This window comes from Triticum dicoccoides, chromosome 3B (genome assembly GCF_002162155.2).
Source record: "Triticum dicoccoides isolate Atlit2015 ecotype Zavitan chromosome 3B, WEW_v2.0, whole genome shotgun sequence".
Classification (NCBI taxonomy): Eukaryota; Viridiplantae; Streptophyta; class Magnoliopsida; order Poales; family Poaceae; genus Triticum; species Triticum dicoccoides.
In genome coordinates, this window is record NC_041385.1 from 829,006,609 (window position 1) to 829,059,774 (window position 53,166).

The 53,166-nt window shown below is 44.8% G+C and overlaps 2 protein-coding genes and 2 pseudogenes across 2 annotated transcripts; 3 read left to right on the top strand and 1 right to left on the bottom strand.

The window, feature by feature from the left end:
- Window positions 1–3,132: 3,132 nt before the first annotated feature.
- Window positions 3,133–4,086, top strand: LOC119280187 (annotated as a pseudogene).
- A 6,659-nt stretch (window positions 4,087–10,745) lies between these two features.
- Window positions 10,746–12,648, top strand: LOC119278732 (annotated as a pseudogene).
- A 6,301-nt stretch (window positions 12,649–18,949) lies between these two features.
- LOC119278733 (phospholipase A1-Igamma1, chloroplastic-like) lies at window positions 18,950–20,955 on the top strand. The gene has a single exon (XM_037560067.1). It carries the CDS (start codon window positions 19,079–19,081, stop codon window positions 20,699–20,701), a length of 1,623 nt encoding a protein of 540 aa, XP_037415964.1. The 5' UTR covers window positions 18,950–19,078; the 3' UTR covers window positions 20,702–20,955.
- Window positions 20,956–26,854: 5,899 nt separating this feature from the next.
- LOC119280189 (alkane hydroxylase MAH1-like) lies at window positions 26,855–37,018 on the bottom strand. Its single transcript, XM_037561132.1, has 2 exons — window positions 36,237–37,018; window positions 26,855–27,614 (listed from the first exon to the last, which is right to left on the bottom strand). The coding sequence occupies exons 1-2, from the start codon at window positions 37,016–37,018 to the stop codon at window positions 26,855–26,857; spliced, it is 1,542 nt and encodes a 513-aa protein (XP_037417029.1).
- Between the last annotated feature and the right edge of the window lie 16,148 nt (window positions 37,019–53,166).

Genomic DNA, 53,166 nt, shown 5'->3' on the forward strand with positions numbered 1-53,166 from the left:
TAGTCCTACTCCTCTTCTTCCTCCTCCACCCGCTCAGCTCTCCTTCCATCCCTGCCTCGCCTTCGCCTCGCTGTCACTTGCAGCGCTGCCTGTCTCTGACGAGGTAGGTATATAATCTAAGCGGTAAGCCGAACCCGCACCTAAAAACCAGCATCCTTGCTGCTGCTTTCAGGTTGTCCCTGCCCCCGCGAGGCCTCAGGGATGCTATGGTCAGGCGCAAAGTCCATGTCTCGCCGATAGAGCCCCGCGCACCTACGTCCTTTTCTTCTTCTCTCTTAAATGAAATCGACTTACACCTATTTTTTTAGGCAACCTATAATTAGCTGATGCGTCAAACTTATTTCCATCTCTTTAACTATGTTTTTGCAGTTTAATTTGAGCTAGAAAATGTATCTATTATATAATTAAGATAGAAGGCAAATAAGAGATTACATTAGCCCAGATATATTAAATTATCTCACACCGTAAATTATAGATACTAATGGCCCATCTTAAAAAGAGTCCAATTCAAAAAAATAAGGACCCCGATATCTCCCGGCCGTTCGGTTTGGGACAGCCCCAGATCGAACGAGTTGTTCGTTACAGGTGAGCCGATTGATCGAACATGTCTGTTCGGGACGAGAACCGACAGCCCAAACACCATCACTCTAGGCCTTTTTTTTGCATTGAATAAAAAGGAAAATAAAGCACAGTTTACCCAAAAACTATTTTGACTAAGAAAAGCCCACTTTTCTCTGTGACGAATAGAGGTCAGATTTGCCATACTCTAAAAATATTGAAATGGTCCAAAAATAATTTATGCTCTTTTTACTATATAATTTATGCTCTTGGTCCAAAAATAATTTATGCTCTTTTTACTAGAAAATATAGAACAAGATACTACTAAAAAATTACTATGAGTTGAAGCCAAAAAAATTGCCATGATCTTTATAAGCAAAAATTGCCATGGTAAAAAAAAGACCTTTTTCTGTAAATAGCAAAAAAGAAAACAGTTCATGGCAATGTTGCATCTCTACCATGATGGCAAGAAATGTGTATTAAAAAAATTTATGCTCTTTTTACTATATGATTGAAGAGACAAAAAATGTGGATGAAAATTTGCCATCATGTGGAGCAGAAACAAAAGTGCACAATCTTTTGTTTAGTAATAATTGCCATGTTTTGTAAAGTAAATGACCATAGTCAATAGAAGCAAAAATTACCATGAATGGTGGAAAAAGGCAAAATTTGTACTGGATGTAAAGTATTTTTGACATGATCCATATAAGTAAGTGTGTCATGAGTGAAAAAAGGTAAATTTGTCATGTATGTCACATAAAAATTGTGATGGCAATAAAAAGCTAATTTTGCCATGTTAATAAAGGTAAATTAGCCATGGAAAAATAAGAAAGTAAAATTTTCCACGGCAATAAAAGTTAAATATTGCCATGGGGATTTAGGTAAAATTGTCGTGTTAATAAGGGTCAATTTACTATCGATAGATAGGCAAGCAAAAATTGCCATGGCAATAAAAGTTAAATATTGCCATGGAGATTTAGATAAAATTGCCGTGTTAATAAAGGTAAGCTTGCCATCGGCAAATAAAAAACTAAAACTTGCCATGGCAATAAAATTCAAATATTGCCATGGGATTTAGGTAAATTTGCCATGTTAACAAAGGTCTATTAGCCATGGCAAATAGTAAAACTTGCCATGGCAATAAAAGTTCAATACTGCCATGAGGATTTAGGTAAATTGTTCATGTTAATAAAAAGTCAAATAAATAGTAAAACTTGTCATGGCAAATAAAATTAAATATTTCCATGGGGACTTAGGTAAATTTGCAATGGCAAATAACTAGTGAAACTTGCCATGGTAATAAAATGTTAAAAAATACCATGCGGGAAGTAGGTAAATTTGCCATGTTAATGAAGGTGAAGTAATTAGTAGAACTTGCCATGGCAATATTTCCCATGTGGTCTTGTTTTGGACAATTTAAAGAATTAGCGCGACAATTTAAAAATTCAAAAGTTGCCATGGCAAGTAAGCATGAATTTGCCATGATTCAATAACTATATTCGCCATCATCCAGGAAGCAAATTTGCTATGATGCGTAAACAATATTTTAAATAGCACGCTATTTCGCCTTTATAACTCGGTTATAGCATATTTGGAAGGGAGACGTTACGTTTTGGCAAAATTGGACGCTACGGCGCTAATCGTGTAATTAGCACGCTACACACGCTATAACGTTGTAACGTTGTAACGTTACAACATGCAAACCATGCAAAACTGAAATAAGCACAGCCCAGCAGGCCCAGCAAGCCAAAACCAACCCACGACCACTAGCTTTCTCACTCCTTTTATCAGATGCATATATTGCTTGCTCCTATGAAAAATTAAATTGCTTAAATACTTTATTTCAAGATATATTTAATTTTTTTGCAAACGCTATTTTGAAATATAGCACGCTATTAGCGCGCTATAACTTGTGTAGCATTTAGAGAAGGGTCTCGCTATATTTTGTAGCGCGCTATTTAAAATATTGTGCGTAAACTAAATTTGTCATCATCAATTTAACAAAAGTTTTGATGTTTACATGGCAAGAAGTATAAGATTAGTTACCATGGTAGAAACAGGATATCTTCTAAAGTGTTTTTTTGTGGTTCTTGTTTTTTTTTTTTTGGTCTTGCTATTCTAGTCAAGATTTGATGATGTGCTTCCATGTATGAAAAATCAATGATAAAAATAAAATATATGTGTTTGCAAAAATAATACAAATGTAGTCGGGAAGCGGCCGAAATGCGCCAGTATGTTGGGCGCACGGCCGGCACATCCACAAATCCGGACGGACACGACCCTATTGCCACCACAAACGAACGAAAAGCGGATGAAACGGACGTTCGCTTGGGGTCACGCGTTAGAGTTCGCCTTACAACTTGCACAATGCAAATGGTTCACAAAGCTAGCTAGGTGCACGCACCTCTCAAAAAGAAAAAAGAAAAAAAAAAGAAAAGCTTGCTGCATGCATGTGCATCGGCGCATGGGGATACTCCTGAAAGATTAGCTGTCAGCCTGGCCAGTGTACCACACCGACAGCTGTGGTGTATATATACACCAGACCCAAGTGTTAAACCTCACGATTCAGAGCGCACAAGTACGTACGTGCATAGTACATCTCACGAGCACAGTAACAATAATGGCCATGTCCTCCAACCTCGCCCGCTCCCTCCCGGACAGCCCTGCCGGGGACTTGCGTCCCGCGTCGCTGCTCTCGAAGATGGCGAGCCGTGGCCGACGCCCGTCTCAGCTAGTCACCTCCGCGGTGTCGACCGACGAAGCGCCAGCCAACATGTCGCCCGGCTCCGTAGTCGGAGACATGGAGCGCGGCACTCTCGCCGAGAAGACCGGCCGCTCCGACGGCCAGCTGACGTCGCGATGGCGGGAGCTCCACGGCAGCAACGATTGGCAGGGGCTGCTGGACCCCATCGACACGGTGCTCCGTGGAGAGCTCATCCGGTACGGGAGTTCGCGCAGGCTTGCTACGACTCCTTCGACTACGACCGCTTCTCCCGCTACTCCGGTAGCTGCAAGTACCCGACGCGCACCTTCTTCCAGGACGTCGGTCTTGCCGGCGTCGGCTACGAGGTCACCCGGTACCTCTACGCCACATCTCACCCAAGCTACCCAAACTTCAGCATCTGGAAGCACAACCCGGGCGACGACAAGCTGTGGAGCGAGTCCGCCACTTTCATCGGCTTCGTCGCCGTGTCCACGGATGAGGAGACGGCGCGCATTGGACGTCGGGACATCGCCGTCGCCTGGCGCGGCACCGTGACCCGGCTGGAGTGGGTGGCCGACCTGACGGCGATGCTGAAGCCGCTCTCTGCCTGTGGTGTGCCGTGCCCCGACCCGAGCGTGAAGGTGGATAGGGGGTTCGTCGACCTATACATCGGCAAGGACCCGACGTGCCGGTTTAGCAGCTACTCGGTGCGCGAGCAGGTGCTCGCCGAGGTGCGGAAGCTGGTGGAGCGATACGCTGGGAGGGGCGAGGAGGTTGGCGTGACGGTCACCGGCCACAGCCTCGGCAGCGCGCTGGCCATGTGAATACCTTAACATGTGAATACCTTGTTACTTGATCATGAAAAGTTTTATGAGATGAGCTACTGTTATGACATATAATGATGCTAGAAAAGGTGACTGAAATTATCATTGATCAAACGTGTGCACCTACTAGCATTCACACTTCATAAATTCTTTCTTTTATCATTTACCTACTCGAGGACAAGCATGAATTAAGCTTGGGGATGCTGATACGTCTCCAACGTATCTATAATTTATGAATTATTCCTGCTATTATATTATCTGTTTTGGATGTTTAATGGGCTTTATTATACACTTTTATATTATTTTTGGGGACTAACCTATTAACCGGAGGCCCAACCCATATTGTTGTTTTTGCCTATTTCAGTGTTTCGCAGAAAAGGAATATCAAACGGAATCCAAACGGAATGAAACCTTCAGGAGAGTTATTTTTGGAACGGAAGCAATCCAGAAGACTTGGAGTAGACGTCAGGGAAGCTTCGAGGTGTCCACGAGGGTTATGGGCGCGCCCCCCACCCTCGTGGGGCCCTCGTGGCTCCCCTGACTGACTTCTTTCGCATATATATGTCCATATACCCCGAAAACATCCAGGAACACAATAGATCGGGAGTTCCGCCGCCGCAAGCCTTTGTAGCCACCAAAAACCAATCGGGACCCTGTTCCAGCACCCTGTTGGAGGCGGGATCTCTCACCGGTGGCCATCTTCATCATCCCGGCGATCTCCATGATGAGGAGGGAGTAGTTCACCCTCGGGGCTGAGGGTATGTACTAGTATCTATGCGTTTGATCTCTCTCTCCCTCTCTCTCTCTCTCGTGTTCTTGAGGTGATACGGTCTTGATGTATCGCGAGCTTTGCTATTATAGTTGGATCTCTTGTAATGCATTGAGTTTTCCCTTTGAAGTTATCTTATCGGATTGATTCTTTAAGGATTTGAGAACACTTGATGTATGTCTTGCCGTGCTTACCTATGGTGACAATGGGATATTCACGTGATCTTCTTGATGTACGTTTTGGTGATCAACTTGCGGGTTCAGTGACCTTGTGAACTTATGCATAGGGGCTGGCACATGTTTTCGTCTTGAATCTTCGGTAGAAACTTTGGGGCACTCTTTGAAATACTTTGTGTTGGTTGAATAGATGAATCTGAGATTGTGTGATGCATATCGTATAATCATGCCCACTGATACTTGAGGTGACATTGGAGTATCTAGGTGACATTAAGGTTTTTGTTGATTTGTGTCTTAAGGTGTTATTCTAGTACGAACTCTATGATAGATTGAACGGAAAGAATAGCTTCATGTTATTTTACTACGGACTCTTGAATAGATCGAGCAGACAGTATAACTTTGAGGTGGTTTCGTACCCTACAATAATCTCTTCGTTTGTTCTCCTCTATTAGTGACTTTGGAGTGATTCTTTGTTGCATGTTGAGGGATAGTTATATGATCCAGTTATGTTATTATTGTTGAGAGAACTTGCACTAGTGAAAGTATGAACCTTCGGCCTTGTTTTCTAGCATTGCAATACCGTTTGAGCTCACTTTTATCATTAGTTACCTTGCTGTTTTTATAATTTCAGATTACAAAAACATGTATCTACCATCCATATTGCACTTGTATCAGCATCTCTTCGCCGAACTAGTGCACCTATACAATTTGCCATTGTATTGGGTGTGTTGGGGACACAAGAGACTCTTTGTTAGTTGGTTGCAGGGTTGTTTGAGAGAGACCATCTTCATCCTACGCCTCCCACGGATTGGTAAACCTTAGGTCATCCACTTGAGGGAAATTTGCTACTGTCCTACAAACCTTTGCACTTGAAGGCCCAACAACATCTACAAGGAGAAGGTTGCGTAGTAGACATCAAGGACCGACAAGAAGAACATGAATAACAACCTCAATAGCTTATATGTTATGTTGATGTAAAATGGGTTGTACTGGTTCCTAACCTTGTATGATATATTGTCCATTTATGTTGTAATTTATCACTTCATAGAGGTATTTTGTAAACTGCTATGTTGTATTTACATATGGATGGCTGCGAACGGGATCAAATGTGTAATGTTCTGACAGTTTGCAAATACTTCCTCTTGGGCCGAAATTGGCATTTGGAATTGTGAGACACATTATGCTAAAAAATGTTCTTGATCAAAATTAGGCAGAAATAAATGGGTTAATGAGGCAGTAATAAATGGGCTAATGGGCTCCGCCAAATTTAAATTGTGCTCAAATCGATGACGATTTTTGTGACGGAAAATAGTATCCACGTAGGCAGACATGTCGTTCGAATTAGCCAATCGGAAATCCTACATGGCGTCAGTCCATGACGGATTGTTCCTGTCACAGAGGTTTGGGCTTGGGCGGGCCTAGTGCAGATCCATGACGGACAAGAACCGTCAAGGAAGGGATGATGTGAAATTATGACGTGATATACATGACGGATTTCAAATCTGTCATGCATGGGGACCCATGACAGTTTTTCACTAATCCATGATGGACTCTATCCGTCATGTATTAACAGATTTCTTGTAGTGGTGTCCTATTGATTCACTTGATGTATGTTCTGGCACTCAACTCGCGGATTCCCGAGGTGACATTGGGGGTAATCTATGCATAGGGATTGATGCACGTTTTCGTCCTTATTTCTCCGTAGAAATCTTGGGGAACTCTCTGAGGTTCTTTATGTTGGATTGAATATTATAAATCTGAAGTTGTTTGATGCATATCGTATAATTGACCCACGGATACTTGTGGTGACACTGGAGTATCTAGGTGACATTATGGTTGATTGATGTGTGTCATATGGTGTTATTTTACTACGAACTCTAGCGCTGTTTGTGACACTTGTAGGAATAACTCAATTGATTGTCAGAAATAATAACTTTGAGGTGGTTTCGTACCCTACAAGCAATTTCATCTTATGTTCTCCGCGATAGGAACTTTGGAGTGACTTTTGTTGCATGTTGAGGGATTGCCATATGATTTAATTATGTTATCATTGTTGAGAGAATTTGCACTAGTGAAAGTATGAACCCTAGGCCTTATTTCGAAGCATTGCTATACCGTTTTCGCTCACTTTTGTTACTAGTTACCTTGCTGTTTTTTATATTTTCAGATTACAAAATCCTATATCTACCATCCATATAATGCTTGTAACACCATCTCTTCACCGAACTAGTGCACATATACAATTTACCATTATATTGGATGTGTTGGGGGCACAAGAGACTCTTTGTTATTTGGTTGCAGGGTTGTTTGAGAGAGACCATCTTCATCCTACACCTCCCATGGGTTGATAAACCTTAGGTCATCCGCTTGAGGGAAATTTGCTACTGTCCTATAAAACTCTGCGCTTGGAGGCCCAATACGAGTCTACAAGAAGAAGGATGTGTAGTAGACATCATATGGTACTAAACTTCCCACACTTCCCTCCACTTGTCGTATAAAATAATGGGCCTTAGAGATTAACCAGGATTTATTGTCTTATATGGGCCTAAGCCCATCTATAATGCATCATATTGTTATATGCTAGTCCTACTCCTCTTCTTCCTCCTCCACCTGCTCAGCTCTCCTTCCATCCCTGCCTCGCCTTCGCCTCGCTGTCACTTGCAGCGCTGCCTGTCTCTGACGAGGTAGGTATATAATCTAAGCGGTAAGCCGAACCCACACCTAAAAACCAGCATCCTTGCTGCTGCTTTCAGGTTGTCCCTGCCCCCGCGAGGCCTCAGGGATGCTATGGTCAGGCGCAAAGTCCATGTCTCGCCGATAGAGCCCCGCGCACCTACGTCCTTTTCTTCTTCTCTCTTAAATGAAATCGACTTACACCTATTTTTTTAGGCAACCTATAATTAGCTGATGCGTCAAACTTATTTCCATCTCTTTAACTATGTTTTTGCAGTTTAATTTGAGCTAGAAAATGTATCTATTATATAATTAAGACAGAAGGCAAATAAGAGATTACATTAGCCCAGATATATTAAATTATCTCACACCGTAAATTATAGATACTAATGGCCCATCTTAAAAAGAGTCCAATTCAAAAAAATAAGGACCCCGATATCTCCCGGCCGTTCGGTTTGGGAGAGCCCCAGATCGAACGAGTTGTTCGTTACAGGTGAGCCGATTGACCGAACGTGTCTGTTCGGGACGAGAACCGACAGCCCAAACACCATCACTCTAGGCCTTTTTTGCATTGAATAAAAAGGAAAATAAAGCACAGTTTACCCAAAAACTATTTTGACTAAGAAAAGCCCACTTTTCTCTGTGACGAATAGAGGTCAGATTTGCCATACTCTAAAAATATTGAAATGGTCCAAAAATAATTTATGCTCTTTTTACTATATAACTTATGCTCTTGGTCCAAAAATAATTTATGCTCTTTTTACTAGAAAATATAGAACAAGATACTACTAAAAAATTACTATGAGTTGAAGCCAAAAAAATTGCCATGATCTTTATAAACAAAAATTGCCATGGTAAAAAAAAAGATCTTTTTTCTGTAAATAGCAAAAAAGAAAACAGTTCATGGCAATGTTGCATCTCTACCATGATGGCAAGAAATGTGTATTAAAAAAATTTATGCTCTTTTTACTATATGATTGAAGAGACAAAAAATGTGGATGAAAATTTGCCATCATGTGGAGCAGAAACAAAAGTGCACAATCTTTTGTTTAGTAATAATTGCCATGTTTTGTAAAGTAAATGACCATAGTCAATAGAAGCAAAAATTACCATGAATGGTGGAAAAAGGCAAAATTTGTACTGGATGTAAAGTATTTTTGACATGATCCATATAAGTAAGTGTGTCATGAGTGAAAAAAGGTAAATTTGTCATGTATGTCACATAAAAATTGTGATGGCAATAAAAAGCTAATTTTGCCATGTTAATAAAGGTAAATTAGCCATGGAAAAATAAGAAAGTAAAATTTTCCACGGCAATAAAAGTTAAATATTGCCATGGGGATTTAGGTAAAATTGTCGTGTTAATAAGGGTCAATTTACTATCGATAGATAGGCAAGCAAAAATTGCCATGGCAATAAAAGTTAAATATTGCCATGGAGATTTAGATAAAATTGCCGTGTTAATAAAGGTAAGCTTGCCATCGGCAAATAAAAAACTAAAACTTGCCATGGCAATAAAATTCAAATATTGCCATGGGATTTAGGTAAATTTGCCATGTTAACAAAGGTCTATTAGCCATGGCAAATAGTAAAACTTGCCATGGCAATAAAAGTTCAATACTGCCATGAGGATTTAGGTAAATTGTTCATGTTAATAAAAGGTCAAATAAATAGTAAAACTTGTCATGGCAAATAAAATTAAATATTTCCATGGGGACTTAGGTAAATTTGCAATGGCAAATAACTAGTGAAACTTGCCATGGTAATAAAATGTTAAAAAATACCATGCGGGAAGTAGGTAAATTCGCCATGTTAATGAAGGTGAAATAATTAGTAGAACTTGCCATGGCAATATTTCCCATGTGGTCTTGTTTTCGACAATTTAAAGAATTAGCGCGACAATTTAAAAATTCAAAAGTTGCCATGGCAAGTAAGCATGAATTTGCCATGATTCGATAACTATATTCGCCATCATCCAGGAAGCAAATTTGCTATGATGCGTAAACAATATTTTAAATAGCACGCTATTTCGCCGTTATAACGCGGTTATAGCATATTTGGAAGGGAGACGTTACGTTTTGGCAAAATTGGACGCTACGGCGCTAATCGCGTAATTAGCACGCTACACACGCTATAACGTTGTAACGTTGTAACGTTACAACATGCAAACCATGCAAAACTGAAATAAGCACAGCCCAGCAGGCCCAGCAGGCCAAAACCAACCCACGACCACTAGCTTTCTCACTCCTTTTATCAGATGCATATATTGCTTGCTCCTATGAAAAATTTAGTTGCTTAAATACTTTATTTCAAGATATATTTAATTTTTTTGCAAACGCTATTTTGAAATATAGCACGCTATTAGCGCGCTATAACTTGTGTAGCATTTAGAGAAGGGTCTCGCTATATTTTGTAGCGCGCTATTTAAAATATTGTGCGTAAACTAAATTTGTCATCATCAATTTAACAAAAGTTTTGATGTTTACATGGCAAGAAGTATAAGATTAGTTACCATGGTAGAAACAGGATATCTTCTAAAGTGTTTTTTTGTGGTTCTTGTTTTTTTTTTTTTTTGGTCTTGCTATTCTAGTCAAGATTTGATGATGTGCTTCCATGTATGAAAAATCAATGATAAAAATAAAATATATGTGTTTGCAAAAATAATATAAATGTAGTCGGGAAGCGGCCGAAATGCGCCAGTATGTTGGGCGCACGGCCGGCGCATCCACAAATCCGGACGGACACGACCCTATTGCCACCACAAACGAACGAAAAGCGGATGAAACGGACGTTCGCTTGGGGTCACGCGTTAGAGTTCGCCTTACAACTTGCACAATGCAAATGGTTCACAAAGCTAGCTAGGTGCACGCACCTCTCAAAAAGAAAAAAGAAAAAAAAAGAAAAGCTTGCTGCATGCATGTGCATCGGCGCATGGGGATACTCCTGAAAGATTAGCTGTCAGCCTGGCCAGTGTACCACACCGACAGCTGTGGTGTATATATACACCAGACCCAAGTGTTAAACCTCACGATTCAGAGCGCACAAGTACGTACGTGCATAGTACATCTCACGAGCACAGTAACAATAATGGCCATGTCCTCCAACCTCGCCCGCTCCCTCCCGGACAGCCCTGCCGGGGACTTGCGTCCCGCGTCGCTGCTCTCGAAGATGGCGAGCCGTGGCCGACGCCCGTCTCAGCTAGTCACCTCCGCGGTGTCGACCGACGAAGCGCCAGCCAACATGTCGCCCGGCTCCGTGGTCGGAGACATGGAGCGCGGCACTCTCGCCGAGAAGACCGGCCGCTCCGACGGCCAGCTGACGTCGCGATGGCGGGAGCTCCACGGCAGCAACGATTGGCAGGGGCTGCTGGACCCCATCGACACGGTGCTCCGTGGAGAGCTCATCCGGTACGGGAGTTCGCGCAGGCTTGCTACGACTCCTTCGACTACGACCGCTTCTCCCGCTACTCCGGTAGCTGCAAGTACCCGACGCGCACCTTCTTCCAGGACGTCGGTCTTGCCGGCGTCGGCTACGAGGTCACCCGGTACCTCTACGCCACATCTCACCCAAGCTACCCAAACTTCAGCATCTGGAAGCACAACCCGGGCGACGACAAGCTGTGGAGCGAGTCCGCCACTTTCATCGGCTTCGTCGCCGTGTCCACGGATGAGGAGACGGCGCGCATTGGACGTCGGGACATCGCCGTCGCCTGGCGCGGCACCGTGACCCGGCTGGAGTGGGTGGCCGACCTGACGGCGATGCTGAAGCCGCTCTCTGCCTGTGGTGTGCCGTGCCCCGACCCGAGCGTGAAGGTGGAGAGGGGGTTCGTCGACCTATACATCGGCAAGGACCCGACGTGCCGGTTCAGCAGCTACTCGGCGCGCGAGCAGGTGCTCGCCGAGGTGCGGAAGCTGGTGGAGCGATACGCTGGGAGGGGCGAGGAGGTTGGCGTGACGGTCACCGGCCACAGCCTCGGCAGCGCGCTGGCCATGCTCAGCGCCTTCGACATCGCCGAGAGTGGAGCGAACGTGTCTCCATCGGCCGGCGGCAAGAAAGCGCCGGTGTGCGTCTTCTCCTTCGCCGGACCGCGCGTGGGGAACACCAGGTTCAAGCAGCGCTTCGAGGGGGAGCTGGGCGTGAAGGCGCTGCGCATCCGCAACGTGCACGACATGGTGCCCAAGGTGCCCGGTTTTTTGTTCAACGAGGTGATATTCCCGGCGGTGCTGCTGCGGGTGGCGGATGCGCTAAGGGTGCCGAGCGTGTACACCCACGTCGGCGTCGAGCTCGTGCTGGACCATATTGTGTCGCCATTCCTCAAACCCACCGGAGACCTGGCTAGCTACCACAACCTAGAGGCGCACCTCCACCTGCTCGACGGCTACCGGGCACATGGCCAGCCGTTCGAGCTCGGTGGAAGGGACCCGGCGCTGGTCAACAAGGCCGCCGACTTTCTTAGAGACGAGCACATGGTGCCTCCCGGGTGGCGGCAGGAGGAGAACAAGGGCATGGTGAGGACGGAGGGCGGACGATGGGCATTGCTGCAGCTTCCGAGGGATGTTGAAGCTCACCCGGTCCCGGATGACATTGCCATCCACCTCGCTGCGCTCGGCCTCCTTGTGCAGGAGCAAGATGGTATATGATCGAGGACAAGATTCATATAGCAAGCCAAAGAGGAATCAAAATCGTTGCCATGGATTTTCAATGTTTTGAAATGTAACTGTTTTGTACTCCCTCCGTCCGAAAATACTTGTCATCAAAATGAATAAAAGGGGATGTATCTAGATGTATTTTAGTTCTACATACATCCTTTTTTGTTCATTTTGATGACAAGTATTTTCGGACAGAGGGAGTATGTTTATTGTCTTTTAGCTATTGCTGAAGTTTTAGTTTGACCTCGAGTTTGTATCAATGTTTTTGAACTCTTAAACATCTAATTTGTTTACATTTCTTCACATGTCCGTCTCATAGCTGTTATAGTTTGTATCAATGTTTTTGACCTCGAGTTTGTATCAATGTTACATGGCAGCGGTTTCATACACTAAAAACGAAATTCAAAAGCTAAATCATGTGTAGTACTAGGGATTCCATAAACACTATAAATGCATATTATTTAAAATATTCCAGGACAATCATAGATCTCGGTATTTCAAAAAATTGCATGTTTTAATGTCTATTTTCTTTATTTGAATTTCTCTCATAATTCAGTAACTTTATAAATAGAATACATGTTATTTTGGAAGTTTCCTGTTCTATCGCCTAATTTTCTGTTCCCGTTTTTTTTCATTTTCGAGAGGCACGGCCGTGACTCTCGCAAAAGCAAAACCATGCCTCTCCCGGAAGCAAAACCGTGACTCTCGCAAAAGAAAAAAATGCGTTTTTTGCGCAAAAAGAATTTCGAAATTTTTTTTGGTCGAAAAGCTAGGGAAGACCGGTGGAAAACCAAAACATCGAAAACCCCCGAAACAAATCGTTTAAAAAGCCGAAAACACGTGCGAAAAAATAAAAAAAACTAAATCCGGAGGGAGCGTCTAGAGCGCGACACGTGACGAATGGCTGAGAGCACTCCAAGTGACGCTGATCGTTGCGAGGCTCCCGAAGGAGTGCTTGTTAATTAGTTACTCCCCATTTTTTGTTGTATTAAAATACAGGGGAAAAAAGCTACATGGGCCACCTCCGTGTGAGGGCGCCTCAGGCGTCCGTTTGCAAAGTACACAGTAATGGGCACCTAAAGCTCCAAATAGGAATTGAATTGGGCTTTTGTGTGGTTGTGGTTCAGTCCAATGCATTGTCTGATATCTTTCAATTGTAGTCCCTTCGTTCCTAGATATAAGTTTTTTTAGAGATTCCAATAAAGGACTAGATAGAAGCAAAACAAGTGTACCTATACTCTAAAATATGTTTATATACTCCCTCAAAAAAATGTTTATATACATGTGTATGTAGTCCATAGTGGAATCTATAAAAAGAGTTATATTTAGGAACGGAGGGAGTAGGTTAAATCCCCTTCATAGCAATCCACCTCTTGGAAATAAAACATTCTCTTGCATTTTTTTTAGAAAAGGAGGATTCCCCCGGCCTCTGCATCTTCTAAGCGATGCATGCAGCCATTTTATTAATTATTCTTAGAAACCTTACAAAGCATTACATCAGTAAGCCTGAAACCACCATCTCGACGACACCTGTCGCTACAACTATCCCCTTGATGCAGGGGTGCCGAATGTCCAAGCCTAATACCAAACAGACATCGCGCCAAAACCTAACATCTAATGCCGGATGCCCCATCCCAATCACATATCGGGAATGGGTCACACACCGGTCCGGCGCACTCACCGAAGCTACCGCCGCCGTCATCCACCTAACCATCTTCAAAGCAAGTACCAACACAAAGACCTTGCAGGGTCAGTTGTCGAAGCCACCATGGTGCCAGACAGCGCCACCGTCCTGCGCTCGTCCATCCAGCCGCATCTGTCATCGATATCCAGCTGCACCATGCCGCCAATACTCGTCGTCATCGACGCGGTAGAAACAACGCCGCACCTCTTGGCAACCTCCAGACCGTTGCCGCTGCTGGAGCTACGCGGAGTCACCCACAACATCTCTCCGCCGAACAGCAGAACCTCCCAAGACGGCGCCTCCATGGAGGGTACGACACGAAGGACGCCGCCACCGCCCAATCCAGACTGAATTTTGGATTTTCGTCCGGGAGGAGTTCAGAGGTGGATAGGAGAGACCTCGACATCGCCTCCACGGAGGGTAACAACGTCGAGAGACGCCGCCGATGCCGGATCGAGCAAGCCGATCAAAGTTTCCTCCGATCCCCATTCTATACCACCAAACCTCCGTCGACTCCGGATCCGGCAACGGACCACGAACCGAAACCTGCAGAAATGCGAGAGCCATAGGGCTCAACCCACCATGAAGGAGGATCGAGAAGTATCCATCGTAGGTCTCCAGGTGCCGAATCCAGCGATCCAGCATAGTCGGCGACGACCACCACCACCCTGCGGCGGCCACCGGCGTTGAAGCCCAAGACCCATACGGATCCGATCTGAACCCGGCAGCGCCCGCGACCACCGATCTTGCCCAGCACGCAGCCGTCACCACGCCGCGAGCAGGCCACCGCCGCCGCCGCGCAGCGCACAACGTCGCCAAGAAACCCGCCCGCCGCGCCGCCCGACCCCACGCTAGCCCGGCGCCCCATCCGATCTGGCTGCCCTGCGCCAGCTGCGATAGACAAGGGGAAGAGATGCCCTGCCGCCGCCCAGCCGGCCAAGCTTTGCCCGGTGGCGCTGCGAACGGCGGTGAGGATAGGTGGAGGCGGAGGAGGGCCGAGAGGAGGGCGGCGCGACGTATAGGTAACTTTTTCTCTTTTCTGTCAAGATGGAGAACATTCTCTTGCATATTCAAGAGTAGTTAGTTAAGAACGTATATATGGCACTCCAATATTGTTTTAACAATATAAGCACACCATCGTACAGTATATACGAGTGCATGGATGCATGCACGGCAGTATAAACACATACAGTCCCAATGCTTTAGCCGGGCATGACAGGTTTAGAAAGAGTATGCACAGCACACCAGAACGTATAGATAGCAAGTTTAGTGTCCAAACTTCGCCGGAGCCGAGAGGCACCGGCGGCCTCCCCGGCAGATAAGAAGAAGATGCCCCCCAGTCCCCAGATGAAGAGGTGCTTCCGATATGTTGGCGGGCCCAGAGCCTAGCGATAGCTAATTCAAACGTCCACACCACACACGTACTATTCTTGCTCTTGGCAGGGTCCATCAGCACGATTCACGTGTGCGTCCGGCCAATTCCCATTTTTGGCAGCTTCCAAAGAAGCGCCATGGACCATGCATGGATTCATATGTTCTCGGACGGTAATACCCAATCACCATCAATCGAATACAAAACAAGATCCACATGCGCCTTAAAGCAATTCTGTATTTGAATCCGAGCCTCACAACAACAATAGTATGTTCTTCATTTTCTTGCGTGCCTCGTAAAAGGAAAAAGGTGTACATTCTAATTGTTATATAAAATCTTTTCACATTATATGTTCGTGACACATTTTTAGCATATTTTCTTACTTAGTTTAAGACAAAAAACATGCCAAATGCCATCTATGGCAGCTGAAGTGCATACAACTCGATTTACCATACCAAATAATTCAAACTTTCCCCTCCAAAAAATAATTCAAACTTTGTTTAGTTCAGTGAGTTTACTCAAATATTATGAATTGTAGCATTTTAGCGCAATATGCACAGCTGGCTCGACACCAAACTGCTTCTACACCATAGGGGATACATATGTAGGAAATGGAGACTGAGTTGTCCCTTTACTCAGCTTCACATCATCCCGTCGACACATTGGTCTGTCATATTAATTTGGCTAAAAAAAATCATCACATGGTCAAAACGGTGGCAACTGGGGTAAAGGTAATCCCTCCTTCCATGTATATGCTACCCATCTCCGAAATCAACTTGTACACATGATATAAGGCCACATGTCCACATTCTCTTCCCACTCCCTTTCACGAGATAATTTAAAATTATTTTCCAATCGCCATGTGTCAATGCATGATTTATGTATATCATTCATATCGGGAATTATGTAGTCGAAAACGCATTAGTGGGGCGATACAAGGACCTCGCGTAATGAAACTCCAACAAGATCAAAAAAGACGAGGCATGATTTATCCAGGTCAGGCCCTAATGCAGATAATAACAACCCTAGATCATGCATTGCAATGGTTTTATAATTTGAAGATTGTTACAAGGTGTGTTTGTGCCTAAAATGACTAAACCCTAGATGAGCCAGGGCTTCCACGGTGTTTTTGGTTCAATAGTTTCTTGAACTTCTCGTGGTCTCCGAGTCCTTATATATGTGTCCTATCTGTCCTCCAATTGAAGACCAATGAGATCTAGTCTATAAGATCCTACCAAATGAAGGAGATGTGTCTTATATAGTTTTGAGCCTAGACCCTTGTCATTCCTTTCTTATCCACACTCGAATCCGTTTGATCCTTGCTTTTGATCTTACAACACCTTTCAAAAATAAATGGAACTTTATGTCTGGGGTATTCCCTTCTAGAAATATCCTTCCTCACATAAAAGTATTTGTCTTGTAGGAATGTGGTATTCATATGAATACATGTATAGCCATCACATCATGCACTAATGAAAAATGTTGTTCCATCACTATATGTCTTCTTTTTGGTAAGGCCGTCATGACAAGCTTTATTAGTTCTCCATCCGTTCAAAAATAAATGTCGTGGTTTTAGTTCAAAACAGAGGGAGTATTTATATAATGGCTACGTCGTCCACCAAGAACCTTAAAAAATAATTGAGGGGCTCATCGACCCATTTAAAAGAATTATATTTAGACAAACAAAATATATGTATTCAATGTTCTACTTCATTCACTTCTCCCGGACAATGCATGAAATCTAACATTAGCAACTAATTTGGCTAACTCCATGTAATCTGAAAACATCTTGTTTGCTTCATTCCAAATAGTTGTTGGCCATGCGCACCCATATCTACCACTTAAATAGGTTCTGATTCCACTACATGTATTAGTTCCTCCCCCCTCACTAGAGCAGCTAATTACCTAGAGTGTCACACCTTTTCACACCACTAGTCACTTAATTACCTAGAGAGGCCTTATATATAAATTTTTGATAAATGGAACTTTCATTAATTCAAATGGCCATAATAGGGATAGAGCGTGTCCTCCATGGTGTCTCTGGCGCTAATGATCGTTCCCTCTGAGGAGCTCATTCAAGCGAACGATGCCACTAGAGAGTGTCCCATAAAAAACACTGCCAGGAAACATTTCAAAAATTGTCATACTATAATAGAGATGTTTGACATGCTATAACAGAGATATTTGCCATGCTAAGAAGAAATAATTGGCAGGCTATAACAGAAAAATTGCCATACTATATTAGAGAAATTTGTCATGCGTTTTTAGATATTTGACATGCTGCAGCTGGGAGAATTGTGACACTAAGAAGAGAGGGAACTTGCCAACATGCAACGAATCGCCATGCTGCAATAGTGTGAATTGGCATTCTAGACAGAGAAGTCGACATATATGCTACTAGTAATTGGCATGTTACATCAAAGGGGAGTACAATGTTACATACAGTTCATTCGCTTGGGATGGTGTCTGGGAGGAAAGCTTTTCGTCGTTCCCTGGGAGGCTGCATGGGAGCAAATGGCGCGCCCAAGGGGATTTCCACATGTCACTGCTTTGGGATTCGCTCGAGAACAGATGCACCAAATAGATTTCTCTCAAAAACCACTCGCAGGAAATGTTCGCTCAATATGATTACCGAATTCAAAATGTAACATTAAAGAGATACAAAGCATAAGAGTGTACACCTGGCCTCTGCATTATTAGGATGCATATAACGAACACCAACACACAAAAAGGAACGGAAAACGTCGTAGAATACCAAAGCAAATCCTAAGACGAAGATGGTGGATGGCTTGTCTGTAGAATATGCCACGATCTCACCTTACTTACTCTTGTTAGGTATACAATCAAGCTAGTGACCATACTTTTTGCTTCCTCACAAGTTGCACGTCAGTGGTGCATACTTAGAGACGAGTTTTGCTACACATACATGCAATTACGGGTGGGTTTAGTTACGAGTAAAGCGACCATAATCCTACACGTCCATGCATCTTACGCTCATGTTACGGAGCCCTTTGTAAAATTTCACCGCCCCACCCCCTCCCCTCCGTTTCAATCCCCATTTGACATGTCATCGCCTAACTAAACCAACCCCGTAATTGCATGTACGCGTAGCATTACTCCTTAGAGGCCGATCAACAGCATTACTATTCCTCCATGTGTGGTTTCTATTAATAGAAATGGTAGACGAACTCTCTTGTATAAAAAAAAATCTGGCCCTGTAAACTTTTTGGTGGAACCTAGTGAAATCATTGGGGATTTCAACCGGTCCCGTATAATTCCGTTTAAACCCACTAACAATCTAACAGTTTTAAAATTTATTTATTTTGAAGGAAAATGAATTATGAAGCTAGCTAAAACTCTACACAGGACCTGCGGATGCCGTTTATTTGCCATTTACATCCATAGTCAGCAGCTAGGCACGGCGGTCCATCCATGTGCGTGTGAACCCTAGCGACTTTGGAATATCAGAGCTGTTGCGAACGTGTTCCACGCTGCGCGGGCGTGTATACATACACGCGACGCCGCGACCTAACGCTCAAACCTCATCGACCCACCATCCGTCCATCACCTACCCAAACAGTGGAGTAGTAGCTGCTCCAGCTCTAGTACGTACGTACTCAAGCTCACACACCGACGTACGCCCATCCATCAGCTAGCAGTTAACCAGCAATGTCCACCATGTCATGCTCCTCTAACCTCTCGCTCAACGCCCGCGCCCTCCCCGGCAGCGCTGCCGCCAGCCGGAGTGTGCCCCTGGCCGGCCGTCTGACCCTCCCGCAGGGACCTTCCGCCGGCACCCGCGGAGCGCACGGCTGTCGGCCGCGCCGCCTGTCTCATGTCACGTCGGCGGTGTCGACCGACCAAGTGGAGCCCGTGAAGCAGGAGAAGGCAGAATCCTTCGTGGGAGACATGGAGCGCGGCACCCTGGCGGAGGAGTCCGGCCGCTCCGACGGCGAGCTGACGTCGCGGTGGCGGGAGATGCACGGCTGCAACGACTGGGACGGCCTGTTGGACCCCATCGACAGGACGCTCCGCGGGGAGCTCATCCGGTACGGCGAGTTCTCTCAGGCCTGCTACGACTCCTTCGACTACGACCGCTACTCCCGCTACGCCGGCACCTGCAAGTACGCCCAGGAGTCCTTCTTCAAGGACGTCGGCCTCGCCGGCGTTGGCTACGAGGTCGCCCGCTACCTCTACGCCACCTCCCACGCCCGCTTCCCCAGCTTCGGCGTCAAGAAGCACAACCCCAGCGACGACCGGATGTGGAGCGAGACCGGCACCTTCATCGGCTTCATCGCCGTGTCCACTGACGAGGAGACGGCCCGCATCGGCCGCCGGGACATCGCCGTCGCCTGGCGGGGCACCGTCACAAAGCTCGAGTGGATCGCCGACGTAACCGCGTTCCTCAAACCTGTCGGCCAGTTCGGGCTGCCGTGCCCTGATCCGAGCGTCAAGGTTGAGGAAGGGTTCGCCGAGCTCTACACTAGCAAGAACCCGGACTGCAAGTACTGCAAGTACTCGGCGCGGGAGCAGGTGCTCGCCGAGGTGCGGAAGCTGGTGGAGCGGTACACCGCGCAGGGCGAGGAGGTGAGCGTGACGGTCACCGGCCACAGCCTCGGCGCCGCGCTGGCCGTGCTCTGCGCCTACGACATCGCCGAGACACGGGTCAACGTGTCCACCACCGGCGCCAAGGCGCCCGTCTGCGTCTTCTCCTACTCCGGCCCGCGCGTCGGGAACCCCATGTTCAGGGAGCGCTTCGAGGGGGAGCTGGGCGTGAAGGCGCTGCGCATCCTCAACGTGCACGACTCGGTGCCCAAGGTGCCCGGCATCTTCACCGAGGCCGTCCTCCCCATGCCGTTGCTGCGCGTGGCCGGCGCGCTCGGCCTGCCCAGCGTCTACTCCCACATCGGCGTGGAGCTGGCGCTCGACCACAAGCTGTCGCCGTTCCTCAAGGACGTCTTCGACCTCGCGTGCTACCACAACCTCGAGGCGCACCTCCACCTTCTCGACGGCTACCAGGGCCGCGGCAAGGAGTTCAAGCTCGGGGGCAGGGATCCTGCGCTCGTCAACAAGGCCGCCGACTTCCTCATGGATGAGCACATGGTGCCCGACGGGTGGCGCCAGGAGTTGAACAAGGGCATGGTCAGGACCGAGGATGGGCGGTGGATGCTGCCGCATCGCCCGAGGAATGTTGAGGAACACCCCGAAGACACCGATCTCCACCTCGCTGAGCTCGGCCTCGCCGCCGCCGTCACCGCCAAGGCCACCGCTGCCGCTACCGCCAACGTCTGATCGTTCCATCATGGGCCGGACATGCACGTGTCCATTCATCGTCACTATATTGCATTGCAAGTATATATATAGTTGCCATGACTACACTAGTTAGTTACGAGCGATCGAGTTACCCTATCTTAGAGAATGGAGTAGCCTTAATGGAAATTATATATATGGATCACCAAATAATTGATCTTATGGTGTATTATTATTGTATGCCAATAAACAATAAGACAAAGAGCTGTGATTAAAATGAGATATATTTTTTTGTACGGTGCTGTGTGAAATGTCCTTTTACTAGCACCTTACCAAATTGAAGTGTCTATATACATTTTCCCCTAAAGTCAAATTTTGTAGACTTTGACAAGTTTTCAGAAGAAAAACAAGAACACAATGACGAATATGTACCAGATGAAAACATATTTCATGATGAATCTAATGGTATTGTAAATGTTGATATGTTTTTCTATAAGCGTTGTCGATGTTTACAAATGTTTGAATCTAGCAAAACTTGTATGCATTGTAGACTCAGCAACAACACATGCGAGGATGCTTATGGTGTGCCCGGTGCTCATCTTAGCATATTGTCCACCTGGAAATCATGTAAGTGCTGATGAGTGTGCATGTTATGTCACATTTCCCTAAACGGGTATGTGTATGTCACGTCATGAGCTCACGATTGCATCTAAATGACTAGAAGTGTCCACTATTGGGTTTTCCATCGAAGGTTAGCATGGGAGTTATAGTTTTCTAATCTAAGAACAACCAGTTGCGGTAATTTGACATAAGGCACCGTGAAGTTATGGTTTTGAGTAGTAATAAGCTCATCAGAAAAAAAAAAGCATAAACTAGTTGTATGTTCTAGTTTCACCACAGGACATACTCCTAGAGTAGAGTTTACCAAGAGAAATCTTATGGACCTGCCAAGATGGGATGCTACATGAGTAGTCACTTTGTGTCTCTCACTCAACAAGATGATATAGTTTTCTTTCTATGGTAGCCGGATGCATGTACTAGACAATAACAAACTTGTTCTCCATTGTCTATCCCTCTGAAACACATATGATGAGCAATGGTACCGACATTTAATTTAATTTTCCAAAACATGGGTTACAAGATATTTTCATCGTGTTCGACGTTCTTGATTGAATTATTTGATATTTAGGCATGTGCTCTTCACATAAGCTATAAATAGACCAATCTGGCCTAAAAACGGGGACTTGCATTCATAAGATTGGTCCGTTGTCCTACTTTGCAATAGTTTGATTACCCACCTCGTTGAAGAAGACCAACACTATTCAACAATTAATGACAAATTAAGATGTAGCAGGCATATGGATTATTCCACTGATAGAATTGTTATCAAAACAGGGCAATCTACTATTTCCAAATCAGGGGAATAATTCAAGGAGAAAATACTCCCTCTATCCTATAATATAGACGTTTTTTACACTAGCTTTTAGTGTAAAAACGTCTTGTATTATGGGACAGAGGGAGTACAACGGTTGCCAAGGTCAATTGTAATCAGTTTCCTAATTTTCTAAAATGCAAAAATAGTAACATATTTCATGACGAATCGATTGGTATTGTAAATGTTGATAAGTTTTTCTATAAGCTTTTTCGATGTTTACAAATGTTTGAATCTAGAAAAACTTGTATGCATCGTAATTTATCAAAGAGAGAGTAATTGTCTATCTAGCATTTGTGAACATCTCATTTATAGTTCCTCCTGATCAAATTATGTTTAGTTTTGTACTTACAGAGCAACAACGCGAGGGTGCTAATGGTGGGCCCGGTGTCCATCTTAGCATAATCTCCCTGTGGCAATCATAACAGTTTAATAGCATGCAGACCAACAACCTACTAGCAAATTACTACAACGACGAGCACCAGGGAAAAGGCACAAGCCATCCTAAGACGCCGCAGCATGCCCTTGATCTTCATCATTTCATTACTTTTACTTCATGTTTTAACACTGTGATGCTTCCAAAGTTATTACCTCACAATTTTGCAATTATGGTACCTTTTGGCAGCCTGTTTTTATTTTATAAATCTCATCCACCTAAATTGCATGTCTCTAGCTTAGCCTAAAATGCAATGAGAGGTGTGCTATTGAGCAAATAATTAACTGCAAAAAACAAACTATTAATGGTTTTGTTAAGGATGTGCACTAAGTATTACACATCAAAGTCATATGTCATTAGCTTACAAAAAGAAGTCATATGTCATTGATTTTATGCGTAGGTTTGTGCGGGTAATTTTATTTTTCTCTTTTTTTAATTTATGTTTGATTGAGTCACTTAGATATGCAATACTTATGTCACATCTAGAGGTGCTCTGAACAGACCCAATTATTAACTTGGTGCCTTGGTCCTTCCTCTTGGCTGATTGGATGCTGCCAGAGGGATATAACCAACCAGACCGCGTGTGTGTACCCGGCCTGACCTGTCACCGGCATGCACGTCCCGCTTGTACGCATCTACATGTACCGCCGGCGCCACGCGCCACGCGTTCCTCGTTGCTAGCATGCAATCTGAACATAGCACGTTACTGCGTCGTTGTTGCCAAAAATAATGCCATCGGCAAACCAAGTCTGGGCATATCGCATATACATCGATGGATGGATGGACCGGTGGTGACAAGGTAGTGGTACCAGTACATGCATTAGTGGTTGTGCACTCTGAACGTAGCCTGTGATAGAAAACAAACAAAGCATTTCTATCTTTACCTCCGCACATGGTCATCATCACCGTGCCAGCGGTCCGGATGCTCGATGCTGCTGACTTTGCCTGCCGGAGCTGGGATCCTAAGGTAATTTGTCTCCGATGTGCTTTGGGGCCTTGAGAATCTATTCCAGGACAATCTGTGCAAGCAATGTACCCTAGCTTTTTACATCCGCTCGATGTAAATCTGGGAATATAATGATGGATTGTTGACATATCCACCAAACGGCCTTGTACAAGGGGCGAGAGCAGCGCGTCGGCGGCTCGTTCTGGTGGCTGTAGTGATCGTTCGGTGGTCTTGAAATTTCGATGTAGTTTTAATTATATTTCAGGTATTTTGTACTTCCGGTAAACTTTCATAATAGATCTTGATCATTTTTGCAAAAAAAATAATAATAATCGGACTCCATAGTATCCCATCATTAAATACATGATTTTATTTAATCCTTAGATGTGGGATTGACGTAGGTCGCAGAATCCTTTTTTAATACTACGTTTGCAGGGTCTTAAACTCAAAACCTCTTGTCTCGGATACCATATTAAATGTATGCTCTGTAAGCTCAAACTGTTGGGAAAGGTGGGCTATGCATTTATACGTCAACGCTCCCCCTAACATGTGGCTCCCTTAGGCTTAAACGCGGACCGAAAGTGAGTTGCAATCTAATTACGCCAGCCCAGTCTTAAACTCAATATGGTATCCGAGCCAAGAGGTTTTGACATTCAAGACCCTGCCAACGCAGTATTAAAAAAAAGATTCTGCGACCTACATAAATCCCACGTCTAAGGACTAAATAAGCCTAGACATGAGGAGGTGTTGAAATATATTGCTTGCCTCTCTCCATTAGTTCGGACTTTTGAATGAGTTGGCTGGAGCATAAATACAATATGATATCTAAGCTAGGAGGTCTTTAGTTCAACGCCCTGCCAACGCGGTATTATAAAAAGATTCCACGTCCTACACAAATCCCAAGTCTAAGGACACATGAGGGGGGGGTGTTGAAATATACTGCGTCGTTGTCTATCAGTTCTGACTTTTGAATGAATTGGTTGGAGTATGAAATCAATACTCCAAACAAAAGGATTCCTATATTTTGTACCACGTTGCCATTGAATCTGGTTTGACAACCCCTTTTGCTTTGACGAGATGTTCGAAACAAGACAAATATTGATTATGTTTAAAAAATAATTGTTTTTTTTCTGATTTCTTTAACTTGATTGAAACATTTATGAATCAATTATGAAATTCGGGATGGTATTTCATTAAATTTATTAAAACATGTCTTTCGTATTATGTTCTTATGTAAGTTCCTTGTTTGAAATAGAACCCATGAAGTCTCAAAAGCAAAAGGTTTAAACTACAATACTATATTCTACATTGATCTTGTTTCAAAGAGCTCTTCAAAAGGAAGGTAAATGGATCCAAAATAAGGCATTCAGATCAAAATATGAGTCACCCTTTTTATGTTCATATCAAAAAATAAAGACATGGATTTTTTGTTGGGACAGGAAGATGTGGTGTGCGGGTCAATTTTGATATGTAAGGAAATTTCGGAAACATGTCACAAACCCATTTTCTAGCCTCATCATGTCCCTCTGTTTCACGCCCAAGGGCTTAACTAGAAGTGGTGCACCCCGTGCATAAATTAGACCGGTGCATTGGGGACGCGAATGTTTGGTTCCTGAGTGTATCTACTCTATATGGGAAAAAAATAGTAATTCAACAAAAAGTCAAAAAATCTGAAAATATTTTTGAATAACTTGACCTTCCATTGTACTTGTGAGAGAAATTCCACAAAAAGAAAAATCCCCCTTTCACTTCTGTTCAAAAAAGACAACTTTTTAGCGAAAACAGTGTGAATAGTGACCTATAATAGCAAATAAAATGTCTTTTTTGCCCTGAAGTCAACTTTGGTTTTGTTCGTGAAAATTTATATACTAGTGCAAAAGAAAGTCAAGTTTTTTCTTAAAGAAATTCTAAACAATTTTGAATTTTTTTTAATTATTAAGAAAACTCCCCATATAGGTGTATATACAACCAGGTTCCGATGTGTACTTCCCGGGACGCGGGCATTTGGTTCCTGCAGAAAAATAACTTTAGTAATCAAACAAAAAGTCAAAAAAAATTAAAAATATTTTTAAAATAAACTTGACCTTCCATTGTACTTGTGAGAAAAGTTACACAAAAAGAAAATCCCCCTTTGACTTCTTTTCAAACGAGATACAATCTCGTGAGGCCTGATTGGGTTGATCGGCGGCTGCTTGTTGGCCTGGCGCTGATACACTTGGTAAATTGTGAACATAGACGGGAAAACTATCAATTGCAAGTCAAGATGGACATCCATGTCAAATGATTCCAGGATGCATACAGAAAAAAAATTCGTAGATCAGAGATGGATCAAAACCATACAATATCAACATCTAGAGATTGGAGTATTACGTACCGACAGCATATAGTTGGTGGTGGGCATTATCACGGGTTAAGCTGGCCGCAAATTTCCGGTTGCGTCGCTGCCCACATGCGAGATGAGACCGCCACCGTACGTGTCACATGTGTTGATGTAGCATGTTGGTGTAGATGTGAGAAGGCACCGCCCACCTGCTCTTCGGCGCGCGTCAGGCGGTGCCGTGGTATGCCCGCCGCGTCATCTCAACGCGGTGCTCACGCCCTCCATTGACGCGTGCGTGTGGCCACTGCTTCCCGGCTGCATGGGTTGATGTAGTTAGTGAAAGCGTATATTAAAGAAGACACCGCGAGCGAGCTCCCCGGCGGAAGTCCCTCAACGTCGTCGTATGACAATGGCGCTGCAGTCGCCGGCGCGTCATTCGGGTGCCTTGGGTGCAAGTGCAGCAAGTGCTAGGTCCTCTCTTCTGCGGCTCCTATCCCTCGTCGGGTCTGTTAATTAGGAACAAAAGGAGAATCACTGGGGTCCGCAAGTAGTCGCCTTCTTCCCTAAGAAAAGCCTAGGGTTCATCTACCTCCCACTTCCCTTAGATGGCGGTCCGCCTTGTTACATTAAAAATGTGCATCGTTAGAATAACAGAAGCATCAATAGTACATTAACAATCTTGAGGCCTGATTACGAATCCGATTCATGTTTATCTTTTCACATAAGCAAATAGGTTTTCGTCGAAAGTTCATATTCAAGAACCGTTGCAATTGTAGCATGGAAACATAAACTTAATTATGAACATAAAAATAGGACGATAGTAACTTTATTATTATATTAGGGCATATTTTCGGTGGAATACATATGGGGCGGATGTTTCAGCGCTGGGATACATAGGCACCACTCAGCCTAACGAACAAACTGAGTGACACATTGCACTACTACACGGTAACACATATGCCCTTCGCCATATGAAGGGCTATGATCGATACAACATATTCGTTAATTAACTTTATCCAGCTTTTTCTCTCGATCATCACATATATTATTACTCTCATGAATCAATTGTTCATCACCTGCCTCCTCTTGATCTTGGCCTTGAAGCCGTTCTTCATGTGGAGAATGATGGAGACGTTGGGCTCGACGACATGCCCCGGCACGGCCTCCACCAAGAAGTTCCGCACCACGGTGGCCGCCACCACCTTGAGTTGCACGAACGCCATGTCCTTGCCGAGGCAGGTCCGTGGCCCGGTGTTGAAGGACACGAACTTGTACGACGGCATGTACCGCGGCTTGCCGTCCTCGCAGATCCACCGTTCCGGCCGGAAGTCCCGGCAGTCCTCGCCCCACACGGCCTCCATTCTCCCCATCGCGTACAGCGACACGATGATCTTGTCCCCCGGCCGCACCTCGTGTCCGCTCGGCAGCGTCTCCGCCGCCACCACGCCCTTGTGCTCGAACGGCACCGGAGGGTATAGCCGGAGAGCCTCGCACAGGGCGGCATGCAGGTACACGAGCCGGCTCAGCTCATCCGGGTCGTAGGTTGCCATGCCATTGCCGTCCACGGTGGTGGTGGTGGCCTTGATGGTGTCGAGCTCTTCCAAGATCTTGGACTCCACGTGCGGGTTCTTGGTGAGGAGATAGAAGAACCAGGACAGCGCCGAGCCAGTCGTGTCACGGCCAGCGAGCATAAGGTTCATGGTCGTGTCGCGGAGGAAGACGTCCACAGTCATGCCAGCATCATCGTCGTCGATGTAGGAGGAGAGCAGGTCCGTCGTGTCCGAGTCCTCGTTTCCGCCTCTAGCTTTAACCGCCTCACGCCTCTGTTGGAAATATGCCCTAGAGGCAATAATAAAAGTGTTATTATTATATTTCTTTGTTCATGATAATAGTCTTTTATTCATGCTATAACTATATTATCCGGAAATCGTAATACATGTGTGAATACATAGACCACAATATGTCCCTAGTGAGCCTCTAGTTGACTAGCTCATTGTGATCAACAGATAGTCATGGTTTCCTGGCTATGGACATTGGATGTCGTTGATAACGGGATCACATCATTAGAAGAATGATGTGATGGACAAGACCCAATCCTAAGCCTAGCACAAAGATCGTGTAGTTCGTATGCTAAAGCTTTTCTAATGTCAAGTATCTTTTCCTTAGACCATGAGATTGTGCAACTCCCGGATACCGTAGGAATGCTTTGGGTGTACCAAACGTCACAATGTAACTGGGTGGCTATAAAGGTGCATTACAGGTATCTCCGAAAGTGTCTGTTGGGTTGGCACGAATCGAGATTGGGATTTGTCACTCCCTGTAAACGGAGAGGTATCTCTGGGCCCACTCGGTAGGACATCATCAGAATGTGCACAGTGTGATTAAGGGGTTGATCACGGGATGATGTGTTACGGAACGAGTAAAGAGACTTGCCGGTAACGAGATTGAACAAGGTATCGGTATACCGACGATCGAATCTCGGGCAAGTACAATACCGCTAGACAAAGGGAATTGTATATGGGATTCATTGAGTCCTTGACATCGTGGTTCATCCGATGAGATCATCGTGGAACATGTGGGAGCCAACATGGGTATCCAGATCCCGCTGTTGGTTATTGACCGGAGAACGTCTCGGTCATGTCTAAATGTCTCCCGAACCCGTAGGATCTACACACTTAAGGTTCGATGAAGCTAGGGTTATAAAGGAAGTTTGTATGTGGTTACCGAATGTTGTTCGGAGTCCCGGATGAGATCCCGGACGTCATGAGGAGTTCCGGAATGGTCCGGAGGTAAAGATTTATATATGGAAAGTTGTTGTTCGGGTTCCGGAAAAAGTTCGGGTTTTTTCGGTATTGTACCGGGAAGCTTCCAGAAGGTTCCGGAGGATTCCGGAGGGGTCCGGAGGTCCAGAAATTGTTCCACCACGTCCAATACAGTAGCATGAGCTGTAGGGGGGCGCCCTAGCCTTAATGGGCCAGGGGCACCAGCCCCCCCAAGGCCCATGCGCATGGGAGGGGGAAACCCTAAGGGGGAGGGCCTCCACTTGACTTGGGAGGCACTCCTCCCCCCCTTGGCCGCACCCCTTCCTTGGAGGAAGGGGCAAGGCTGCGCCTCCCCCCTCTCCCTTGCCCCTATATATAGTGGAGGGGAGGGAGGGCAGCCATACCTGAAGGCCTGGCGCCTCCCTCCCTCCCGTGACACCTCCTCCTCTCCCGCAGGTGCTTGGCGAAGCCCTGCAGGATTGCCACGCTCCTCCACCACCACACCGTCGTGCTGCTGCTGGATGGAGTCTTCCTCAACCTCTCCCTCTCTCCTTGCTGGATCAAGGCGTGGGAGACGTCACCGGGCTGTACGTGTGTTGAACGCGGAGGTGCCGTCCGTTCGGCACTAGGATCTCCGGTGATTTGAATCACGACGAGTACGACTCCTTCAACCCCGTTCTCTTGAACGCTTCCGCTTAGCGATCTACAAGGGTATGCAGATGCACTCTCCTTCCCCTCGTTGTTGGTTTCTCCATAGATAGATCTTGGTGACACGTAGGAAAATTTTGAATTTCTGCTATGTTCCCCAACAGTGGTATCAGAGCCAGGTTTATTGCGTAGATTCTTTGCACGAGTAGAACACAAAGTAGTTGTGGGCGTTGATGTTGTTCAATATGCTTACCGTTACTAGTCCAATCTTGTTTCGACGGTATTGTAGGATGAAGCGGCCTGGACCGACCTTACACGTACTCTTACGTGAGACAGGTTCCACCGACTGACATGCACTTGGTACATAAGGTGGCTAGCGGGTGCCAGTCTCTCCCACTTTAGTCGGAACGGATTCAATGAAAAGGGTCCTTATGAAGGGTAAATAGCAATTGGCATATCACGTTGTGGTTTTGCGTAGGTAAGAAACGTTCTTGCTAGAAACCCATAAGCAGCCACGTAAAACATGCAACAACAATTAGAGGACGTCTAACTTGTTTTTGCAGGGTATGCTTTGTGATGTGATATGGCCAAGAAGAATGTGATGAATGATATGTGATGTATGAGATTGATCATGTTCTTGTAATAGGATTCACGACTTGCATGTCGATGAGTATGACAACCGGCAGGAGCCATAGGAGTTGTCTTTATTTATCGTATGACCTGCGTGTCATTGAAGAACGCCATGTAACTTACTTTACTTTATTGCTAAACGCGTTAGCCATAGAAGTAGAAGTAGTCGTTGGCGTGACAACTTCATGAAGACACGATGATGGAGATCATGATGATGGAGATCATGGTGTCAAGCCGGTGACAAGATGATCATGGAGCCCCGAAGATGGAGATCAATGGAGCTATATGATATTGGCCATATCATGTCACAACTATATAATTGCATGTGATGTTTATTATGATTATGCATCTTATTTACTTAGGACGACGGTAGTAAATAAGATGATCCCTTACAAAATTTCAAGAAGTGTTCTCCCCTAACTGTGCACCGTTACTACAGTTCGTCGCTTCTAAGCACCATGTGATGATCGGGTGTGATGGATTCTTACGTTCACATACAACGGGTGTAAGACAGTTTTACACAGCGAAAACACTTAGGGTTAACTTGACGAGCCTAGCATGTGCAGACATGGCCTCGGAACACGGAGACCGAAAGGTCGAGCATGAGTCGTATAGTAGATACGATCAACATGAAGATGTTCACCGATGATGACTAGTCCGTCTCACGTGATGATCGGACACGGCCTAGTTGACTCGGATCATGTAATGACTTAGATGACCAGAGGGATGTCTATCTGAGTGGGAGTTCATAAGATGAACTTAATTATCCTGAACATAGTCAAAAGATCTTTGCAAATTATGTCGTAAGCTCGCGCTTTAGTTCCACTGTTTAGATATGTTCCTAGAGAAAATATAGTTGAAAGTTGATAGTAGCGATTATGCGATCAGTAGAAAGCTTATGTCCTTACTGCACCGCTCAGTGTGCTGAACCCCAAACGTCGTTTGTCGATGTTGCGAACATCGGACATACACGTTTTGATAACTACATGATAGTTCAGTTAAATGGCTTAAGTAGAGGCACCAAAGACGTTTTTCAAAACATCGCGGAACATATGAGATGTTTCGAGGGCTGAAATTAGGATTTCAGGCTCGTGCCCACGTCAAGAGGTATAAGACCTCCGACGATTTTCTTAGCCTGCAAACTCAGGGAGAAAAGGTCAATCGTTGAGCTTATGCTCAGATTGTCTGAGTGCAACAATCACTTGAATCGAGTGGGAGTTGATCTTCCAGATGAGATAGTGATGTTTCCCCAAAGTCATTGCCACCAAGCTGCTAGAGCTTCGTGATGAACTATAACATATCAAGGATAGAGATGATGATCCTTGAGGTATTCGCGTTGTTTGACATCGCGAAAGTAGAAATCAAGAAGGAGCATCAATTGTTGATGGTTGGTGAAACCACTAGTTTCAAGAAGGGCAAGGGCAAGAAGGGATACTTCATGAAACGGCAAATCAGCTGCTGCTCCAGTGAAGAAACCCAAGGTTGAACCTAAACCCGAGACTAAGTGCTTCTGTAATAAGGGGAACAGCCACTGGAGCGGAATTACCCTAGATACTTGGTAGATGAGAAGGCTGGCAAGGTCGATAGAAGTATATTGGATATACATTATGTTAATATGTACTTTACTAGTACTCCTAGTAGCACCAGGGTATGAGATACCGGTTCGGTTGCTAAGTGTTAGTAACTCGAAATAAAAGAGCTACGGAATAAACGGAGACTAGCTAAAGGTGAGCTGTCGATATGTGTTGGAAGTATTTCCAAGTTTGATGTGATCAAACATCGCACACTCCCTCTACCATCAAGATTAGTATTAAACCTGAATGATTGTCATTTGGTGTTTGCGTTGAGCATAGACATGATTGGATTATGTCTATCGCAATACGGTTATTCATTTAAGGAGAATAATGGTTACTCTATTTATTTGAATAATACCTTCAATGGTCTTGCACCTAAAGGAATGGTTTATTGAATCTCGATCGTAGTGATACACATTTTCATGCCAAAAGATATAAGATAGTAATGATAGTACCACTTACTTATGGCACTGCCATGTAAGTCATATTGGTATAAAACGCATGAAGAAGCTCCATGTTGATGGATCTTTAGACTCACTCGTTTTTGAAAAGTTTGAGACATGCGAACCATGTCTATTGGTATATACGCATGAAGAAACTCCATGCAGATGGATCGTTTGGACTCACTTGATTTTGGATCACTTGAGATATGCAAATTATACCACATGGGCAAGATGACTGAAAGCCTCGGTTTCAGTAAGATGGAACTAGATAGCAACTCATTGGAAGTAACACATTTTGATGTGTGCAGTCCAATGAGTGCCGAGGCATGCAGTGAATATCATTATGTTCTTACTTCACGGATGATTTGAGTAGATACTGAGTGTATTTACTTGATGAAACACAAGTCTGAATTATTGAATGGTTCAAGTAATTTCAGAGTGAAGTTGAAGATCATCGTGACAAGAGGATAAAATATCTATGATATGATCATAGAGATGAGTATCTGAGTTACAAGATTTGGCACGCAATTAAGACATTGTGAAAGTGGTTTCACAATTAATACCGCCTGGAACACCATAGTGTGATGGTGTGTCCGAACATCATAGTTGCACCCTATTGGATATGGAGCGTACCATGATGTCTCTTATCGAATTACCACTATCGTTCATGGGTTAGGCATTAGAGACAACCGCACTCACTTTAACAGGGTACCACCTAATTCCGTTGAGACGACACCGTTTGGAGAAACCTAAGTTGTCGTTTCTTAAAAGTTTGGGGCTGCGACGCTTATGTGAAAAAGTTTCAGGTTGATAAGCTCGAACCCAAAGCGGATAAAATGCATCTTCATAGGACACCCAAAATAGTTGGGTATACCTCCTAATTCAAATCCGAAAGCAATAGGGATTGTTTCTTGAATCGGGTCCTTTCTCAAGGAAAAGTTTGACTCGGAAAGTTGAGTGGGAGGATGGTGGAGACTTGATGAGGTTATTGAACCGTCACTTCAACTAGTGTGTAGCAGGGCAAAGGAAGTTGTTCCTATGGCACCTACACCAATTGAAGTAGAAGCTTATGATAGTGATCATGAAACTTCGGATCAAGTCACTACCGTACCTCGTAGGGTGACAAGAATGCGTACTACTTCAGAGTGGTACAGTAATCCTGTCTTGAAGGTCATGTTGCTAGACAACAATGAACCTACGAGTTATGGAGAAGCGATGGTGGGCCCAAATTCCAACAAATGGTTAGAAACCATGAAATCCGAGATAGGATCCATGTATCAGAACAAAGCATGGACTTTGGTGGACTTGCCCGATGATCGGCAAGCCATTGAGATAAATGGATCTTTAAGAAGAAGACGAACATGGACGGTAATGTCACCGTCCATGAAGCTCGACTTGTGGCGAAGAGTTTTTCACAAGTTTAAGGAGTTGACTACGATGAGATTTTCTCATCCGTAGCGATGCTGAAAGTCCGTCGGAATCACGTTAGCACAAGCTGCATTTATGAAATCTGGCAGATGGATGTCAAAACGAGTTTCCTTACCAGTCGTAAGGAAAGGTTGTATGCGATAAAATCAGAAAGGTTTTGTCGATCCTAAGGATGCTAAAAGGTATGCTGGCTCCAGCGATCCTTCTAAGGACTGGAGTAAGCATCTCAGAGTTGGAATGTACGCTTTGATAAGATGATCAAAGATTTTGGGTCTATACAAAGTTTATGAGAAACTTGTATTTCCAAAGAAGTGAGTGGGAGCACTATAGAATTTCTGATGAGTATATGTTGTTGACATATTGATGATCAGAAATGATGTAGAATTTCTAGAAAGCATATAGGGTTATTTGAAAGGTGTTTTTCAATAGAAAACCTGGATTAAGCTACTTGAACATTGAGCATCAAGATCTATGAGGATAGATCAAAAACGCTTTATGGTACTTTCAAATGAGCACATACCTTAACATGATCTTGAAGGTGTTCAAGATGGATCAGTCAAAGAAGGAGTTCTTGCCTGAGTAGTAAGGTACAAAGTTAAGACTTAAAGCTCGACCACGGCAGAAAAGAGAGAAAGGACGAAGGTCGTCCCCTATGCTTTAGACGTAGGCTCTACAGTATGCTATGCTAAGTACCGCACCTGATGTGTGCCCTGCCACTTGCCTGGCAAGAGAGTACAAAGGTGATCAAGGAGTAGATCACCAGATAGCGGTCAAAATTGTCCTTAGAAGAATAAGGACATGTTTCTCGATTATGGAGGTGATAAAGAGTTCGGCGTAAAGGGTTACGTCGATGCAAACTTTAACACCTATCCGAATGACTCTGAGTAGCAAACCGGATACGTATAGTGGAACAACCATTTGGAATAGCTCCAAGTGGAGCGTGGAAGCAGCATTTACAATATGACATAGAGAATTGCGAAGTACATACGGATCTGAATGTTACAGATCCGTTGACTAAAACCTCTCTCACAAGCAGAACATGATCAAACCCCAGAACTCATTGAGTCTTAATCACATGATGATGTGAACTAGTTTAATGACACTAGTAAACTCTTTGGATGTTGGTCACATGGTGATGTGACCTGTCAGTGTTAATCACATGGTGATGTGAACTAGATTATTGACTTTAGTGCAAGTGGGAGACTGTTGGAAATATGCCCTAGAGGCAATAATAAAAGTGTTATTATTATATTTCTTTGTTCATGATAATAGTCTTTTATTCATGCTATAACTGTATTATCCGGAAATCGTAATACATGTGTGAATACATAGACCACAATATGTCCCTAGTGAGCCTCTAGTTGACTAGCTCGTTGTGATCAACAGATAGTCATGGTTTCCTGGCTATGGACATTGGATGTCGTTGATAACGGGATCACATCATTAGGAGAATGATGTGATGGACAAGACCCAATCCTAAGCCTAGCACAAAGATCGTGTAGTTCGTATGCTAAAGCTTTTCTAATGTCAAGTATCTTTTCCTTAGACCATGAGATTGTGCAACTCCCGGATACCGTAGGAATGCTTTGGGTGTACCAAACGTCACAACGTAACTGGGTGGCTATAAAGGTGCATTACAGGTATCTCCGAAAGTGTCTGTTGGGTTGGCACGAATCGAGACTGGGATTTTTCACTCCGTGTAAACGGAGAGGTATCTCTGGGCCCACTCGGTAGGACATCATCAGAATGTGCACAGTGTGATTAAGGGGTTGACCACGGGATGATGTGTTACGGAACGAGTAAAGAGACTTGCCGGTAACGAGATTAAACAAGGTATCGGTATACCGACGATCGAATCTCGGGCAAGTACAATACCGCTAGACAAAGGGAATTGTATACGGGATTCATTGAGTCCTTGACATCATGGTTCATCCGATGAGATCATCGTGGAACACGTGGGAGCCAACATGGGTATCCAGATCCCGCTGTTGGTTATTGACCGGAGAACGTCTCGGTCATGTCTACATGTCTCCCGAACCCGTAGGGTCTACACACTTAAGGTTCGATGACGCTAGGGTTATAAAGGAAGTTTGTATGTGGTTACCGAATGTTGTTCGGAGTCCCGGATGAGATCCCGGACGTCATGAGGAGTTCCGGAATGGTCCGGAGGTAAAGATTTATATATGGAAAGTTGTTGTTCGGGTTCCGGAAAAAGTTCGAGTTTTTTCGGTATTGTACCGGGAAGCTTCCAGAAGGTTCCGGAGGATTCCGGAGGGGTCCGGAGGTCCGGAAATTGTTCCACCACGTCCAATACAGTAGCATGGGCTGTAGGGGGGCGCCCTAGCCTTAATGGGCCAGGGGCACCAGCCCCCCCAAGGCCCATGCGCATGGGAGGGGGAAACCCTAAGGGGGAGGGCCTCCACTTGACTTGGGAGGCACTCCTCCCCCCCTTGGCCGCACCCCTTCCTTGGAGGAAGGGGCAAGGCTGCGCCTCCCCCCTCTCCCTTGCCCCTATATATAGTGGAGGGGAGGGAGGGCGGCCATACCTGAAGGCCTGGCGCCTCCCTCCCTCCCGTGACACCTCCTCCTCTCCCGCAGGTGCTTGGCGAAGCCCTGCAGGATTGCCACGCTCCTCCACCACCACCACGCCGTCGTGTTGCTGCTGGATGGAGTCTTCCTCAACCTCTCCCTCTCTCCTTGCTGGATCAAGGCGTGGGAGACGTCACCGGGCTGTACGTGTGTTGAACGCGGAGGTGCCGTCCGTTCGGCACTAGGATCTCCGGTGATTTGAATCACGACGAGTACGACTCCTTCAACCCCGTTCTCTTGAACGCTTCCGCTTAGTGATCTACAAGGGTATGTAGATGCACTCTCCTTCCCCTCGTTGCTGGTTTCTCCATAGATAGATCTTGGTGACACGTAGGAAAATTTTGAATTTCTGCTACGTTCCCCAACAGCCTCTTGGCGATCGTGTCGCCAATGAACCGGTCGATCTCGCGCTGCGCCACCGCCATCTTCCTCTCGTACCCTACCCCGAGCCACCGTACCAGCTTCCACCACGACAGCGGGAGTACATTGCGGATGAGGAGTACGTCCATGGCGTCGTCTATAGCACGCGCAAACCGCACCTCCGGGAAGCCAATGGCCAGGCAGCCCGGGTCGACGCCGAACACCAGCGTGGTCGTCATGTCGAATGTCAGCCTGAGGAACACGTCCATGAGGTCACACTCGCCGGTGCCGGCGGCGGCGACGTGGGCGAGCAGCGGGAGTAGGTCACTCTCCACCTTGCGGCGGCTGCACTGGGACACAAAGGCCCGGAACCAGGGTCCGGACATGAGCAGCTGCGCCTTAGCGCGCTGGTGGCGCCAGGAGTCGCCGTCGGCGTTGAAGATGCCACCGCCGAGGATGTCCATGATCTCGGCGAAGTCGGGGCCCTTGGGGTAGTTGGGGAAGTTGGAGGTGAAGACGTGGCGGACGTTGGCAGGATCGGAGGTTAAGAAGAGCTGCATCCCCGAGTGCAGCGGGCCGATGATGCGGAAGTTGAGATCGCTGACGCTGAGGAGGGAGGTGGCCCAGTCGTGGAGGCGCGGGAGACTGCCGAGGAGAGACGGCAGCATGCGCACCAGCGGCCAGTCCAGCGGGATCGCTGGGTTCTTGCGCCTGGACCTCAGGTGGAGGTAGTAGAGGACGACGAGGAAGACCAAGGAGAGTGAAAGCTCGAGGAAGGAGACGGGAACCATTGTTGCTGATGTTAGCATTTGCATTGCAGGTCGAAGACAACTGTGGAGGGGAGTTGAAGGCCATGCGAGGGCCATATATATACTCATGATCGGGCAGACAAGAGGACGATGAATGGTGAGAGATTTGCTTTCAGATGTTACTACATACTGTATTGTATTGATCAATGACGATCGATGCTTCGATTTGAAATTTACCTAGAAGGTATCAGTAGGGTACAGTATATTTACTCAAATCCAGCGACATGCCAACAACTAGTATTTAGCACTGACGCACGTAGAGTTCAACGATCCACTCCACCATGGCCAACTCGCCATCTGCTAAGTGCTAAAAACGAACTCTCTGACATGGACAAGGCGATTAATTAAACTCCAGCTTCCATGTACATCGCTGATCCAGAACACACGCTGATGTATGTAGTTGTATTTATCCTCTACTAGTACTGTGTAACCTGTACCGTGTCACTCTGTCAGACCAGCCAGTTTTTATGTGGCAACATAAGGACATAAACACACGTTTTTAGGATGACTTTACTTAGTAACATAAGGACAACACAATTTAGCTGACATGCCCAGATAACTAACCAATTAACGAGTAGCCGGTACTGTCACTACAGGAAAACACATGTTGCCTAGTATCATGCGGTAAGCCTAATGGCTAGCTTGATGACCGTTGGTGTAAACCGAGTATGCTCACCAGACACTCGGCTTATATTCTCGATTTTCGTTTTCATAACCAGGGATTTTCGTTTTCATAACCAGGAAATGCTTGGCCTCCCAGCAAGACGAGTGGTCCCGAAAGGACACTCGGCTTACTCTAGTTTATAAATAGCGGCCCGGCCAGCCCTTTGAACTTCAAATCACGCCGCCGCCGCAGTCAGCCTTTCCCGTGACACTTCTGCCGGTTGCATCCGCAGCCGCCGCCACCGCCGGTTTTCGTCGCCGTCTCGGAAAACCGAGGTGAGCACATAGCAACCCATCGATCTTTTCGTGTTCATATAGTTCGATCTCTTCGTGTTTGACCTATTCATATGAATAATATTGATGATATTTTGTTTATGGGGTAGTGAATATGAACAACAAAGGGGTATGTGGCTACGTGTGCGTTCAAATTCATATTTGTGACAAAATATGCGAAAAGGAACATGTATGTGTTCATATTCACTCCTTTCGTGTTCATATTCATATGAACATAACGATGATATTTTGTTTTTCATATTAGAATAGATGCATTTCTCGCAAAAAAGAATAGATGCGTGCATGATATCTTGGTACTACATTATGTATTGTATTGATCAATGACCGTCAATGCTTCGATTTGAAATTTACCTAGAAGGTATCAGTAGTGTACAGTACTATTAGTACAGTATTTACTCAATTCCAGCGACACGCCACCAACTATATTTAGCACTGACACAGGTAGAGTTCAAAGATCCACTCCACCATGGCCAACTAGCCATCTGCAACAACGAACAATCTGACATGGACAAGGCGATTAATTAAACTCCTGCTTCCATGTACATCACTAATCCTGGACACTCGCTGTCCGCAACTATTACTGCTAACTCCCGCTGATGTAGTTGTATTTATTCCCTAGTTGGTAACCAGTACCCCTGTCACACCAGTCAGTTTTTATGTGGCTACATAAGGACATAAACACACGTTTTTAGGATGGCTTTACTTAGTAACATAAGAACAACACCAACTAACATCAGGGAAGTTCGATATGTACTAACACCTTTGCTGAAATCCAGTTAACAAGCAGCCAGTAGTGTTGTGCCGTCTCTATGAAATTCACACTCTTTTTTTTTCAGGGAATGAAATTCACACATTAATCCTGTATATCCTCCTTGCATATGTGAAACAAATTCTCTAGATTTATATCTGTTGGTAGAACAACATTGATTCGATTTTCCAAAAAATAAAACATTGCTTCCTTTGCTGGTTGGTTTGTAAGATTTCCTACACGTAACAACCTGAGGAGTTGCGCCTGCAAGGGCGAGCTGACGAGGCGCCTAGGAGTGTGGTCCTAGACGGCGGGGGAATGTAGCTGGGATGGAGCTCCAGTGCTTCCGTGACAGAGGGAGCAGAAGAGTTGCATGGCGACGAGTTACCATGGGCGCCGGAGAAGAAAGGGATTCAGTAAATATGGTGGTTGGAAGTAGGGATTAGGAACAGATTCACAATTACTGGGAATTCATGATAACTAGCCTGGCTGCGTTGAGATTCATTTCGCCAGGTATCCTCTGCTGGAGTGGTCCTTAACAATCGGGAGCGTACGACCCAGGTCATATAACTTTTTTTCCCATGAAGCACTACTCCTGCCGCTACTCGTAGTCGACGAGGCCATATTCCCTACGGTCTAAGATATCAGCCGGTGATATTGACTTGTTAACAACCGGCTAATAGTTCACTCAATCAAAAAGTACAAGTTCAGATGGATGTTTGGTTGCAAGAACAGGAAAGAAAGAAAGCCTGGATGGGAAGAGGAGAGAGGTACAGAGAAGAAGCCGGTCTACTGGGGTGTGTCATGGAATACGCACACCCTAGTGTGGAACTGTGGATAGCATGTATGTACACCCTATTGTGTTGATTGCCTTCCGCTTTTAGGAAGGTTCCAGAAGATTCCGGCCAGGTTTTTTCCTTTCCTTTCTCTTATTTTTCTACCAATTATCTGTCGGTCTTAAATATTTGTTTTCTCTTATTTAATATGAATCTTTTTCCTATTTCTAATTTAAAAATTCATGATTTTTTTAAAATTCTAGAATATTTTTATATTCACACAACTTTTGAATTCATGAATATTTCAAAAATTATGAACAAAAAATTGTCATTGTTTTTAGAATCATGAATATTTTAAACCCAGGAATAATTTTAAAATCCATGAATATATTTCAACTTTTGCAGTAGCCGTGTTTTAGGGAAAAAATTGCTCAAAAACCGCTCAACACAACATCGTGTAGCTACAAAAATGACCGCAGTTATTACTGTAGGCCCTGATGTAGTTGTATTTATTCTGTACTGTGTAACCTATACCCTGTCACACCAGCAAGTTTTTATGTGGCAACATAAGGACATAAACACATGTTTTTAGGATGGCTTTACTTAGTAACATAAGGACAGCACCATTTAGCTAACATGCCCATCTAACTAACAAAAGGGTACCCTGATGTACTAATACCTTTGCTGAAATCCAATTAATGAGTAGCCGGTAGTGTTTTGCCCCATGAAATTCAAACATTATTCTTGTATATCCTCCTTGCATATGTGAAACAAGAACTGAAGGATAGTCTCCAAATGTCAATCTGTGGGTGATTTATATTATCTGCAAAATCAAACTCCAAATTCATCAACATCTGTCAGCTGAACAAATATTGATTCATTTGCCTCGTTGGTCTGTATATATTCCTGCACGTTGTGTGTATCTTTTTCCTGCAACTAGCAAACAGAGAAGTTGCGCCTCCAAGGGCGAGCTACCGGGGCTCCAAGGAGTGTGGTCCTTGACGACGGGGGAGAGTGGCGAGGGTGGAGCTCCGGTGCTTCCGCGCCAGAGCGAGCAAAGGAGTCACGGGGCGACGAGTTACCATGTGCGCCGGAGAAGGAAGTGGGATTCCGTGATTCGATAAATGGGGTAGTTGGAAGTAGGGATTAGGAATGGATCGAAAATTACCATGAATTGATGATAACTGGCCTGGCTACGTTATTGAAAATTACCATGAATTGATGATAACTGGCCTGGCTGCGCTAAGATTCCTTTCTACGTGTGTCCTCCGCTGGAATGGGTCTCTACCGATCGAGAGCGCACAACCCGGGTTGTGTAAGAGCATCTCTTGCAGACCCCGTAAAAAACCTGTGTAACCTGTAGCATGTCACACCAGCCAGTTTTTAGTGGCAACACAAGTACATAAGCTCACAGTTTTCAGGATGGTTTTATTTAGTAACACAAGGACAACGCCATTTAGCTGACATGCCCAGCTAACTAACATCAGGGAAGTTTGATATGTACTAACACCGTACCTTTGCTGAAATCCAATTAAGACGAGCGGCCGAAGTGTTCTGCGCCATCTCCATAAAATCCAAACATTAATCGTTTGTATCCTCCTTGCATATGTGGAGCAAACATGATTTGATTTTCTGAAAACAAAACAAGAAAAACATTGATTCATTTGCTTGTTGGTTTGCAACATTTCCTACACATATATAGCGAGCAGAGGAGTTGCGCCTGCAAGGGCGAGCTGCCGAGGCGCCAAGGAGTGTGGTCCTAAACGGCGGGGGAAGCAGTCGACGAGGCCATATTCTATGCAAGATATGAGCCAGCAATATTGATTTGTCAGTAACTGGCTAATAGTTCGTTCAATCAAAGAGTACAAGTTCGGATGGATGTTTAGTTGCAAGAAAAGGAAAGAAAAAAAGCACGCCCTAGTGTGGACTGCGTGTACGTGGGCCGGTCCAGTATTGTGTTGATTGCCTTCCGCTTTTAGGAAGGTTCCAGAAGATTCCGGCCAGGGTTTTTCTTCCCTTTTTCATTTTTTTCTACCAATTGTCTTTCGGTTTTAAAATTTTAATTTTTTTCTTATTTATTATGAATGTATTTCCTACTTGTAATTTTAAAATTCCAGAATATTTTTAAATTCATACACATGTCTGAAATTCATGAATATTTTAAAATTGATGACCAAAATTTTGTGAATATTTTTAAACGCATTAATGTTTTTAAAATTCATGAATATATTTCAGCTTTTGCAGTAGCCGTGTTTTAGGGGAAAAAAGGCTGAAAAACCGCTCAACACAACATCGTGTAGCTACAAAAGTGAGCAACGAAAAGTTCACTAGTCCTGGACACTCGCTGTCCACACTTATTACTGCTAACTCCCGCTGATGTAGTTGTATTTATTCTCTATTGTGTAACCTGCACCCTGTCACACCAGCCAGTTTTTATGTGACAACATAAGGGCATAAACACACGTTTTTAGGATGGCTTTACTTAGTAACATAAGGATAATACCATTTAGCTGACATGCCCAGCGAACTAAGATCAGGGAACCTTGATGTACTAACACGTTTGCTGAAATCCAATTAATGAGTAGCCAGTAGTGTTTTTCCATCTCCATGAAATTCAAACAAATTTTGTATATCCTCCTTACATATGCGAAACAAGAACTGTGGCACTGTCCAGATGTCATGTCTCTGGGTGGATTTATATTATCCACAAAATCAAAGATAAATTAGTCTACATCGATCCGCTGGACAAATATTGATTCATTTGCTGGTTGGTTTGTATCTTTTCCTACATTATATGTGTATCTTTCGTGCACGTAACGAGAAGAGGTGTTGTACCTCCTAAGGAGAGATGCCGAGGTGCCGAGGAGTGTGGTCCTGGACGGTGGGGATGGAGCTCCGGTGCTTCCGTGACAGAGCGACCAAAATAGTTGAGCCAGCGACAGTGTCTGTGGAGACGAGCAACCGTGGGCGTCGAAAAGAGAAAGGGTAATCATGATTTGAGAAATGGGCCGCTGGAAGTAGGGAGCATAGACATATTCATGATTTGTTACTAGGAATCAATGATAACTAGCCTGACTGCATTGAGATTCTTTTTGCCGCGTCTCTTCTGCTGGAGCGGGTCTAATGATTGGGAACCCTACGACCCCTTTGTCCTTTGTCGTGGACTACTTGCGAATAGAAAGATGATCCTGGTTTTAAGAAGAAAGAGTCGTTGCCATGCCTCGATCTGATACATCATATTCCCCACATACTGCGGAGGGTGTTGACTGTTGAGCAAGCGCTCGAGAGTTCCTATGTGGCGCTTGATGCCGCAAAATGCCGAGCAAGCGCACATAGGGCTTCCGTCTGGGCTAGCCCACTCGTTTGTAGCATGTAGGTTTCCTACAGCGGTACTCTAGTGCTAGGTTTTCCCAATGGCGACCCCGGTTTTCTCTTTACAGTCACTCCGTTTCCCTGCATTGGTACAGTAGGGACCCCGTTTTCAAGTAGTGGCACTGTAGCGACTGTTTTTTTGTCATTGCAGCGACTCGACACTATAGCTCAAGGTTTTTCGGTGAGTTAAATTTTTTTTCCAAACACAGAAACATTCTTTCAGTAAAAAAGGCAAACAAGTTTTTGAAATTGTGAAGTATTTTTAAACACAACATTTTCAAAAACAAACAATTTTTTATTTGCATTTTTTTGTCAAGGTGAACCTTTTTAAAAGTATGAATTTTTTTTGGAATGCAAACATTTTGAAAAAGTGCAAAAAGAATTTTTTTTGTAAATGCTAACCTTTTTAAAATGCTTACATTTTCTGGAAAATACTAACAAGTTATAATAATGAAACTATATTAGGTATGTTTTTTTAAAAAAAGTGTTCAGAAACTCCAAAAAAAAGTTCAAGTTTAAAAAAGTTTCTCACGTTTTTTATTAAAAAAAATTTGTGAGAAAACATGGTCAATTTTCTAAATTGGAAATATCGTTTACAAATGTGGTCATTTCATAGAAACACATGATTTTTTTTAAAGAAAAAGGGGAATTTTCAAAGAAAAGAAAACACAAAACAAAATAAAAATATAAATAAAACAAAAAAGTAAAAAAGTAAAAAAGAATCAGAAACTAGTAAATAAGAAACCGGTACAGGAACTTTCTAAGAGCTTCCCGATTCAGCAACCTTCTAGCAGGTTCCCAAAAGTGTACAACAAAAACTGAAATCCCTAAGCTAAGCTAGCTACATGGGCAGGCCCACCCAAAGCGTTGGCCTAGCGCCTGCGCAAATGGCAGCCTTTTTGACCTAGCTCTGTCCCTAAAAAAAAAGGACCTAGGTCTTCAGAGATGTATTATCGCTTGTGATGCCAAAACAGGTGCTCAAGGGTCTAGAGAGTAGCAGCAGAGGGTATGGACAGATCATCCCTGAAATTAAAGCATGAGCTAACAATCTTACAAGTAACTTCATCTTCGAAGCGAAGGCGACAAATGAAGAAGCCCATAGTTTAGTAAAAAAAAATGCTCTCTTTAAATAGGAGACGCCACATGTGGCTCATTCAACCCCATGACCAAACATTTATCCCAATCATTTTGAATTTGCTGAATAAAGTTTGGTTTTATCCCTAAAAAAACAAACACACAGCTTTAGGAAGGTTTCACAATATCTCGGCTATTTTTTCTTCTTCAATTTTTCTCTACCCATTTGCTTTCAATTTTCTCAATTTTAAAAATTGAAAAAAAGTGATGAATATTTTTTCTATTTTAGAATTACTTTAAAAGTTAAGGAACTTTCTAGATTTCCTTTTAAAAAATTAGTGAATATCGTGAAAGATTAAAAGCATAAGAAAGCATGACATTTTTTTTAAGTTCATGAAAAATATTATTTTTTACATTAATTAAACAAAACATTTTATTCAAAAGTGGATAACACTTTTTAATATGTGAACTTTTTACGATGTTGGATGAAAACCTTACCGGGTTACATAGTCTGAAATATTTGTGGGTGAAGACTGGATTAAAGAAACTAGGAATTTTGCTTCTTGGTTGGGATCACTAATCTTGACCGGGCCTATTCAATTTTGTATTTAGTGTTTTTCTATGGTTGTTACTTTTTCTAATGTCTCGCTTGTTCAATGTTTTGACAAAAAGGTGCGATAGGGTACTCTAAAAAGGGAGCGACATCAAGGTTACTGGTGCTTCTCCTCCGCCTCCCATTTGATCCCTCTTATCTCCTTTTCCTCCTTTTCCATGTATATGATTGATTTCGTCCATATTCAGCCCCATTTCCTATGAAAACAAAATAAAGACAAGATTTTGGAATCCTTTTGCATTCATTAGTCATTAGTGTCAATATCGCAGCGGATATCTTGGTTTTATGAAATAAACCAATTTAAACCCAAGTATGATGAGCGTAAAAACAACACTCATTAGGCTTGAATAGTAGCAGACAACTATTCTTTGGGGTGAATGAGGTGTAGTCATAGAACCCCAATGCTTTTGTCTTAATACTTATTCTTAATAATAGGTAATCATGTGCGACAGTTAGGACCATTGGTTGGACAACTATCTTTTGAAGTAGGTCACGCACCAGTCAAGACATACTTTTGAGCACATCTCCACTTCCTCGCATAGCAAGCACATCCTAGTGGTTGTCTTACATAACTATGTTTATTACCAGGATGAGATCTCACACTCAAATATAAGATTGTGAGAGTAAGACTTCATACCCATGTCTATTGTCATATTAGTGTTTACACCCCAAAAGATATTAAAATTCCGTTTAAAAACCTGGAATTTATTTCGATAACAATAACTTCTTTGACTCCATGTTGTCGTGCACATCTTCTCATGGGTTTGATAACCCAAGGATACTCCTTGAGCAAAAATTACGGGAACCTTCTGGTAAACCGTGTCCCCTAGAAATGCAAGCCATCGAACTACAAAATCTTCACCATAATATCAAGGGAAGATTCTAACTTAGCGAAAAACAAACTAGTAAAAGCAACAGGACACAATAACATAAAACACATCAGATTCAAATAATCGGCTAGGTGAGGACACAAACCTTTCTAGTTTCGTCGCACTGCCACAAAGACAAGACTAAATTTATTCGCAAAAGGCACCATGACCACTAGATGCTGATGAAGACTACCAATATCTTGAAGATCTGAGGTCCCCAGTCTCTCAGCGCCAGCATCTGGAGGCAAGGAGACAAAAATAATCTTGTGCAACCACTGCTAGTAGTCCTTCTCGTATGTGAAGGCTCTTCTCATCCGATACTCAGACTCCCAAACGTCTATGTGGAAGTTGCATGCACCTAACTATTTCACCTGTTAGTCCAAATTGACAGAAAGAAGCCAAAAATATATTTCAACACTCACTCTCACGTATAGGCTCTTTTAGTCCTTAGGCATGGGCCGCACATACATTTTCCAATATTGTGATGGCATGGTCTTGAATTTAAAACCTCTTGGCTTCAATATCGTGCACCCTCCGTATCGAAATATAAGAGGTTTTTGTAGTTCAAATTGAACAACAAAAATGTCTTATATTTTTGTTACATTCATGTTCTGTCCTTACACTTGAAGCTGGGGAGACAGCCGGACATTATATTTCAACATTGTGGTCTGCGCGTAACTAGCTGCACACGGCAATTCAGTGAGAAAACAAAATGCTGATTGGGATCTGTCGAATCAGCACATACTGAAGGATGAGCACTGCATAGTGTCGCTCATGCGTGGTCGGCCATAGTGTACATTTTGATTAATTTGTTCGTGCATTCCCCTAAAAAAAGATTAATTTGTTCGTGCACGGTAGTGCTACTCCACTGGTTTGTCGATCGTATGAACGCGGCCTAGCTTGAGAAGACGGAAGGATTTACATGCAATGCAAGCTGGGGATGCATGAGACAGTTTTCCCGAGTACGAACGGACTGCTGTTAATTGGATTGCATGAGCGCGCCGCCTCGTAATTACCATGAGGACTGCTGTTGATTGGATATGGAATACGAATGGCGCCCGAACATTTATCATGGGAACTGCAAACGATCGTGGTGAGACCAAGCGACCTCGCACATTCTGTCGATCCAGCCAATCTATATATAGGACCTACGTAGGGCACGCACGAGCATACCCATCTACACCTCGTACACCATCACCATGGCAGAGAATCGTTCGGAGGGCACCATGGCGGCTGAGTGGTCATCGTGCATCCACAGGAATTTCGTGCGCTCCGTCGGCGACTTGCTGTCCGCCACGAATGACAGGGACATGAGGGCCGTCTGCGGCAACCTGAGCGCCGCCATCGCCAAGCCGCCTCCACTAGGCCTGGGCGGCGACCACCGTTTCCTGGAGCGCGAGTGGGTCATGCTCGACGAGGAGAAGCCCGCGGATGGCGTCGACGGCCGCCTCTTCCTTCACGTCTCTACTGGGCGCTTCCTCCGCCTCCCAATGCCGCTGCTCGACTACGGGCACTACATCCTGGTCGGTGCCTCCGATGGTCTCCTCGTCCTTGGCGAGCCCGAGGGCTTGCACCCAGCTTGTCTCCTCAACCCTTTCACCGGAGACATGATCCCCTTCACCGCACCTATTCCACAGGAAAGCAAGGTGCTCACTGCCGTGGCCGGCTCTAGCTCTAGCCCGACTCTTCTCTTCTCGTTTGAAGACCGCTACAACGGCTGCAATGACGTCGTTTACTGTGCTGATGCCACAAGCCCGCTCAGCGAGGTACAGTTCGAAGGCGACAACGACAACGAGTTCCTCCTTAAAAGCCTACTGTCCTACGCTGGCCACTTCTACATGGTCGACTGGTATGGACGGATATTCAAGGTCGTGGGCACGACGCCGCATTATCGCAGTGAGGTGATAGCCAAGACATTTGGTGACGACCGTTTCTCCTTTCTTGTAGAGTCTGCTGGGGAACTGCACCTTGTTAGTCGTGGGCACACAATGGATAGTCGAAATCTCGTGGAAGTTTTCAGGATCAACATTGAGCGGAAATTGCTAGATCCTGTGACTCACATTGGCAGCAGGGCGCTCTTTCTCGGTGTCAGGTGTCTATCCGTTGATGCTGATAAGCTGCCATCCGTCGACAGCAACTGCATATACTATGTCGATCAGCCATGCTATGGTTATGGATGTAACAGTGTCAACAGGTATGATCTCAGCAATAGCGTGGTAGAGAGGTTCTCTTGCGTGTTTGATGATCGTGAACGCATCCGTCCTTTCAGCATTGTTCAGAGGCTCCTCAGTTACTGCGAGGGGGATGAGGTTCCTGACATAAAGGTTCAAGTTGAACGTCTCTGACAGTGGTTCTAAGTAACGGTTATGCTAATAGTTGCATGTGTCTGTTGCATGCCAGCCTCTATGTTTCATTGTGTTATGTCTGAGTTGTGAGATGAGGCATGCTCTCGTTGGGGCCGTATTGTAAGAATTTTATTTTAATGATGGAATATTTGCATTAATTTATAATCTGTTACCAGCTGTTGTTTTCCATTTGCCTTGCTGTCATGTTAGGGTAGTGTTGCTCCACGGAACATATATGAAAATGAATTAAGCACATGGCCCATTCTTCTGGCTTCTTTGATGAATGTTACAAAATACAAGAGCAATTGGGAATTGTTGCATTACAAACCTCTATTGATTTTTCTCGCAAAAAAAAAACCCTCTCTGTTGATTTATGGAACTTGTTTAAAATGCCATGAAATATTTAGTGGTGTAAGTGAATTACCATCACAGTTTTAACAATTCTAAACTTGCATTGATTTATTAAAGACAAACTGTATGGTGAATTCTATTTTGTATATTTGAATTTTACAGTAATTACAACATGCAACAGCAATTCGTGCCCCTTGCCCCGTTTAGCAAAAGTTGTACTTCTAGTATTTTACACTTAGACACTCCTTCGCAGCAGTGCCAAAGCTTCTCAGGGCTAACCTCGGCCGTACCTCTCCTCGGCCCACAAGAAAACATGTGTATTTATTTTTTTGCCTTTTTGTCCATTAGTACTGGGCTCATTAGCCCACTAAATATCAGTCAAATCAATTTTTTTGTGCCCCCATAAATTTGGACCGAGCTCCGCGGCCGTGCCGATGCTAGCTGGCTTTGCCGGACACAGTGCCTCATGCGGCGACGAGGGCAGTTGGGAGAGCGAGGTCACCTGCTTGTCCGCACCATGGCAGGAGCGTCGGCGCGTGATGGAGTGACCAACGGCATTCGGGCGCCTAGGCGGAGCGAGCCGACGAATGGAGCAACGCGACGCGTTGTTTGCCATGCATCCTACTGCAGTGGCCTTGAGGTGTTTCTGCAGCCGAACAATGTTCCTTCATGTGTGTTGAGTTTGCTGTATCAGGTATGGTTTGGTTTGGACTTGAGCCTTGATGCGTTCAATCAAAACCAGATCATACCAACCATGTCATTTGTTAAAGTAAATGGCCACGCACTAGTGCTTACTTGGTGTAGTTAAGCGAGTTAAGAAGACTGCCAGATGTAGACACAGGCAGAGAGCCTCGCTATGCAGCATACTTAATTGATATTAAGGCTGGTCGTAGTGGGAGCAGCATAGGTACTCCCTCCGGTCCGGTGTGTTGGGCTCACTAGAATGAGCAGCGCGACCAAGTCAGACGATGAGTGGCTACAAACGATTTCTTTGTTCAATAGTTTTCTCCAATCAGCAATTAAGTGGGAACTATGCAGGTAATTAACCTACTAGTAGAATGCCAGTGAATATATGTTTTGCTGGTTGTATATATAAACATAATGCATGTCAAATTCTGTGTTTTCTATTTGCTTTCGTGTTTCAAGGATAGTGTCCATGAAGTTTATTCAAGAGCGTAATAATATATTCAACTTATTCTTGAAAGTGGACGGGAAAGCTTCCGTCATAATATCCATCACATTAGACCTTTGTCCTGGAGAAGTGTGGCACCCCGGCTCAGAGAAAGCGGAACGCCCCGTATTCCAGCCCAGAGATCGAGGAGAAGTCTTCTATAATACGACACTGCTTGACATAGAACAAATCAGCTCTTATTATCAGGATAATAATACAAGGGTCTGATGTTACAAAGAAGCACATCAGCACGACGACACTACACTGCGATACTACACTTGCTCTATGCTAGCAGCGGAACAACTCGTAGCAGCGGAATATTTCTAGCAGCGGAACAACGATGAAGTTGGTGAACTCCACTCCGCAGGAACTCTGGCTGGGACACGGTCTAGCTCACACGCACGGTAACCTTGACAAGCAATCAATCAATCATTGCATCACCTGCAATCTGGCATGACACGCCAGGTCAGTACATTGAATGTACTCGCAAGCTCACAACAACCAAAAGCAGCAAGGCAAGACAACAACATAGCATTAAGCATGTTAATGAAATTAATAGCTACCATGATGAGAAAGCAACTACTAAGCATGATATGAAAGTACTCCAGTACTGATAAACCACCATCTCAGATCTCAATAACCATCTCACTCTTGGCTATCCGGCCAAGCAATATACCATCTAGATCACCTCATGATCTACCTGATCACCTCGTGATCAAAACATTCACATGATCACCTCGTGACCACATCACAAACTGAATGATCATCCTCAAGATCATCCAACATCATCATCAACATCCTGCCAAACTGTTACTGCTCACAATATATGAACATATAATTCACCTATAAGTCATTCCGTCATGTGAGTGTTGATTGAACGGTGTGACCTAGTACGAACTTGTGCCCATGACCGAGGACACGGCTATCGATAGATTAAACACACACACACACACTCTGCAGAGGTAGCGCACTTTATCCACACCACGGAACCCATGGCCTGGCACTCCCATTCAGGTGGACCAACGACGTTCCAACAAAACCGACCTACTGCCATAACACTCTCCCGACCACTCCAACCAACACCCCGTTTGGGTTCAGTCCTGGGTGGCCCCGTGCCTACCAAAGCATCAATGGCCACCGTCGTGGCAAAACAAAATCGGTCCCGAACGGGGACAAAAAGGCGCCTAACAACAACTACGGGCACACAAGGTTATGGCTGCTTACCGGGCCAGGGTGCCGCACGCCCATAACCTTCCCTCATTGGAGGCACCGGCGAGAGACATGACAATAGACCGCATTAGGGCCTACCCATAAAAGGCAAATGTGGTTGCACTAGACAAAGCCCGTTTCAGTGGCACCTGACCAACTTAATGACGAAATTTATCCCCAAAATATAGCAGTGATAACTGATACTCCGATATCATCTACCAACCTGTAATCCAAGTCACAGCAATATCCAACAACTAATCCAAAGCATACTAGCGTCACATCAAAATACTCCGGGGATAGCGTAACACTATTAGCATGATGAATTCCAGATCGATAATACTACTAATCCAATAGCAGGAACAACCTATCCAGCTAAGATCCACATGCAAGCATCATCTACTATACTCCAAAACATAATATCAACTAGCATCATGATGAAAATAATTCTAGCCACTAATAATCCAAAGGCAGCATGTCATTCAAAGTAATACTCCAAAATAATACCAGATACCAACATGAAAATAGTTATAACATGGGCCACTAATAATCCAATGGCAACATGTCATCCTCATAAGCTGCAAAATATTAGTACTAGAACTCCAAGCAATATCATGGCAATAGCAAGATTGAAACATTTCCAAGAAATGCCATGAACAAGATCACACATAGCTAATGCAAAATTTTAAATAAGTTTAAATAAGTAAACCATGTCAATGCATTTCAATCATGGAAATGGAGGGTGTAGCTTGTCTGGGGTGAAGGAATTCATCGGGAAGAAGTGCGAGAAACTTGCGGAACAAATCGTCGAAAAACGTTCTCTCTCGGAGGGGGCTGAATAAGGGCAAGGGCATAATGGTCATTTTCAGAATGTTGTCACATGGTGAAAATGATACCAACAGAACGAGCTCGACGAAACGAAGAAATGGGCTTTGGAATCACCTCATTTGGAGTTGTGAGCAAAAAGTTATGACCAGAGCAGTGCCAGGGACCAATCTGTAAAAAATATATGCACAAACAGTGAGTGGAAAAACATAAAACACATTTGAAGGAATACACCTTCGCTGCAGAGAAAACGTATTCGGGCTAAGAACTGCGCCAGCGTACGTTTTCGCGAACAGAGCTCAAAAGTCGTTTCCACTTATCCACGTCATCAGCACCTGGTCAACGCGGGCTGAGGCTGACACGCGGGGCCCACGGGGAGAAGGGGGCCCACCTGGCCTCTGTCTTCTTCTTCCTCGCCCTGCTCCCGCACGGGACAGAGGAGGCAGGGAAGGGCGCGTCACCCGTGACAGGCCAGCCGGCTCCGGCCGTCTCCGGCGAGAGCGAAGCCACCGGCGGGCTCGGGAGGCCACACCACCTCCATTCAGAGAGGAAGAGGGCGCCGGAGAGAGTTGGGCGGCCGCGGCTTTGAGACAATAGAGGACAGGGCGGCGGCGGCTATTCGTGGGGTGGCGGCCAAACGTGGCTCCAGCGATGAGGCGAGTAGGTGAGGATGGTTGCTGGAGTGCGGTGGTCGTTCTGGTGGAGTGGAGGAGGCGAGAGCAGCTCGGCAGAGTGCCAATTTAGGTGCCGACGCGGCGGCCATGGCGGCAATGGTGGTTGTGGAGAGCTCCAGATGCTCGGGGAATAGTCTAGGGGGGGTAGAGGAGTGAGGCAGGGGCGATGGTGAGCTCGGGAGCGATTGGGGACGGCTATATATAGCCGGACAGGGGAGGCCGTGGCCGAGTGCCACCACGCGAGCTCGGCCAGAGCTCTGGCGAGGCTCAGCGAGCACGGGCGGGCACGGGAACACGACGAGGAGGAGCGAACGAAGGTCACGGAGCAGCAGGAGCCAAGGGGAGCAGAGGAAGAAGAGACGAGTGCCATTAATGCCTTGTCGGCAACTGTTCGCCCGTGGGCGCGCGGCGGCAAGCGTCGGTGAGGAAGCTTCCGGAGGAGGGGAGGGGTCCAGGGGAACGGCGACGACGAGATGAAGACGCTGGGCATGCTCACGCGCGCGAAGCCGATGAGAGGAAGAGAGGCCGAAGCACAAACGACGCCCTGGACGCGGCCACTGCACACAAAGCGCTTAAATGGACATGCGAGCTACGCGGTCACCATGAGACAGTGCACAGGAAGGTCACGAGAGGATTGCAAACTATGTCTGAGGTGAAGTCCTTCCAAGATACATCATTTATGACGTTGTGGCTTGATTTGAGGCACTGTGGTTAAGTTGGAACTAAGCTCAGAAGTTTGCTGCATCTAACTTGGCAGAGCACTACTGATCAACAGGAAAGGGATTGGAGCTATGGTGTTGTCTGGGATTGGAGCTAGAGGTTTTGAGGATAAATGGACCAAGGCTTAATATAGTTGCTTTGCAACTGACCAAAATGGTCCAGAAAATGGATCAAGATGATGCACTCAAATGGTGTGGCCACTTGAGCTGAAATTGGGTATATCATGATGATTTGATCATAAGAATATGCTGTAAAAATTTCATACGAAATGGACAGGCCAAAGTGGTACTTGTTTCACAAACATCCTCACTGTCCAGAAACTTGGAATAATTTTGGAGAAATATTGGCTTGATGAAATGGTCCCAAATTTGGTGGAGAGATGTTATCTCTACTTCTAATGGAGCAGTTGGTGAATAGTCCACACGGTTT

Excerpts from the sequence above, each read along its gene's own strand:
- LOC119278733 (XM_037560067.1), top strand. The coding sequence starts at position 19,079 with ATGTCCACCATGTCATGCTCCTCTAACCTCTCGCTCAACGCCCGCGCC.
- LOC119280189 (XM_037561132.1), bottom strand. The coding sequence starts at position 37,018 with ATGGTTCCCGTCTCCTTCCTCGAGCTTTCACTCTCCTTGGTCTTCCTC. Across the intron at positions 27,615-36,236 it reads GGCGACACGATCGCCAAGAG|GCGTGAGGCGGTTAAAGCTA; the intron begins GCTGTTGGGGAA and ends TTTCCAACAGAG.